Source organism: Eucalyptus grandis, chromosome 6, assembly GCF_016545825.1.
Source record: "Eucalyptus grandis isolate ANBG69807.140 chromosome 6, ASM1654582v1, whole genome shotgun sequence".
NCBI lineage: Eukaryota > Viridiplantae > Streptophyta > Magnoliopsida > Myrtales > Myrtaceae > Eucalyptus > Eucalyptus grandis.
Genome location: NC_052617.1, coordinates 5021489 through 5092078, shown reverse-complemented (window position 1 = coordinate 5092078; position 70590 = coordinate 5021489). Strand labels below are relative to the sequence as shown.

At 39.5% G+C, this 70590-nt stretch overlaps 7 protein-coding genes and 1 long non-coding RNA gene across 8 annotated transcripts; 1 reads left to right on the top strand and 7 right to left on the bottom strand.

Annotated features, from left to right (window-relative positions):
- Positions 1-4974: 4974 nt before the first annotated feature.
- Positions 4975-8775, bottom strand: LOC120294899 (MDIS1-interacting receptor like kinase 2-like). Its single transcript, XM_039315827.1, has 3 exons — positions 7464-8775; positions 5579-5785; positions 4975-5491 (listed from the first exon to the last, which is right to left on the bottom strand). Exon 1 carries the CDS (start codon positions 8710-8712, stop codon positions 7735-7737), a length of 978 nt encoding a protein of 325 aa, XP_039171761.1. The 5' UTR covers positions 8713-8775; the 3' UTR covers positions 4975-5491; positions 5579-5785; positions 7464-7734.
- On the bottom strand, positions 8719-9720 carry LOC120294245 (MDIS1-interacting receptor like kinase 2-like). The gene is made up of 2 exons (XM_039314233.1): positions 9149-9720; positions 8719-9094 (listed from the first exon to the last, which is right to left on the bottom strand). The coding sequence occupies exons 1-2, from the start codon at positions 9718-9720 to the stop codon at positions 8719-8721; spliced, it is 948 nt and encodes a 315-aa protein (XP_039170167.1).
- Positions 9721-13545: 3825 nt separating this feature from the next.
- Positions 13546-14952, bottom strand: LOC104451186 (MDIS1-interacting receptor like kinase 2). Its single transcript, XM_010065907.3, has 2 exons — positions 14585-14952; positions 13546-14498 (listed from the first exon to the last, which is right to left on the bottom strand). The coding sequence occupies exons 1-2, from the start codon at positions 14775-14777 to the stop codon at positions 14095-14097; spliced, it is 597 nt and encodes a 198-aa protein (XP_010064209.2). The 5' UTR covers positions 14778-14952; the 3' UTR covers positions 13546-14094.
- A 6674-nt stretch (positions 14953-21626) lies between these two features.
- LOC120294900 lies at positions 21627-22250 on the top strand. The gene is made up of 2 exons (XR_005552247.1): positions 21627-21746; positions 21865-22250. It is a non-coding gene; the product is annotated as an uncharacterized LOC120294900 (long non-coding RNA).
- A 1230-nt stretch (positions 22251-23480) lies between these two features.
- LOC120286310 (MDIS1-interacting receptor like kinase 2-like) lies at positions 23481-25678 on the bottom strand. The gene is made up of 4 exons (XM_039315826.1): positions 25401-25678; positions 24350-25342; positions 23826-24263; positions 23481-23715 (listed from the first exon to the last, which is right to left on the bottom strand). The coding sequence occupies exons 1-3, from the start codon at positions 25543-25545 to the stop codon at positions 23860-23862; spliced, it is 1542 nt and encodes a 513-aa protein (XP_039171760.1). The 5' UTR covers positions 25546-25678; the 3' UTR covers positions 23481-23715; positions 23826-23859.
- Positions 25679-35136: 9458 nt separating this feature from the next.
- LOC120294244 (MDIS1-interacting receptor like kinase 2-like) lies at positions 35137-36835 on the bottom strand. Its single transcript, XM_039314232.1, has 2 exons — positions 35200-36835; positions 35137-35141 (listed from the first exon to the last, which is right to left on the bottom strand). The coding sequence occupies exons 1-2, from the start codon at positions 36833-36835 to the stop codon at positions 35137-35139; spliced, it is 1641 nt and encodes a 546-aa protein (XP_039170166.1).
- A 4241-nt stretch (positions 36836-41076) lies between these two features.
- On the bottom strand, positions 41077-42842 carry LOC120294243 (MDIS1-interacting receptor like kinase 2-like). Its single transcript, XM_039314231.1, has 3 exons — positions 42149-42842; positions 41408-41542; positions 41077-41321 (listed from the first exon to the last, which is right to left on the bottom strand). The coding sequence occupies exons 1-3, from the start codon at positions 42840-42842 to the stop codon at positions 41077-41079; spliced, it is 1074 nt and encodes a 357-aa protein (XP_039170165.1).
- Positions 42843-65848: 23006 nt separating this feature from the next.
- On the bottom strand, positions 65849-68407 carry LOC104451255 (receptor-like protein 52). The gene has a single exon (XM_039314230.1). It carries the CDS (start codon positions 68405-68407, stop codon positions 65849-65851), a length of 2559 nt encoding a protein of 852 aa, XP_039170164.1.
- Positions 68408-70590: the final 2183 nt, after the last annotated feature.

The following is a 70590-nucleotide window of genomic DNA, read 5'->3' as shown; positions in this document are numbered from 1 at the left end:
TGAAACTATTGCCTTTCTTACATGGCTAACTTTCTTTTTGAACATTTTCATAGATCTCTAGCCATTGCTCTGTCCTTTTTGAGGAGTGACGATGTTGCTTTGTAGCTAATATAATTACTTATTTTAATAAATTTGTCACCCTTTTTTAACTGTGTAATTGCTAGCTAGAAATACCCTTTTAGAAAAGAGTAGGAGAAAATGTACCTGTATGAACCTTCAATTGTATTTTGTTCAACGAAGAAACAAATTTTAGCATCCATTTCAGAGTTCGAATGCTACTGGTTATTTTTTTTCAAGTATTGACGACTATTACAAAAGGGCAATGTTTTATATATACAATCTCATATATTTGGAAGCAAATGGTTAACTTGACTCAACCTTACTAAACTGAGTTTTTTCCAATGACAGCATTATTTTTGCTTGCTAAATTACTGATATTCCACGATAGGATCACAGACATTAATTAGTGAAGAAAGTAGCGTTATCTCTTCTTTTTGACTTTGAGATTGTATCACCAATACTTTGACCAAGAACATAGGTTTCTTCATGACCTAGGAATTCCTCCCATCCTCCTTGATGAATTTCTTAACACCATTACGAAGCTACTTTAGATGTTGTAAATGGCGCAATACTTCGTTTCTAGAGCCAAGCCTGACTAAAGACCTTCCTAGCATTTGATAGCAGAGGTCAAACAGTTCAATGCCTTCTATGCATGTGTGTGAACACCTTCTAGCTTTTTACACGTATCTTCTCTAGGACGTGCTTAAAAGATTGGGATAGAATGCATTAGTATTCACAAGCTATTCTAGTGAGCTGAGCAAGCAATTATGAAATTAATGATTTTCCTAATGTGATTAGTATAGTTTAAATCCTGTTGGTCAGGCACGTTGATGATAATTTACCAACAATGTTAGTAACTTATGGACGTCCAATTTAATAGTAGATTATCAACTTTTCCATATATTCACCATTCAAAAAAAAATTAAGTGGTGAACATAGTATTTTACCAATAACTTACTAACGAGCTCTACTTTCGGGAAAAGTGCCAAAAAAGTCCTAAACCTTTTTTTGGTGCCAATTTAGTCATAAACATTTTTACTTAGTGTCGATTCAGTCCTTTTCGGCCAATTTTGGCCGGATTTTGCGACCGGACGCCGACCGGCTAACGTGATCTAATCAATACCGACGTGGAAAATTTTTAATAATATTTTAATATTTTTGAATTTTTTTATTCTTTTTATTTATTCTTTATTCTTTTTTCTTTTTTTCTTTTTTCTTTTTCTATTTTCTTCTCTCCTCCTACCTCGGCCGTTGGCCGGACCACTGCGACCGGCCGGGCGACGGCAGTGAGGCTCGGCCACCACCTCGCTAGTGGCCGCGAGGGCGGCCTCGCGCTGGGTGGCGTCGGCAAGGCTCACCCTTGCCGGATTTGGCGAGGTCAAGCCTTGCTGGCCATGGGCGAGGCTTGACCTCGCCAGATCCGGCGAGGTGAGCCTCGCCAGCGCCGCCCAAGCTGCGATTCGGCGAGGTCGAGCCTCGCCAGCCATGGGCGAGGCTCGACCCTCGCCAAATCCGGAGCGAGGTGGCCTCCCGCCGGGTTGGCGAGGCTCGCCCTCGCCGAATCTAGCGAGGGGTTCCAGCGAGGGTGTTTGGCGAGGTCCGATTGCCCGGAACGACAACGAATCGGACAGCGAGCGAGCAAGAGAGAGAGAGAGAGAGAAAGGGAGAGAGATGGCGGCTCGGCGAACCTTGGAGCTTGTTGAAAATCTACCCCATGGCGTCGTCGTCGTCGTCGTTGCGAGGTGCGAAGCTTGAAGTCGAATCTCTCTCTCTCTCTCTCTCTCTCTCTAGAAATGACACAGTCGGGGAGGTCGATACGATGTAAGGGAGATGGGATCCCTTGCGCGCGGCTCCAACGCCGAGGGGAGATGCGCCCGCCCATGGCCGGCGAGGCTCAACCTCACCGAATCGTGGCTCGGGCGGCGCCGGTGAGGCTCGACCTCACCGAATCGTGGCCCGGGCGATGCCGACGAGGCTCGACCCTCGCCAGCCCAGCGGGAGGCTGCCTCGCGCCGGATTTTGTGAGGGTCAAGCCTCGCCCATGGCCGGCGAGGCTCGACCTCGCCGAATCGCAGCCTGGGTGGCACTGGTGAGGTGGCCGGCGAGCCTCGCCAGCCGTCGCCTGGCCAGTCGCCGTGGTCTGGCTAGCGGTTGGAGGTAGGAGGAGAGAAAAAAACAGAAAAAGAATAAAAGAATAAAGAATAAATAAAAAGAAAAAATTAATTCTAAAATATTAAATATTATTAAAAAGTATCCACGTCAGCACCGATTAGGCCACGTCGGCCGGTCGGCGTCCCGTCAGCAAAATCTGGTCAAAATTGGCCGAAAAGTACTGAATCGGCACTAAGTAAAAATATTTAGGACTAAATTGGCACCAAAAAAAGGTCTATGATTTTTTTGGCACAAACACAAAAGGTTTAGGACTTTTTTGGCACTTTTCCCCTCTACTTTCATGGTAGTATGTGATCACCAGAGAAAGGAATTTTCCAACTTCAAGTGGCATGTAAGTTACTCACGTAGAGTTTTACTACTCAAAACAAAAATTTAACGTTGAAATTAGTCACTTAACATCGTAGGTTGTAAATCCGTGGCCATTTTTTCTCTTTTGATCTGGATGTTGATTTTTCTCAAGCCCCGAAAGACGCATAAAAATTTCCCTCGAACTCATTTCCTGTGTTTCTCCTATTTGACAATGGTAATGCATCATCAAGCATTAACTCGCGGAACACGTTTGCAGATGCTAGCTGGCATAATGAAAAAGTTGATTGTAGCCACCAGATGGTTCTTTCTTTGACGTTGCATATTGCCTGTTGTCTTTCTTCCAAGACATGCAGCACATTCAAGAATTGGGATTGAATTAACCCAACGACATGATAAGGTTGGGAGAAGATAACTCATTGTCTTGCTACTACTCAATTGGAATAGTTGTTACTTCATTTTTCTAGTTCACAAAGTTATCTGAAACTTTGATTTTATGGGGTTGGATTTTACTTGGAATTTGATCGAGAACGGGGTCAAACGTTGGTCTATTATGGTTTCCTATGTCAAATTCACAAAACTCTAAGCTCTCAAAGACTAAGTTCACTATTTTCCAGATAAAGTACTTGAGGGAAAACTGTTCTGACTTGTTTTGCGCAAGGCAACATAAGTTCACTGTACTAAAAATAGAAAAGATGGTTTTTTGTGAGCAAAGCCCCAGATGAGTTTTACTTGTATTCAACAATGCAGCTAGGCCGAGCGAAAACAAACCATCATGATTTAAATGCCTCCAGATTTTGGAGGGCGGAATATCGTCTGCCTTTGCACTCTTGAAATATAAGGTAGCAACAGAACGTAACTTGCATCCTTTCTGAGACAAAGCATTGTACTGCAGTATCCCCTTTCAAAACAAAACGACGACCCATAATCTTTCTAATTTAAGCACTTCTAAGTTTGAAGCTCTAATGAAAACGAAGTTTTGATTTCCTATAAAGCCATATTCTCTTTGAAGCAATCAAAAGCTACCGAACTTCTAGTAAGGACTCATGCCGTAGCAACATGCAGTAGCACTTGGGATTAGGAATTGACTGAATGCGCTCTGGGTTATGTTACACGGCGGGTAGTAATTTACAAGAAAAACGCAAAGTTATGGTGGTTGGCCACGATTAGAAACAATTAGTTTCTGACTGAATGCACTCTAAAAAGAGGCATTTTTTAAACTCTTCAGCATGTAAGAGGATTTTGCATCTACATAAATCCGATTTAAAGACTTCTTACAAATATTCCATTTGAACTTCAGATGAGCATTTCGCTTTTAAGATGATAAATACTATATACATCCACTTTACATTGATATAATAGTTATATTTTCTAACTCTAACTTGACATGGATACTTACATATCGCTACATTGACACTATTCTGATTAAGACTGAATAAGAAACAGTTTGAAATATCACTTGAGTTCAGCTGTCTTCTCTGTACAAATGAATCTTGATGCCAGAAAGTTCTGGTTTTACTTATTCCAAAAAAGGCAGTTCTATATTAACATGGGCGCGAACGAAATGATGTCCTCCTAGTCATGCTGATGTGGGTTAACCACTCAAATTGCCGGTCAAAAATCTCCCAAATTCAAAAAGAGAAAACACATCGGAGAGCTAAACAATGGATTGAAATAAAAGTTCGGGACTTTATCATATAGTTGCAAGGACTCTAATTTTCATTAAAGAAGTTGCATGTGGTCGACAGAGCAACATTTTTTATCAGACATCTTCTACAAATAGATCCAGCGAACGGCTTGAAGCCTTTGCATCACTTCTAGGATTAGTGGCTGTCCGTGAAAATTGAACATTATGGAAAATGATTGAACGAAATCATTTCCATTGACGGACTGAGTTGGGGATCAGCAGTTACACAAGCGACCGCTAGCTTTAAGATGGTCAGAAGTTCATCCCTGCTGCCAGTGATGTTATTTCCAGCAATTCTTACATCACTAAAACGCATGCAACTTCCCCAGTTTATTGAGATATCTCCATAGAACTTGTTGAGACTCATGTCCATAAAGTCCAAGTGCACTAGACAAGAAAGATCCCAGATACGTTTCCAGTGAATCGATTTAAATGCTGGTGTGATCAGCTGAATGTAAAGCCAAGAAATGGAGCCCATTTTCAAGGATTGTCAAGACCCAAAAAAGTCGCCGAAAGAGGGGATGCCAAATTGGAACACCCACCGCTGTGAGAATATAAAAACCATACTAAAGTCAGAAGCATGATTTCGTGAAGAATAAAAAATCATATGGCACTCATAGCGGACCACCTTTGGAGATGGCTAGTGGATTATGACCAAAAAATGGCGAAAGAAAGTGCAGGATCACACCAGCACAATTAAGTCTCATCGTCCATGTGCAGTTCATATGATTAAACTGACACACCCCATCGACAATATATAAAAGCGTAGCCAGAGACCTATGAACAAATGCATCACAAGAAAGGCACTTCATGAATGCACATTATAGCACAAGAATAAGATCAGAGTATCATAATAACCACCAAAGTCAGAATAGACAGACTAGCTGCCTCATGCAATGAAGCATCTGTCCACATATCAAGAGCACCTCAGGAGAAAGTAAATTGTTTGTCGAGCAAAAATGACTCCCACGACCTTGGGCACTCATCTTTCATAAGAAGGCAACATAAAAAAGCAGAGACGTAAGGATCAAATAGTTGCAATAGAGTGAGACAGAAGCAACAAATCCACTCATGTGACTTTACCACTCGATCGATGGACTACGTGGATATGCACCAAGTGAATCGGCAGGAAGTCCACTGGGCACATCTTTAAGGAGCTAAGAATCTCTTTCACCATTTCGTACATCAGGACTTTCAAGTGCAGAAGGTCTCTGATTTGGAGAGCGACTCCTCTCATATTCGGCTTTCCGAGGACTCTGAGATGAACTGAAAATTAAGGAACTCCAATCAGATAAAATTCTCAACAAGAGGTGACCAAAAGAAGCATTAAAGGGAAATAAGGAGGGTCCTCACCTTGTGCATGATCCACTCCGACTTCGGTCCTCATCATCATACTTGGATGCCCTTCGGTCTCTGCGACGGTCAGGACTTGCGCTATAGCTCCTACTTCGGTGACGGTAACTCCTTTCCCTGTCTCTGTAACTGTCGCGATCATATCGTCCCCTCCTTCTACTGCGTCTTCTCCTCCTGTAATCACGGTCTCTATATTCATCTCTGTACCTGAAAATCCATTTTACTATCAGTTGCAGTAGAGAATGAGAGGGAATTACTTGCAACTCTTCAAGACGCAAGTACTCATTAAGATGGTTAAGGGTTAACTGCTACTTGCTGTCACATCAATGGATATTTTATTTTATTTATTTCACTACGCACAAAAGAACAAGGTGCAACAAGCTTAAATGTCACCTAATATCTGAACTGTTGGCAAAAAGGCGAAATCTAGAAACCAACACTCAATGGCATAATGGTAACTAGCCGAAAGAAATTAGCAACACCACATCGACAACTTATTTACTTGTTACAAGGATGTCACAGGAGTTCACAATTTCATGTGTGAACATCTTAGTTAAAGGCGACACGGTCACAATCCTGCTAGGATGTATCATCAAGTGCTGATGGAGTAAGTCCAAGTTCATAAGCTCTTCATCCAGCACAAATTTATAAATATAGATTTTGGGAAAGTGCAAAACAAGTCCTCAACGTTTAACCCATTGTCCAGCTGATCGATTGAGCTCTGAATCTTTTGGCAAGTGTTCAATCAATCCTAGTCTTGCAGCTGATACCATCTTTTCACTGGAAAATGAAACCCACTCAATTTTACATGAAATTAACTATGATGTTTTACTATAACACTGGATTTTGTAATTACGAGACTCGGAACCTAAATTTCATTTAAATTGAGGAAACATTGGACTTCAACTCAAACCCTAAAAATTTGGCCCTTCAATCATCAAATTGTTTTATTAGTCAGTTGATTCTCCTGACCAATTCTGTCACTATTGATTAGACTGATGTGTTGTATCCCTTGGTTATGGCCCAAATTATCTAGTTCCTCTTTCTCCAAAGTTATAAAAATAAGGACTGGTTGCTTAGCTGGCTTGAGCAACCATACTGTAACTGCACTTCCATCATTTTTCTGGAAATTGCATTTCCAAACTTAGTTGCTTAGATCTAAAGAAAAGGCAGGAAATTCCTATCCACTAACTGAACACCAATGAGTCAAATTTACTATGTGCGTGAGTGACTCTGGTTTTAGCATTCAGATTCAGCTGCAGAATTTCAGCTTTTGGGTTGTAACTCTATCTCTTGACATTGGTTTACTGTGAACAAATGTAATATACAGCAACCCAATTCTTTAAAAGTAAATGCCTCTAATGTCATTTAAATGTTAATATATATTATGATTTGTATCTTTGAAATGTATAGATATTTTCCATAAGCCATAAGATGCGTAATCACATCATTGTTAACAGCATTATGATTTCAATGGTAAATTGACCCTGCCGATTTTCTCATTCAATCAGGATCCCCATCAAAGTTTCAGCTACCTCTATAAATCCCAATCAAAGTTACAGCAACCATTATTAACTCTTGAAATGTAGAGATAAATGAATTGTGCAGCTAATTAACAGGCTTATGAAAGTATTAGAGGACCAAATATCTTAACCAATCCACAAAAATTACTTTGGAATTTCACCTCAAACCCAAATCAACAACTATAGGGAGTTACAGACAGTTGTCAACACATTAAACCCGAATTTATAATCAAGTGTAGAATTCTTCTCATTTTAGTATACATAGACACAATTTGCATAACTTTACTAACTTAACAAACTTAAACCAATTTGCATATACACAGTTTGTGTAACTTTACTAACTTAACAAACTTAAACCATACCTTGGATGAGGACTTTGACTTCTCGACCGCCTTCTTATCTTTGAAACTGGTTCAGCAATCCTCCCCTTATCACTATTGCGAAATAAGGGCCGAGCTCATCTGAAGAATTGGTAATAAGAAACTGACAGCTAAATTATTCAAGAAATCTACTTTTTCCTTTTCTTTAGGCCATCTTTTGCAGGTTATTTTGCAAAACGAATGCTCCACTGACAGAATCGTGCCAACAAGGTCATAGCAACTTGCACCATTCAAAGGTTTATTCCAAGAAAACTCAACTGGGTGCAATTGGAACCGGACCCTGAAACTCATTGTAGGATATGTCAACCGTGGCCAAACCTGGCATATCCTCAAAAATTGCGTATATAGGGCCCGAAAGATTGTTGTGTGAGAGGTCAAGTTTCAGTAGACTTTGCAGACTGCTGAATTGTGCAGGAATCTCGCCGATCAATGAATTATTGTTCAAGTCTAGCTCGGATAAGTGAGTCAGCATCCTGATCTGGCCAGGAATTTCTTGGCTTAACCGGTTGTTGCTCAGATCCAAGTGGAATAAGTCTGCCAACTGCCCGATACTCTCCGGGATAGACGAGTTTAATCTATTCCTGGACAAATCCAGTCTTTGAAGACCAGATAGTGATGCGATCTCGGGATTTATACTGCCAGAAAGTTGATTCCTGCTCAAGTTCAACCTCACCAAAGAGGTCAATTTCCTGAGTTCTTTTGGAATCTCGCCTATTAAACCATTGGAAGAAAGATCGAGTCCTTGTAGTTCAGTTGCATTTCCGATCTCAGAAGGCAAGCTACCGGTGATGTTGTTCCCAGCAATCCGTAGATCCCTCAAACGCCGACAACTTCCCCAGTTGACCAAGATCTCTCCGTGGAACTTGTTGAAACTCAAATCCATGAAGTCCAAGTTCGGGTAGACACCAAAACTGTCGGATATGTTTCCAGTGAGTTGATTCTCCTGGAGGCGTACCCTGAGTAAGCTCGTGCAATTTCTCATGCTTCCGGGAATGAAACCTGTGAGGTTGTTGCCAGCCATGGTGAGGTTTTGAAGTGATCCACCCCGGCACAAGTTATCTGGTATGAAGTCGGTGAACTGGTTCGTATCTAATTGTAGCACCACCAAGTTCATCAAATTCCCTAGGAATCCAGGAATGGAACTGGCAAGTTGGTTCTCACGGAGATATAAATATTCCAGGTCAGTCATATTGCCCAAAGAAGAAGGAACAGGACCACTGAGCTGATTCATACTCAGCTACAAATTGATCATAGCTCGGAGGTTTCCTAAATCATCAGGAATGTTACCAGAAAGCATGTTGCCATACAGATAAAGAAGGGTAAGCTCTGTCAAATTGCCTGATGTCGAGGGGATTGAACTAGTAAGATTATTGTAGTGTAGGGCGAGTTGACGAAGAAGTTTCAAGTTCCCCAGCTCTGGTGGGATAGAACCACTAAGTTCATTATCATATACATGGAGTTGGGTTAGTTTCGTCAATTTCCCAAATGTGGGAGGAATTGGCCCCATCAGGAAGTTGGTATCCATGTAAATCTCCTCCAAGTTTGTCAAATTCCCAATTTCAAGAGGAATGGGACCAGAAAATGAATTGTTATAGATGTATAGTCTAGCGAGGCTGCTCAAGTTTCCCAAGGAAGAAGGAAGAGATCCATTCAACTAGTTTGAGTACAGGGCAAGCTCGTTCAACAAACGGAACTGACCTATTTCATCAGGGATAGAGCCACTCAACTTGTTAGAGAGCAGATGTAGCACCTCAAGCTTCATGAGATTACTAATCTCCCGTGGTATTTTCCCGGATAATTGATTAAAGGAGAGGTCAAGGTAGGTGAGATTGGTCAAAAGACTGACTTGAGGCGGAATACCGCCGAAGAGTTCGTTTATGTACATGTCTATATAGGTAAGATACGGCAAAGATGAGAATGGGAATTCATTGAGTGTACCTCTAATATTCGAATTGGTGAGATTGATTCCAATCACACTTCTGGCTGGGTTACACGAGATTCCATACCAACTGTACGGGCTTGACACTGTTGCATTGGAGCCGGTAGCATTTTGAGGAGGGAGAGTCCATGAAAATAGAGAAGAGGTGGATAGGTTTTGGTTTAGAAGGCTGGATTTCCATTTGAGAAGGGCTTGTGCTTCTAGTGAGGAGGCATAAGCAGGAATGATGACAAAAAGCGCTGTGGAAAGGGCAAAGGAGGCTAGAAGATTCACTGGTGTTTCTGATCCTGGTGAACCCATGATTTCTTTTGCTTGTTCCGGAGGTTGATGATCAACCGTGAGGCATATATGTAAAGCTTGGTTACTCTGTTTCTGTCATTCTCCAAGTCCATTCGCAGAAGGCCAATCTTGAAAGATCTCCAATTTCCTGCTTGTTGAATGGTGCTGATTGTGATGGTTCAGACGTTAACAATATGGTCAATGTCTGTTAACGAGAAGTAGTCTGACCGTGTGTAGAGTTTCATATAGTTGGAACAATGTATTTGACTTTGACTCAAAGCTTCCCGAACTCTGTTCTCTTTAATTGGTGCTATCGCTGGTTTTCCTTGACGCGGGGGTGCCAACAGCCAGACACTGCTATTTTAAAGATGATGAATCGTTCATCAGTTATTTATAGGGAAGAAAATGAAGCCACTCACTATCGTCTTGCTCAGACTTTGTGACAGCAGAACACGAAATTTGACTTAGAGCGTCTACTCGATAAATTAAATAATTTTTTTAATACCAAGTGGATCTGCACTTTAGATGTTGTATATGGCCTAATTCTTCATTTCTGGAAGCACTTATGAGGGAATTGCCTTCCAAGCAATCGACTGGGAGAGATTGAAGATGAAGAGTAAGACACAGAATAAAGGACCTTCACGTTTAGTTTCTTTTTGAGCCTTTCTATGGTTTTAACCCATTGCTCTTTCCTTCTTGAGGAACGACCATGTTTCTTTGTAGCTTCTTGCTGAATCTGATTGATTATTTGAATAGTTTAGGTACCTCTTTTACTATGTGAATTTCGACTAGATATGCTCTCTAAAAGAAAAGCTGGAGGAAATGTACCTGTGTGGACCTTTTAACTGTACTTTTTTTTTGGTAAAGACCTTTTAACTGTACTTTGTTCAGGCAATACCTAAATAGGCTCACATCAAAGGGAAAAAGAAAATGAACAGTAAGGAAGAAACTTGTGCTGGTTTGGCTTTAAGATGCGTTCTTAAGATTGAAAATTGAGGTTCTGGTCTCTTTATGTCACAACGTTATTTATATAAGTGGGAAACTACCATGGAGTACATGGATTCTACGTCTTAAAACACCCTAAACTTTTATTTCCATATAAATCCATAGTTTAATAACACCTCTACTTAATCTTGCAGTTCAAAATTTACATTGCTCCAAATTTACGGCCTAATTCCTAAAATTACTCCGATTAGATGAACAACGAGTTTGATTACTTACCAAATGTTGTAAAACAAAGCTAATCGGGCTTGGCGAGATTCCTGTAGGGCGTAGATGCAAGCTTTTCTCTCTTTTCTTCCTTCCTTTTATTGTCACTATTTATGTTTGTTTTCGCTTTTACGCTTCACATGCATCTAATGAAGGAGAAAAGAGTGCAGATTACATCGGCCAATGCATGGTAAGGTAATGTAGGTTGAGCTTTTTCCTGTTAATTTGCTTCTCTCAAATTTTGTTGGGGTACAAATCTAATTTTAAAGGTGATTGGAGAATCTTCGTGAGGGTTTTGCTCTTGCAGGTGTCACAATTGTGCTCATTCAATTTTTTTACTTTAAACGACTAAAGTGTTGGGGACGTTGAACCTAGGTGCACACCACCAAAAGGCAAAACTGTAATAATAGATGGAGATTTCATTGCGTGTTTATTACTAAAGATGGATTTGGTGATCAATCATTGTTTTTATAATTACTTTTTTAGCGTGTTTTGATGATATATTTTGTTATTTAGAGCTTATTTTGTTTTGAAATTGTCTACTATTTCTCTCGATTTGCAGTTGGACTACATTATTTTTGTTTGTATTTTTGTGGGGATGAATGAAACGTTATCTTGACAAAAAAAAAAAAAAAAAGGTAAGAAAGAAAAACGGGCAATAGCAAACTTAGTCATAGTCACCGTCACCCTCCAAGTCTGTATTTATTATTTGGGGAACGACCCCATCCCTTCATAAAATAAAGGACGAAGCTTTTAATTAAAATAAACCATTTTCAGAAACGTATTAGTCGGATAAAACCTGACATTAATGAAAATAATCGTAAGGTCCAACATATCACGAATGTACCCAGCTGGATTTCCTTCAGAGTCGGTCTAATAAGCTTAATAAAAATAGCAAAATAGATCCTAAATTGAATCCATCACTCTCCTCTATTCTTAAAATCTGAAACGGTAATAAAAGGGCGAGCAAAAACCTGGCTCGGGTAAATGATAATCACCACTTCAAGTAACGAACGATGCAGTTGTACAATAGCATGCATATGCAGGAACTGCACCTCGTGAAATGACTGCAAGCATTGCGAGAAGGGCAACGGGAGCTAGAAGATCTCCTCCCTCTAAAACTTTTTGCCGATCCTTGATTTTCTGGTGTGGTTTTGGAGCATATATAAAGCTGCTCTGTCTCTGCCTTTGTTCTTTGATCCGTTCAGAAAAGGCCAGCTTTCAAAGATCTTCCATTTCAGGATTTTGAACGCTTCTGATCATGAAGTTTCAGCTATTGACAAACTGTCTATTTTGTTTATACAGAGCCCCAAGTATGCTGAAGTAAGTGGTTGACTTCACTCCACCTCGCTAATTGTTTTTTTTTTTTTTTTTTTTACCAATGGCAATGGGGGACATTCATTTGCTTGCTAAAATACCGACCTTTGACAACTGGAATGCTTATATCACGGGCTGATCGAACCTCTTGGACATGCTTTCTTTCGGGCCGTGACATTTGCATGACCAGGCAATAATTAGTGAGAAGAATATACGGAAGAAAAGTATACGGGAGTGGTTACGTCTCCACTTGGACTTTTAGATTGTAGCACCAGTAATTTGACCAAGATGGGTTTACTTTGACTTCTTCAAGACTTGGGCACTCCTAGCGCTTATGATTTCAATTTTTGCTTTTTGCTTAATTTAAATCTTGCAATTTGGCCATTTTAATTGTTTTTTTTTTTCAATTCAAAAATCCTGAAACTGAGATATGAAGCACATTCAAGAATTAAGATTGATTTGACCCCACTATCGAGAAGGTTGGGGGAATATAACTCACTATCTCGCTACACCTCGATTCAGATAGTTGTTATTTCATTTTGCTCCCCTATATTATTCATTTACAGAGTTTTCCGAAACCCTGATTTTACAATGTCAAGTTTTACTTAGATTGACTGAGGGCGGCATCAAACATTAGTCTACTATAATTTCTTGTTTCAAGTTCAGAAAACTCTGAACTCTCAGAGTCTATTTACCATTTTCCAGATGAAATACATGAGGGAAGCTGTTCCGACATGTTTTGCATAAGGCAATATAAGTTCACTATTGTGAAAAACAGAGAAGATGGTGGCAGTACAATGTAAATAATTTTTACTTCTATTGACAATGGAGTGAGGCCGAGCGACAATAGACCAACGTGATTTAATTCCCTCAAGATTTTGGAGGGCAGGATATCCTCTGCCTTATCACAATTGAAGTACAAGGTATTAGCAGAATAGAACTTGCATTCTTTCCAAGACAAAGCATTGTACTATAAAATCTCCTCTTGCGACAAAATTAGGATCAGTGATCTTCCTAATTTAAGCACTTTTAAGTTCAAAGCTCTAACGAAAACAAATTCTGTATTCCCTCTAGTGCCATATTCTTTTTGGAGCAATCAACAGCTTCTAAATTTCTAATAAAGACTCATGCCACATCAACACGCATGTAACAATAGGAACTGATTGAATGCACTCAAGGTTATGTTAACAAAGTAAGTAGGTTACACGAAACACACAATTATGACAGATGGCTGCGATTGAAAACAATTAGTTTCTGATTGCATGCACCCTGAAAAGATGCATGATTGAAACTCTTTGGCATGTATAAATGGACAAACAATGGACAAGAGTTAAGAGACTTCATATAAAAATTCCATTCCGATTTTACAAGGACACTTTGCTTTCAAGATGATAACACTAGATACATCATCAACTTTACATTGATATAAAAGTTGCATTTTCTAATATTTAACTTGACATGGTTACTTACCTTTCACTACCATGACACTGGTCTGATTAAGACCAGATACAAAAACAGTTTGAAATATCAGTTGAGTTCAGCTGTCTTCTCTCTACAAATGAAACTAGATGCCAGTAAGTTCTGGCTTTACCTTTTCCAAAAAAAAAAAAAAAAAAAAAAAAAAGGCAGTTCTATATTTACTTGAGCATGACCGAAATATAGTCCTCATCATCATGCTGATATGGATTAAACACCAAGTTCTTGTTGCCAGTCAAAATATTTATCCTAAATGCAAATAAAGTTAGCACATCAGTGAGAGAAACAATAGACTAAAAAAAGTTGAGACTAAATCAATTAGTTTAGACGACTCTGATTTTCCTTTAAGATCTTAGACCGCCTTGCGTGTGGTTGACAAAGTAGCATCATTTATCAGATGTTATCTTCTACAAATTGATCCATTAAACGGCTTGAATCTGTCACATGTCTCACGGCATCAATGGTTGTCTGTGAATTTTGAACACCATGGAAAATGGTTGAACGAGCTGATAGCACCTGAGAAATTGTTTCCATTGACGGCCTGAGTTGGAAATTAGCAGATACGCAAGCCATTGCAAGCTTGAAGATGGTCAGAAGTTCAGCCTCGATGCCTGGCGTGGGTGTAGGCAGGCGTGAATCCAGTATATTCCTCAAAACAACTGAGATCTCCATGTCGGCTAGAGCTAATAGAGATGAAATGCTATCACCCGGATGTCTTCCTTCGATCACCTCGATTGCCACTATTCCAAAGCTATACACATCGCATTTCTCTGTCACCTTCATTGTGTAAGCAAGCTCTGCACAAAGAGGGAGATATATGTATTAACACAAAGACATTGATTTAGCTCAACCTTCGAATCAAGATTTGATTTTAAAAATTTACCTGGAGCTACGTAACCATATGTGCCGACGACTGCATTCCAGTTTGATGTATCCAGCTTAAGAAGCTTAGCTGTGCCGAAGTCAGAAACATGCGCCTCATACTCGGAATCAAGCAGAATGTTATTACTGGAAATATCTCGATGAACAATTGGAGGGTTACAATCATGGTGCATATAAGAAAGAGCATAAGCCATGCCTTTTATGATATTCACCCTCTTGTTCCAATCCAACTCTTTAGCTTCTTCTTCATTGCTCAAGATTGTAGACAAGCTTCCTCTGTCCAAGTACTCATACACTAAGAAAGAGTGTCATGGATGGGAGCAAAAGCCTCCAAATTTCACAATATTGCTATGTCGAATTTCTATCAGAGCCCTGATCTCATTCAAAAAATCCTTTCGATCTATTTGCCCACCATCAACCATTTGATGGAGCTTCTTTACAACTACCGCATCACCTGATCTTAATTTTACCTTGAAGACACTTCCATAGCCTCCCCTTCCAATACAATAAATCTCATCAAATGAGCCGGTGGCTTCTATGATGTCTTCATATAAGATCTTTCCATCATACTTTGATAGAGAAAAGACTTCAGTTGTCTTGGGTGCTAGTTCTGCTGTTGGATGGAACTTCTTTCTATAGAAAATGAAGTATATTCCCAAGAAAATAAACAGAAGAACTGCTCCTAGTAAAGGAAACACAATAAGAAACACTCTGCCTCCCGCTAGAGAGCTTTCCCTATCCACCACCACTTGATTACATGGCTCAAGTCCTTCAACATTTCCACACAATCCACTGTTGCCTTCAAACGCGTATTTTGTTGCATTTTGGAATGCTGTGGTGTTGGGGATAGGACCCTTAAACTTGTTGTGAGAGATGTCCACCTCCATCAAACCTCGCATATCCTTGAAAGACTTGTATATGAGCCCAGAAAGATTATTGTGTGAAAGGTCAAGTTTCATTAGGCTTTGCAACTTGCTGAATTGAGCTGGGATCTCACCGCTTAACAAGTTATAACTCAAGTTTAGCTCAGATAAATGAATTAGCATTCCTAATTGCCTTGGAATATCTTGGCTCAGCTGGTTATTGCTCAGATCCAAGTGGATTAATTTTGAAGAAAGCCCGATAGCCTGCGGGATAGACATGCTTAATCTATTCCTCGACAAATCCAACTTTTCAAGACCAGGTAGTGACACAATATCTAGACTTATTCAGCCAGAAAGCTGGTTCCTACTTAGATTCAAATTCACCAAAGAACTCAATTTTCCAAATTCTTTGGGAACCTCGCCTAGTAAACCATTGGAAGAGAGATCAATTGCACCCAGTTGAGTCATGCTTCCGATCTCAGGAGGCAAGCTACGAGTGATATTATTTCCAGCAATTCTTATATCACTTAAATGCATGCAACTTCCCCAGTTTGTTGAGATTTCTCCATAGAACTTGTTGAAACTCAAGTCAATAAAGTTCAAGTTGGGGTAGATATCAAAGATCTCAGATATGTTTCCAGTCAATTGGTTTCTCTCAAGGTGTAGTCTGATTAAGCTTGTGCAATTTCCCAAGCTTCTAGGTATAGAACCAATTAATGTGTTGCCACTCATTGAGAGCTTTTTGAGTGATCCACCTTGGCACAAGTTCTTTGGTAAGGAGCCAGTTAACCTGTTGTCATCCAATTGCAGCTCTATCAAGTTCATCAAATCCCCTAAGGATCCAGGAATTGAACCAGAAAGTTGATTCTCACGGAGGAACAAATGTAATAGGTTGGTCAAGTGACCCAAAGAAGAAGGAATTGGGCCAGTGAGTTGATTTTTACTCAGCTGTAAGTCAAGCACAGCACGGAGATTTCCTATCTCATCAGGAATGTGACCGGAAAGCTGGTTATTGTAGAGATAAAGAAGGGTAAGCTTCGTCAAATTGCCCAATGTCAGTGGGATTGAATTGGTGAGACTATTATTGTAAAGGCTCAACAAGCTAAGAAGGTTCAAATTCCCTAGCTCTTGGGGGATGGAACCATTAAGGTTATTATCAAATAATTACAGCTCTCTCAATTTGGTTAACTTCCCCAAAGTGGAAGGAATTGGTCCTGTTAGGGAGTTGGAATTCATGTGGAGCTCTTCCAAATTTGTCATATTTCCTATTTCAGGAGGAATAGAACTAGAAAGGGAGTTCTTGTAGAGATATAAAGTAGCTAATTTGCTTAAATTACCCAATGTGGAAGGTATGAGTCCATTCAATTGATTCGAATACAACGCGACCTCATTGAGCAGATGCAACTGCCCGATTTCTTGGGGAATGGAGCCATTTAACTCATTAAAAACTAGGTGCAAGACCTTCAGTTTCGTTAAATGACCGATCTCTAGTGGTATTTTCCCCGAGAACCGATTGTTAGAGAGGTCGAGATAGGTGAGATTGCTTAGGAGACTGATTTGAGATGGAATAAGGCTAGAGAGACTATTTACACTCAAGTCCATGTACATGAGATCAGACAAAGATGAGAATGGAAATTCGTTGAGTGTACCTTTGACACCGGCACTGGTGAGATTTATTTTGATCACGCTTCCGACCCGATTGCAGGAGATGCCATGCCAAGCACACGGAATCATGGTCGAATTGGAACCGATGGCATTATGAGGAGAGGGAGTCCAGGAAGAGAGGGAAGAAACCGAATGGTTGCCAAGACTGGACTTCCAATTGAGGAGGGCTTGGGCTTCTGTAGGGGATGCTTGAGTAGGAAGTGGAATGACAAAAGTGGTGAAAAGGGCAAGGGCAGCCATAAAGCTCATCACCCTCTTGAATTTTGGTGAAGAATCCATGGATTCTTCTTGTTCTTCGTTTGCTTTTTGGTTCTGGTAAGTTGGTTTTCTTTGTTCCTGAGCAATGAGTGACGCTTTAAATGCTTGTGAGAGCTCCCCTTCCTATCAGCTTCCCTTATAATAATGGGAATGCAATAACGACCTTTATTTTACCGAAGACTTAGAAAATGTACGTTGGATGTATTTTCGGTTCCATCAAGACTCTGGAGCTTTCTCCGTTCGGTCTTCTTTGATGACTTTTTGACTTGCATTGGTCCCCACAGTCCCCATGTCGGAATTTGGTCCCAATCGTTGTGCGAAATCCAGAGAATTTGACAGAGAAGTCATTGAGGAGAGTGATATATTTTAACTTGTTTCACACATAAAACAATTCTAAGCACGCAAGGGAAGCCTTCTCACTCGGCATTAATGAAGTCAAATCTTGTCTCGATTTTGACCCGTTCTTGCAGAAACGACAGATAATCGAGCTAATGAGTCTGGACCACACCCATGTGCAAACTCACATCAATCGAAGGGAAAATTGAAGAAGAGAAATCGAAATTGTCTATGGCCTGCTTGTTCCAACCTTTTCTGATAAATGACAAGGTGGCTGTGGAGGCCCGCATTTATTGATATTTATTGATTATCAAGTTCTTCATCATTGCCGGTCTCTTTGGGCCTACGTTAGAAAAGCCGATCCTGAAGTGGCAGCTCAAGAGGTTGTTCAACCAGGAGTTCTTGGGGCGGGCGTCCTGAAGATTTTATCGTTAGAGAAGGCGATTGTTAGCGAATTACTTCAATCCAGCTTCTGCCGAGGGCGATGAGTGCCTGCGTGAGGATGTGAAATCGTAGAATGCTGTGCACACGGTTTAAAGTTCGCTGATGGGGAGGGTGCAAAACTGAATCACGCAGTTCGTAGTTTTGCAAAACTGCAGACACTTTTTGAATATCTTTCCATTTTCGTCTTTTCCTAAATTGTTCAAATTGTTCCACTCTTGTGCAAGCTCGCTGGTGAGGTTGTTGTCAAGGAGGTGATGCAGAGTGAAGGAGGAGGCGTAAGCAAGACGAAAAGAAACACAAAAAGGAAAAAGGAAGAAAAGAAAAAAAACAAAGTGCTTAGAGGAAAATACCCCTAGCCACAAATAAAATTTGGTTGATTGTAAGTTGAAGCCTTCATTTGAGATGATGCCTACTTTAGGTTGTTTGATAAAATGATTGTACTTCATACTCTTATTTGAAATTTACCCTTATTTTATTATACTTGAAAGTAGATGAATATTCACAATTAGAGTCTGTTTGTTTAAAGGAAATCTATAATGAAAATTATTTTTCAACTTTCTGGTATTTATATGACAAAAAAACTAATCAAATTGTGGATAAAGTTTTTCATGGATTGAAACCTGACTATTTGACTTGAAAATAACTTTCATAAAAAATATTTTTTACCATGAAATTCTCAGTACAATGAAAGGACCCTCGTTTCAAATAATTTACCTTTCTTGAGCTCTGTAGGTGGGCTCAATTATTGAGAAAGAGCGCGCTGTGATTATTTTGGAATTTTGAAGTGCTCAATTATTTAAGAGACTATCAATCCTAAAAGGGCAGAGAGAAGCATAATCAATACTTAATCACAATAGACATCGTGTGGTGTGGCCCAAATATTTTAAAGATTTAGTCCTAATTTAGTTAATGACGGAGTGCTTCATTTTTTATTGCTTTTATCCTTTCTAAAGGGCTATAATTTTCAACGATATTGCCAATCGAGACCCTGAAATCCTAATAGAAAATAGAAATCTATATGAGCTCAAGCTACTAGTGAGCTAATCCCGTTTATCTACTTTTAAAAGGCTAATATTGACCAATTGGAACAAAATTAAGGCATCTCAAGGTATTTTTTTAGCTTGGGAGAAAGATAAGTTTTCACTACAATAAATAAATCTATGATTTTGTCGTATTTGGAATAATCAATATCATAGTGAAATGAAATAGTATGTTAATTTTGGACACTTGGATTTATTACTCCTAGATAGGACGATAAGATCACAACCAACTATAGTTGAAATTTCTTTTTGATTCTGGAAATTTACCATCACAGGACTTTATTCCTATTTTTTGTGCACAAATAGAATCTCGCATTGGACGTTTCCCTATTCCCTAGCTAATTGCTCTTTTTTTTTTTCTTTTGGTAAAAAATCATCAAAAAACTTAAATTATACAACTGTGACACATTTATTTTGAATTTTTTTTATCATGATATAAAAAATCCAAATTATGCCCATCATAACATAATTATCTAAAAATTTTCTTGTGACATAAAAATCCCAAACTTGTACTTATATGACATATTTATCCTCCGTCAAGATTTTTCATATAATTTTTTAGCTAAAACAACATGACTTTTATTTCATTTAAATGACATGGGCGCAATGTCAATACTATTTGTTTTTAGCATCCATATAGGTAGATTTCTTAGAGGATAAGTGTATCACGCAAGTATTGTTGGGAAAATATGGTTTCGAAATGGGTTGAACAATGAAATCGGATTGAGTAAAACAACTCGGACTTTGAGGCGTGATATCACTTTCTTTAAGGATTTATTTGCCCCCACAATGTTACTAATGGTCACCGCAAAAATCCTCCATGATACAACAAAGTCTCGGATGAGAATACTAGATAGCAATTCTAGTATTTCTCCGGATCTCTCTAGGAAAACAATCGAAAATTGGCTACAGTTTTTTTAGAAAGAAGACTCGAAAAATGACCACCATTTTCTTTCCGAAAAATGACAAGTATATATATGAAACAATCTTGCAACTCTTCGTGAAAATTGCGAACAAACACGTCTTTAGAAAATTGTTCAGATAAACAAATGCGACTCTTCGAAAGAAGTCGAAAAACGAACAATTGCAATCCTTCGGAAAAAGTTAAAACCGGATAAGTAATTTTCCAAAGGTTGTCTTGAAAAGACACAAACAAAATTCGGAATAATTTAATTTTTTTTAAATAGAATTTCGAATTTTCATTTATATTTCATTTCCAAAATTCTCAAATTAAAAGGCAACCTTTGAACTAAAAACTAAAAAATAAAAAATAAATAAATAGCAAGGGATTAATGCTAATTAAACCGCGGGCGCGCAAAGTGCGCAGTGCGCAAATAATCGCGTATCCGCACGCGGGTATGGTGGGGTCTAGCCCCACCCAATCATTCCTTTAACTACAAAAAGGAAATTCTACATTTTTAAAGGCGACTCCACTTCGCTCCCACCTTTCATGTGGGACAAACTAAAAGCATTCATTTTGTTTTAACAAACAAAATTCCAACAATCCCCCACTTTGTTTGTAAAACAAAGATTTCAAAATAAAACTTTAAAAAGTTTCAAGTATGATTAATATACATACATAAAGGTCTCTTTCGAGTTAAACCTTTACTTAGTGCAAGTATATCAAAGCTCTATCAAGCTCTATCAAAGTGACAAGTAGCTTGGCTTTAAACTTGTACTTTTATGTAATAGAACCGGACATACCACACATACACTAACCTCTTGGATTTTTGGATGACTTTTTTTTCTTTTCCTTTTCCTTTTTGTCAAGAGGTACCCTCATGATAGCTGTTAAATTAAGAGGCACCTATCACGAATCGAGATCTTGAAATTACTCAGGATCTAATCGAGTCATAAGATTCGGTCGAGTGTCTTAAATTGGTATTTCAAGATAATGACGAGTTTTGTCAAAAATACTGTGAAATAAGAACGTCGAGTGAGATTATTATAAAATATGGGCTTAAAGAAAGAGAATTCTAAATAAACAATAGAGGCCCAGCCCAGTATACTTCCTCAGCCCAAATAAGCTTCAATAGTCTTCTTCTTCCTCTTGCTGCTGCATCTTAAATAGAAGAAAGACGAGAAATCAGAGCCTTGAGGAACCGAGAGGAAAAAGGGAGAGGGAAATCGCTGTGGTTGGTTGGAAAACATTAATTAATGCCGGAATACGCCTCTTGCATGTGATTGGTAAGCGTTTCCTCGTTGTTTTTTTTTTCCTCTTGCATGTTAGTTCTTGCTCGAGGAGTTAATGTCGTAGCCCCAGCTGTGTTGGCTTCGCCGGTGACGCTTTGGCCGAGATGTCGCTTAGATCTCAAACAGGATACTAAAATACTAAGAATCAATAACTTAGCATATGCAATTTGTCAAGCTTCTTGGAATAGAACCCAAACATTGAGTCTAGTGGAGGAATACATATTTCAGGTCTGTCACGTTACCGAAAGAAGAAGGAACCAGTCAAGTGAGCTGCTTTTCGCTCTGCTCTAAGTCAAGCCTGGAGGTTTCGTGTCTCATTATGAATGTTACTGGGAAGCTGGTTACCCAGGAGAGAAACCGAAGGGTAAGCTTTGCCAAGTTGCCTAAAGACGGCAAGATTGAAAGGTTTACATTATTATTGTAAAGGCTCAACCATCGAAGAAATTTCAAATTCCCTTGCTCTGGTTGGATGGAACCTGTAGGTTCATTATGGAGTGGGAAGTGCACTTGGTGGAGTGACCTAAGACAGTGAAAATGGCTGGGGAGCTAGAAGCATGATGATTGTCTTGAAGCCTTGGGAATTTATGGCCTTTTTTCTCTTTTTGTCTGGATGTTGATTTTTCTCAGGACCAAGGGGAATGCTTAAAGACTTTCCCTTGATCTAATTTTCCTATTTGGCAATGGAAATGGATCAACAAGCATCAACTTTTGTGGATCACATGGTTGTTGATGCTATCTGGCATGATGAAAAGGTTGACTGTTGCCAACAAATGGTTCTTTCTTGACATTGCATATTGCCTGTTGCCTTTCTTCTAAGATATGCAGCGCATTCAAGATTTGAGATTGAATTAACCCAATTACTTGGTAAGGTTGCGCAACATATCTAATTGTCTCGCTATGCCTTGAGTTGAATGGTTGTTACTTCATTTTACCACCCGCACTCTCCATTGACATGGTTTTCTGAAACTACAATCTTACAAAGTTGGGTTTTATTTGAGATTGATCGAGGGCAGGGTCAAACGTTGGTATACTATGGTTTCCTATTTTAATTTCACAATACTCTGAGCTCTCAAAAATATGTTTACTTTTTTCCAGATAAAAGTACATGAGAGAACTGTTCTGACATGTTTTGCGCAAGGCAATATAAGTTCTCTGTTTTCGAAAACAGAAAAGATGGTTTGTGGTGAGCTAAAACATGACTGAGTTTTATTTGTATTTGACGATGGAACGAGGCCCAGGAAAAATGAACTAGCATGGTTTAAATCCCTCAAGATTTTGGAGGGCATCGTTTCGTCTGCCTTCAGGCTCTTGAAGTATAAGGTAATAACAGAACCGAACTTGCATTTCTTTCTGAGATAAAGCATTGTACCATAGAATCTGCCCTCAAGATAAAATGATGATAAGATCTTCCTATTTAAGCACTTTCAAGTTCAAAGCTCTATTGAAAATAAAGTCTGGATTTCCTCTAGTGCCATATTTCTTTTGGAGCAATCAAAAGCAACTAAACTTCTAATACGTACCCACGCCATAACAACATGCAGATAGCACTCCGAATAGGAGCTGATTGAACAAACTATGTTATGTAATAGCGTGGTACTAAGTTACACGAAATATAACGTTGGAATATTGGCCCACATTGCTTGACAAGGGGTTTTTTTATGCTTTTTATATTCTTGTGTTGTCCCTGCATTTATTAGCTTAAATTTTTGGATTGTATTTTTTAACGTGGTATTAGAGCTCGTGCTATTTATTTCACATGTATGTTTGCAAGAATGGGGGTGTTGATATCATCCCATATGGCTCGATAATATCTAACAAACATGGTTCATGGCTGCAATTAGAACATTTAGTTTCTGATTGAATGCACTCTGAAAAGATGGGTGATTAAAACTTTTCTGCATGTAAGAGGATTTTATATCCACACAAATCCACCATGAACCTTATAAAAGGACTAAAAAAGGACAAGATCTCAGAGACCTAATAAAAATATTCGGTTGCGACTTTACATGGACCCTCTGCTTTCAAGATGATAACGCTAGATACATAAGCAACTTTACAATGTTACGAAATTCATACTTTACAACTCTAATTAGACATGGATACATAGTTTTCGCTGCGACGATACTAGTATGATTATTAATAGATGCAGAAACAGTTTGGAATATCTCCAGTTCAGCTGTCCTCTCCAGAAATGAAACTAGATGCCAGGAAGTTCAGGTTTTGCTCCTTCCAAAACAAAAGGCTGTTCTATACTTGGCCATGGACGACTTGTGTCCTCATCCTCATGCTGGTACCCTAAACACGTACCCTTGTTTCCGGTCAAAATATTTCTCCTAAATGCAAGTACAGTTAACAGAATAGTGAGCGAAACAATAAATTAGAAAAAGCTTGAAACTTAATTGATTAGTTTAAACGACAGTGTTTTTTTTATTAAAGACCAGACCTTCTTGCATGTGGTTGACAGAGCAAATTCGTTATCAGACGATATCTTCTACGAATTGATCCAGTGCACGGCTTGGATTTGTTGCATCTCTCACAGGATCAGTGGGCTTCTGTGACTTTTGAACTCCATCAAAAATGGTTGAACGAGCTGATAGCACGTGAGAAATCTTTTTCATTGACGGCCTGAGTTGGGGATTATCAGATATGCAAGCGACTGCAAGCTTTAGGATGGTCAGAAGTTCATCCTTAATGCCTGGCATGGGCGTTGGCAGGCGTGAATCCAATATATTCTTCAAAACTACTGAGATCTCCATGCCGACCGGAGCTAATAGAGATGAAAGACTATCACCCGGATGTCTTCCTTTGATTACCTCGATGGCTACTATTCCAAAGCTATACACATCGCATTTCTCTGTCACCTTCATTGTGTAAGCAAGCTCTGCACAAAGAAGGAGATATATGTGTTAGCACAAATACATTGCTTTAGCTAAACCGTTGGATCAAGAGTTGATTTTAGAAATTAACCTGGAGCTACGTAACCATATGTGCCGACGACTGCACTCCAGTTTGATGTGTCCAGCTTAAGAAGCTTAGCCGTGCCAAAGTCAGAAACATGCGCCACATACTCCGAATCAAGCAGAATGTTGTTACTCGAAATATCTCGATGAACGATTGGAGAAATACAATCATGGTGTATATAGGACAGAGCATGAGCCACGCCTTTTACTATATTCACCCTCTTGTTCCAGTCCAACTCCATGGCTTCTTCTTCATTACTCAAGATTGTAGACAAGCTTCCTCTGTCAAAGTACTCATACACCAAGAATGAGTGTTGTGGATGCGAACAAAAGCCCTCTAGTTTCACAATATTGCGGTGTCGAATTTCCGTCAATACCTTAATCTCATTCAAAAATTCCTTTTGATCTATTTGCCCACTATCAGCTGTTTGATAGAGCTTCTTTACAGCTACTATATCACCTGATCTTAATTTGGCCTTGAAGACACTTCCATAGCGTCCCCTTCCAATACAGAAAATCTCATCAAAAGCCCCGGTGGATTCTATGATGTCTTCATATAAGATCATTCCACCATACTTTGATTGAGAAAAGACTTTAATTGTCTTGCTTGATAGGCCCGCTTTAGGATGGAACTTCTTTCTAAGGAAAATGAAGAATATTCCAAAGAAAATAAACAACACTACTCCTAGCAGAGGAAACACAATAAGAATAACCCTGCCTCCCGTTGAAGAGTTTTCCCTATCCACCACCGCTTGATTACATGGCTCAAGTCCTCCAACATTTCCACACAATCCGCTGTTGCCTTCAAACGCTTCTTTTGTTGCATTTTGGAATGCTGTGGTGTTGGGGATGGGACCCTCAAACTTGTTGTGAGAGATGTCCACCTCCATCAAACCTCGCATATCCTTGAAAGGCTCGTATATAAGGCCGGAAAGATTATTGTGTGAAAGGTTGAGTTTCACTAGGCTTTCTAGCTTGTTAAATTGAGCTGGGATCTCACCAAGAAAGGTTGAGTTTCACTAGGCTTTCTAGCTTGTTAAATTGAGCTGGGATCTCACCACTTAACAAGTTATGACTCAAGTCTAGCTCGGATAAATGAGTTAGCATTCCTAATTGCCCTGGAATATCTTGGCTCAATTGGTTGTTGCTCAGATCCAAGTGGATTAATTTTGAAGAAAACTCGATAGTCTGCCGGATAGACATGCTCTATTCCTTGACAAATCCAATTTTTGAAGACCAGGTAGCGACACAATATTTGGACTTATTCGTCCAGAAAGCTGGTTCCTACTTAGATTCAAATTCACCAAAGAAGTCAATTTTCCGAATTCTTTCGGAAGCTCACTGATATAGCTAGTATAAGTACCTAGAGGGGGGTGAATAGGTATATAAAGGATTTTTCTCGATAATTGCACAATACTAGACAGTTGATAGATTTGAGACAAACGATAATCAAAGTAAGACTCGAGAGGAGAGAAAATTGAACACGCGGTTTATAGTGGTTCGGCTTATATCAAGCCTACGTCCACTCTTCTGCACTGACAGCCTATTGGCTGGATTCCACTATGAACAAAGAGATGTTACAATGTTGTTCTTCCTTGCTTTCACGGTGTAGATGATCTACCACACTCGCTCAAGGTATCACTAAGTATGAACACTCTTTGTGAGTACAATTTCGCTCAAAATGTATCGACTGATAATCAAGGTGCTTCAGACTCTGGAATTTCTCTTTCGATCATGCACTAAAGTAACTAAACGTCTTCCTTTTATACTCCTTTATGCCATCATACCCGTTGGCACTTACCAAAGGAATTCCTCCAATCTACCCGTTGGACGGAATCAATTAAGAAGATCATTCGAGCTATTAAAGGAACTCGACGATAGCCCATCAATCCCGTTCGCCCATACAATCGGGATCTTGGTTTCCAAGAATAGAACCTTCCAAGAATATTTCGTCGATCATCGGATCTTCAAACGATCTTGATTAAGAATAAAAGAATCCGTTATATTTATCTAGCCAAGAGATCTTCTCCAGAGGATAGGACTAAATCCTCCACTAAATACTTCGGCCTGATTGCCTTCGTCTTTGGATTAGAAACACCGTCAATGAGAATAGTCTCGAGTCTTGAGTGATGAGTCTTGAGTATTGAGTCTGGTGATCCGAAAGTCTTCGACTCAAAATAGAAGATCTGTACTTATCCAGACTAGACTGATAGAAACGTTTTGTCAGCTTCAAAATATTCTGGAAAGATTTCTCCAACAATCTCCCCCTTTTTGATGGTGACAAAACTTTCCTGTAGATTTGAACAACTTTGACCGCAAAACATTACTCAAGCAATATGGCTATCTCATAAAGATTAATAAATCAACCAGACTCGCATCCACAGAAAATCGGTTAGCTTTTCATGAGTAAGACCATATAACAACACTTGATATAAATGCAAACAAGTCAAATATCAAAATCCACACAAGTCGGTCAAATTCAAGTTCACACCCAAGTCATACTCAAATATTCAAACACGTCAAAGTTTAAAGAGTTTAAAGAGTTCAAATTGCAATTCTCCCCTTTTTGTCATCATTAAAAAGGTGAGAGAAGAGTCAAGTCTCGCTTGGGAACGTGCACAATCGGAAATCTCCCATCGATCGGACGATGCCTTCCAGCCTCTTCAAGTCTTCCCGTAGATGAGCCACCTCTTCTCCTTTGGCATTGGCTTGATTTTGAAGAGCGAGGTCTTTCATTTGATCTGCCAGGGTAACAGAAGATGCTTTTCCAGCATTCTTCATGACTTGAAGTTCACATTCCAGAGCATAGATTTGACCCTGCATTTCCAGAAGAACATCAAGGATACGACGAAAATCTGCGGTATTGTCCGTCTGTGTGCTCGCATTTGCTCTTTCGGATGGAGTGAAAGCACGATGGAACTTACGTGGAATCGAGCAGATTTGGTGTAGACGTATCATGTCCTTCCTCAGGCATTTGAGAAGCCTGAAAATCTTTTGGATTTGCTGGTGAGCGACTCACACCTTCACTGATACCAGTCTTTCCTTGCTCGCCATCTCCCCCTGTCTCTAAGACCTCAATTGGGGAAGAGTGATGGTCATGCTCATCTGCGCCTTGATTCCCTTCCTCTGCAGCTTCATCTGCAGACTTTTCTTTTTCTGCTTCTCCTTCTACTTCAGCTTCTTTCTCTTCATCTTCTTTTTCTTTCTCTTGTTGCTCCTCTGCTTCTCTGTTCTTTGCTTGTCCCTCTTCTTTCTCTCGTTCTTTTTCTTCGCTTCTTTTCCTTTCTTCCGATGTTCTGTTGATTCAGTACGTAACGTCCGGTTCTTTTCAATGCGAGAGATAGTGAAATCTTCCTCCTCATCTTCATCCTCCAAGATAAGAGTTCTTCTCTTTTGGATGGAGCACCCATGGGCTCCTTCCCTTTTCTCTTTGATGCAGAAGATACTGGAGTCTTCACTTTGAACTTCTTCATTGCTTTACTAAGCTCTTTCAGACGCATTTTAGTCAGCATTTTCAAACCCACCACCATTTTGTCGCATGGTCGAACACAAAGAGTATGTGGAGGTTCAATGTTCAAGTGTCTGAAGATCTTGGTCACAAGACCAGAATAAGGCAATTGGCCCTTGTCCTTCACCATTGCTCGTACATGTGAAAGAGAATGGTGTGAGGGAGAGAGAACTTTTTCCCTGAATTGATCGCATACATCAATTTTGCCTCGGAATTAGACACGTCAGTCTTTGATGTAGACTTTGGCTTGATGCAGTTGATCACAATTTTGTGAAGCAAGATATTGATGGCATGCATTCTTGAATATGTAACTCTTCCTTCTGTACTCTTGTCTTTGACAAGTTCCAGAGTGGTACGAGCGATTGAAACCTTGATAGGTTTATATCGTCCTCTTTCGACTCCAATTATGTCTGCCAACATGTCCACATCCACCTCATAGACTTGGTCTCGAACACGAATGATATTCTATTCGCATCCAAAAAGCTAAGATTCGAATAGAAGTATGCTGTTAATTGCGCATAACCGTCTGTGGTATCGGAGCGAGAATTGCTCAAGTTGAAGCAGATTTAACTTCTCCCTTAAGTTCACATTAATGGCATCCAAGAAATCGAAATCAACACTCCTAGGGTTTATCACCCTCGTTTCAACAGTCTAAAGAACAGATTCTCCTGTTCCTTCGATTTAAATAAATCCATCCTTTTTCCCTTCACCTTCGCAGCAATACCCATTCTAGGTTGAAATTCACCGAACATTTTATCATCATCGTTCCCGTCGGTTGGATTTAGTCCCGATACACGAGGGTCACTTGGAATATTCGCAAGTGCTTCCTCGGCCCTTTCCTTTGGGAGCAATTCCCAAATCCTCCATTCGTCTCAAAAATATATACTCATTCCCATAATTCTTATCTTTAAGGAAATCATCTATATACTTCAGCGGAGTCCCAATGCTCTTCAACGCACGATAGAGCTTGTAAATAAAAGAGGGTTTTGGACTCTTACAGTGGTCTGCGTCCTCGATTATTTCTTCCTCCAGTTGATGACTCACATCTTGTGGGGTAGATGATGAAGAGTGACGTGGTGGAGAGTGAATCGGGCTCTGTTGCTGACTCGGTAAATCTTCCTCTTCGGTGAGATCGAAATGGGTAGGTCCCTCCTTCATTCTCTGTGGTCCCCTCGTTCGCGATTCTTGAAGACTTTCTCGAGGAAGACATCCTTTCTTGTCGATGAAAGATTCCTTTACTCGCTTTCCCAAGAAAAGATGACAACTTTCTCGAAGATAAACACGAAGTAGAAACAGGATTGGGAGGAGAGTGCTTTTAGGGTTTTGAAGATTGAGCGAGGAAAACTGTATATATATAACTCAGTTTAAAAAGGAAAAACCAATCGGCACAAAGGAAAATGAACAGACGCCTCTTTTAAAGTCAATAACTGCCAAATAGAAGTTAATCTTTTTGAAAAGACAAGATTCAGTTTTTCACGGAAATTATAAATTAACTGAACTAATGATCGTACCTTTTCGAGATATAATAACAACTTACAGTCTATAGCCATGAATGTCCGAGTCGAGGGTTGGAGAGTCTCTAGACTTTAACTTCCTCAAGCTTCAAAATGATGAGTCGGAACGAATGAAATCGAATTGATTTTTCTCCAAAGGCTTTGTGAATATATCCGCTAGTTGATTTTTTTGAATCAACAAATTGAATTGAGATTTCTCCATTTTGAACATGATCTCTAATGAAGTGATGGCGAATCTCTATATGCTTTGCTCTTGAGTGAAGAATTGGATTTTTAGTGAGATTGATTGCGCTGGTGTTGTCACATCTAATCTCGTGCATGAGTCTTCAATTCCAAAGTCTTGTAGCTGTTGTTTTATCCATAGAATTTGCGAACAGCAACTTCCAAGAGCTACATACTCTGCTTCTGTTGTTGAGAGAGCCACAGTGCTTTATTTCCTTGAAAACCAAGACACTGTCCTGCTTCCAAGCAACTGGCAAGTTCCCGAAGTGCTCTTTCTATCAACTCTGCAACCGGCCAGATCTGCGTCTGAATATCCTTGAAGATTAAAGTCTCCCTTCTTAGGATACCAAAGACCGATGCTTGAAGATGAAGCAACGTATTTAATAATACGTTTCGCAGCACTGAGATGGGATTCTCTAGGATCTGATTGAAACCTAGCACAGATGCAAACACTCAACAAAATGTCAGGTCTAGAAGCAGTAAGATAAAGAAGTGAACCAATGATGCTCTGTACAGCTTTTGATCAACTTTCTTTCCTTCTTCATCTTTGTCTATCTTTAAAGAACTTGACATTGGTATGTCGGTCTTTTGCACTTTTCCAGTCCAAACCTTTTGACAAGATCATTAGCATATTTTTCTTGATAAATAAAAGTTCCTTCCTTCAATTGTTTTACTTGAAGACCAAGAAAGAATGTTAACTCTCCCATCAAACTCATTTCAAACTCATCCTGCATAGACTTAGAAAATTTCTTACACAAACTTTCATTAGAGGATCCAAAAATAATATCATCCACATATATTTGAACAAGTAAGAAACTTTTGTTTTCCTTTTTGATAAATAAAGTCGTATCTACTTTACCTTTGACAAAACCATTATGTATTAAGAACTTACTTAGTCTATCGTACCAAGCTCGAGGTGCTTGCTTTAAACCATACAAAGCCTTTTCGGTCCAAGACCGAGTCGGCTTCTTTGGGTCTTCAAACCCTGGTGGTTGTTCCACATAAACTTCCTCATGGATAAATCCATTTAGGAAGGCGCTTTTGACGTCCATTTGGAATAACCTGAAATTTTTATAACAAGCAAACGCAAGTAATAGTCGAATAGCTTCTAACCTTGCTACTGGTGCGTAAGTCTCATCATAGTCTATTCCTTCTTCTTGCGTATATCCCTTGGCCACGAGTCTTGCTTTGTTTCGTACGACTCTTCCTTTCTCATTCATCTTGTTTCTGAACACCCATTTAGCTCCAATAACAGTTTTACCTTTTGGTTTGGATGTCAATTCCCAGACATCATTAATGTTGAACTGTTCGAGCTCTTCTTGCATAGCTTCAATCTAGCTTTCATCGGATAAAGCTTCTTCTATGCTCTTTGGTTCAATTTCGAGAAACGAGAGCCACAAAGACTTTGGACTCTTCTCGCCTTTTGGATCTCAGTGCGAATTCCTTCATTAATTTCGCCGATAATGAGATCTTTAGGATGACCGGACTTATGCTTCCAGTTACTTGTTGATTTGTCTGGTTGATGATCTCTTTCTTTATTTGAATCTTCACGAACAGCTTGATCTTTGGTCTTCCAGTCTGAGATGCTTCTTGAGTTGTAAGCTTTAGAGGGTCTGGAGCAAGTTCAGACTCTTCATAATGAGTCTGGCTAGATTCATCTTGCGTAGAGTCTTGAAATTTGACATTCATTGACTCCTCCACAGACTGGCTCTTCTTGTTATAGACTCGTAGGCTTTGCTTGATGTAGAATATCCAAGGAAGATGCCTTCATCTCGATCTTTCTTCAAACTTACCAACTCGATCTTTTGCATTTTTCAATATAAAGCATTTGCAACCGAATACATGAAAGTATGAAACAATAGGCTTCTTATCTTTGAATAATTCATAAGGGGTTTTCTCTAGAATAGGTCTTAAGAAGACTCTATTGATGATATAGCAAGCTGTTGAAATTTCAGCCCAAAATCGTGAAGAAATCTTACTTTCAATTAAAAGAGTTCTAGCCATTTCTTGAAGAGATCTATTCTTTCTTTCCACAACTCCATTTTGCCGAGGAGTATATGGAGAGGAAAACACATGCTTAAAGCTAGATTCATCACAAAATTTTGTAAAATCTTGATTTTCAAATTCACCTCCATGATCTGTTCTTATACTAGAGATAACACATCCTTTTTCATTTTGAACCTTTTTTTGCAAATTTTTCAAAATACGAGAAGGTTTCGGACTTACTTGCAAGGAAATATACCCAAGTAAAACGGGAGTAATCGTCCACAATTACTAGGCAATATTTTTACCTCCAATGCTCGGGTTCGGTTGGTCCGAAGATATCCATATGCAGCAACCGTAGTACATGATTAGTAGAGACATGATTTATTGGCTTAAATGAATTTCTTACTGCTTTCCCAAAATACATGGAGTGCATGGATCAGTCTTTTGGTATGGTAATTTGGGTAGACCTCGAACAAGCTGCTTTGATGAGATTTAGGCTAATTGCTTCATGTTGACATGACCAAGCTTTTTGTGCCATAAGCTTGCTTCGTCTTGAATTGAGATTAGACATTGCGATTCATTTGGTTTCACATCCGGTAAGATAGATATTTCCATGTCTTCGACCCATGAAAGGCGAGTAGAGTCTTTACCGATTCGAGAACATGTTCCTTCTTGAAAGAATATCTTAAAACCAGTATCACACAATTGACTAATGCTGAGAAGATTGTAATTGAGTCCCTCCACTAAGGAAACATTACTTATTGTGAGATTTCCAATTTTCACAGTTCCAAATCCCACAATACTTCCTTTGTCTGTTTCCTCCAAATGAAACTTTTCCACCATTTACTTGAACAAGCTTTATGAAGCATTTTGAGTCTCCCTGTCATGTGTCTTGAGCATCCACCGTCAAGATACCACTTCACCTTTTTCTTGACGGAGACCCGCATTTAAAATAGAGTCTCAAGCTTTCTTTGGTACCCAAACTTTCTTGGGTCCTTTGGTGTTAGTAAGATAAGCAGTATTAGCCCATACTTTCTTAACAGGTTTCCAAACCATAGGACACTCTTTTTCAAAGTGATCCGGACTGTTGCACTTTGAACATCTGAGAGCATTTCGTCCTATAGACTTTACAAAAACTTTCTTGAAATGATTTTTGTAAGCCTCTCTCGGGGTCTTTTCTTAATTCTTTCTTTTACTTTAGGAAAATCAATTAAGGGAATTGTTTCGCTGTCATACCTAGACCGGACTTATTGAAGTAAGGTCTTTGAGCTGAAAGAATTTTTTCAAGTTTTTCGGACCCTATTGAAAATTTCTTTGAAATATTTGATAAGTCAGTTTTTAAAAGAGCATTTTCTTTCAAAAGATTATCTTCATTTTCTTTAAGAGTGGAAACAGTCAAGTCTAGACTTTTAACTCTTTCTTTTAAAACGTTTTCCTTTTGTTTTAGAGCTGAGTTTTCCTTTTTAAGTTCGGAAATTCTTTTGAGAGAAGTCTTAAGATTAAAACACAGTTCATCAATGTATTTAGAAACTTTGACAGGAATTTTAAAATTACTTGCCTCAAATTCACCGGTCCGAGTCCGATCCAGTCCGAGTCCGATTGTGCCATCGACATAGGTTGGCATATTCATTATCACTTTCTTCACACTCGTATCACCTGTGTTTCGGCTTTGAGAGCTTTTCGAAATTTTTCAGCTTTTCCTTTCTTCTTCTTCGAAGATGACAGTTGGTCCGATGTGTCCCTTCTTTTTACATTCAAAGCAAACGACATCTTTGTTTGGTTCTCATCATCACAGTACTTGGTCCGCTGTCTTTGGAAGCTTTGTTTCTTTGAGTTGAACCTTCTTCCTTTTCTATTCAGTTTTTTCAATCTTCTTATCATGAGAGCAAGCTCCTCATCGTCCATATCATCTTCAGAATCTGTATCATCGTAATCATCATTTGATTTTAATGCAATGGATTTCTTACCTTTTGGATCTTCATCTTCATTGATCTGTTCCACTTCATAAGATCGAAGAGTTCCAATCGCCCGTCGACAGATAGTGGCATAATTCTTTGCGTCTCTCTTATCGAAGTCTTCATGTGATTCCAATCCTTGGAGAGTCCACGCAAGAGCTTGTTTACCTTCATGGGATCAGAAATTTTTGTCCTTGATTCTCAAGACCATTGACAATATCTGTAAAATGGCTAAACATGTCGGTTATAGATTCTCCCGATTTCATTTTGAAGGCTTCATATTGACCGAGAAGAATATTAATTCTGGTTTCCTTCACTGTCTGTTCCTTCATAGGTGATATGCAATCTATCCCAGACTTCTTTTGCTGTAACACAAGAAGATATTCTATTATATTCAGTTGGTGACAAAGCACAATATAAAGAGTAAATTGCTTTTGCATCGAGTGCTTGTCTCTTGATTATCTCTTCCCGAGTCATTCCGCCTGGTCTCAACAGTTTCTTTCCCTCTTTTCAGACCGATGCAGCTGTAGGAGTAATTCCTTTTTCTACAACGTCCCATTCCAGAGGATCCTTTGATCGTAGGAAAGCTTTCATCTTGTTCTTCCAGATGTTGTAATCCTTTCCATCAAAGTAGGGTGGTCTGGTATTGCTTTGCCCTTCCATCAGCCCTGGTGCTATCATACTAGCCATGGATCTTTTACTCTGAAGCAAAACACTTCAAATAAAGTGAGTACACGAGCTCTGATACCAATTAATATAGCTAGTATAAGTACCTAGGGGGGTGAATAGGTATATAGAGGATTTTTCTCGATAATTGCACAATACTAGACAGTTGATAGATTTGAGACAAACGATAATCAAAGTAAGACTGAGAGGAGAGAAAATTGAACACGCGGTTTATAATGGTTCGGCTTATATCAAGCCTACGTCCACTCTTCTGCACTGACAGCCTATTGGCTGGATTCCACTATGAACAAAGAGATGTTACAATGTTGTTCTTCCTTGCTTTCACGGTGTAGATGATCTACCACACTCGCTCAAGGTATCACTAAGTATGAACACTCTTTGTGAGTACAATTTCGCTCAAAATGTATCGACTGATAATCAAGGTGCTTCGACTGGAATTTCTCTATCGATCATGCACTAAAGTAACTAGAACGTCTTCCTTTTATACTCCTTTATGCCATCATACCCGTTGGCACTTACCAAAGGAATTCCTCCAATCTACTCGTTGGACGGAATCAATTAAGAAGATCATTCGAGCTATTAAAGGAACCTGACGATAGCCCATCAATCCTATTCGCCCATACAATCAGGATCTTGGTTTCCAAGAATAGAACCTTCCAAGAATATTTCGTCGATCATCGGATCTTCAAACGATCTTGATTAAGAATAAAAGAATCCGTTATATTTATCTAGCCAAGAGATCTTCTCCAGAGGATAGGACTAAATCCTCAACCAAATACTTCGGTTCTGGATTGCCTTCGTCACTGGATTAGAAACACTGTCAATGAGAATAGTCTCGAGTCTTGAGTGATGAGTCTTGAGTATTGAGTCTGGTGATCTGAAAGTCTTCAGACTCAAAATAGAAGATCTGTACTTATCCAGACTAGACTGATAGAAACGTTTTGTCAGCTTCAAAATATTCTGGAAAGATTTCTCCAACACTCACCAACTAAGCTATTGAAGGAAAGATCAATTGCACCTAGTTGAGTTGCGTTTCCAATCTCTGGAGGCAAGCTACCGGTGATGTTATTTCCCGCAATTCTTAGATCCCTTAAATGCATGCAACTTCCCCAGTTTGTTGAGATTTCTCCACAGAACTTGTTGAAACTCATGTCGATAAAGGTTAGGTTGGGGTAGACACCGAAGGTCTCGGATATGTTTCCAGTGAGCTGGTTTTCCTCAAAGCGTGCTCTGACTAAGCTTGTGCAATTTCTCAAGCTTCTAGGGATAGAACCAGTTAAGTTGTTGCCACTCACTGTAAGGTTTTGGAGCAACCCACCTTGGCATAGTTTCTCTGGTAAGAAGTCGCTTAACTGGTTGGTGTCCAATTGCAGCACCTCCAAGTTCACTAGATCCCCTAAGGATCTAGGAATTGAACCAGAAAGGTGATTGTCGCGGAGAAACAAAGATGTTAGGTAGGTCAAGTTACCCAAAGAAGAAGGAATTGGGCCAATGAGCTGATTTGTACTTAGCTCTAAGTCAAGCATAGCGTGGATATTTCCCATTTCATTAGGAATGTGACCGGAAAGCTTATTATTGTAGAGATAAAGAGAGGTAAGCTCCATCAAATTGCCTAATGTTGGTGGGATTGAACCCATAAGATTATTATCACTAAGGCTCAACTCACTAAGACGACTCAAATTCCCTAGCTCCAGTGGGATGGAGCCAGTAAGCTCATTAGCAAATAGGTTCAGCTCTATCAATTTGGTTAAGTTCCCTAAAGTGGAAGGAATCGGTCCTGTTAGGAAGTTGGTGTCCATGTGGAGCACTTCCAAATTTGCCATATTTCCCATTTCAGGAGGAATAGAACCAGAAAGGGAGTTGTTGTAGACATACAGTCTAGCAAATTTGCTCAAATTACCTAATGAGGAAGGTATGGGTCCATTCAAATGGTTCGAATATAGCGCGACCTCATTGAGCAAATGCAATTGTCTGATTTCTTGGGGAATGGAGCCATTTAACTCATTGGAAACCAGGTGCAAGACTGTTAGTTTAGTTAGATGGCTTATCTCTGTCGGTATTTTCCCCATGAACCGATTGATAGAGAGGTCGAGATAGGTGAGATTGCTCAATAGACCGATTTGAGGCGGAATATAACCAGAGAGACTATTTATACTCAGGTCCATGTACATGAGATGAGACAAAGATGAGAATGGGAATTCGTCGAGTGTACCTTTGACATAGGCGCTAGTGAGATTTATCCCGATCACACTCCCCGCCCGATTACAAGAGATGCCATACCAAGCACATGTACTCACGGTTGAGTTGGAACTGGTGGCATTACGAGGAGAGGGGGTCCACGAAGAGAGGGAAGAATCTGAATGGTTGCCAAGACAAGACTTCCATTTGAGGAGGGCTTGGGCTTCGATAGGGGAAGCATGAGTAGGGAGTGGAATGGTAAAGGTAGTGAAAAGGGCAAGGGCAGCTACAAGGCTCATGACCCTCTTGAATTCTGGCGAAGAATCCATGGATTCTTCTTCTCCTTCTCCTGTTTTGGTTTGGGTAAGTTGGTTTGTCTTTCCCTGAGGCAACGAGTGATGCTTAAATAGGCCGTGAAAACTCACCTTCCTATCATTTTCCATGGTAGTGGGTATGCAATAAAACGGCGACTAACCAGTGGTGACTAAGAAGAGGTATATCTTTGTAGCCCGTAGGGGACCAGGGGTAGTCATCTAACAGCCGACTAAGACGAATTTTTGGTTCTTTGAAGACTCTAGAATTTGTTACTTTTGTAGTCTTCGTGATGACATTTCTGACTTGGTCAGTCCTCTTTTCGGAAGTGAGCCCACCCATTATATGAATTCGAAGACTTTGACTTTGACTGAGGAGTCTTCGAGGAAAGTGAGGCAACAGTCAGTCAAGGCCTCGCGTGTGGTTTGGGAACACTCAACTTTCCACAAGATCATACCCCAATTTGTGCTGCACGAAATTTTGATTTTAAAGCGCAAAGGGAAAGTCTTCTCACTTGGCATTTATGAGGCAAAATCTTGACGCGGTCGACCCCGTTATTGCAGAAACGACAGCTGATGATCTAACTAAATGGCCCCCGAGAGAATGGTAAAAAAAAAAAATTTCTAACAACATATTTGAAGTGGAAAATTGCTAAAAATTGGAGCTTGGGTTGAGTTGGGTATGATTTGGGTCCAAGTGAGATCGAGTGTAAGCTACCAAAATTTTATTACAAAAATATGGGTAGGTATGTGTTATATTGGTCAATGTGAATTGGATCCATTTTCTACCCATTCGTACTTGACCTGATCCTTTACTAAGAATAACGCCAAATAAATCTAAAAGATTATTTATATCAATTGATGGAAGAGCAAAAATTCATTGAGTATTAAAAACTTGTCTGGGATCAATATTTTCTCCAAAACACAATCAACTAATATAAAAATTGGGAGAAGTACACTATCGGTGCCATAAAATGTGTATGGTCCTCACTTTGGTGCCAAAAGTTTATGTCGGATCACTTAAGTGCCAAATCGGAGGAAAAACGATCACTTTGGTGCCATTGGCGATTACGTGGCTTTATATTTAAAAAAAAAAATCGATAAACCCTTTAAATGACGTTGTTTTCTGTCCTACTTAAGAAAACGATGTCGTTTTGCCATCCTATGTGGATGGCTTAGGAAAAATGACGCTGTATAGCTCATTTGTGATTGAAATTAGGGTTTTTTTTTTTTGTTCATCCTTGCCGACCTAGCTTGCTCGGCCACCATGGCTCAGCCACCGTGCTCGGCCACCGTCGCCCAGCCACCATCGCTCGGCCAAGAAGTGATGGGAAAATAGGAGGTGAGGGCGAAGGAGGAGGAGGAAGAAGGGGGTTGAAGGTGCATAGAGAGAGAGAGAGAGAGAGAGAGAGAGAGAGAGAGAGAGAGAGAGAGAGAGAGAGAGAGAGAGAGAGAGATAAGACGAGGAGTGCGAGGGAAACAAGGAGGGCGCAGATGGAGATGGTGGATTAGGCTCTGCTCAGAGAGTGGCTGGTGCTGGTGTTGTTCTTCGGGGAAGAAGACGACGCTGCCATGGCTTCTCTCTCTCTCTCTGTTGGTGTTGTTCTTCGGCGAAGAAGACAACACCACCATGGCTTCTCTCTCTCTCTGCTGGTGTCGTTCTTCGGGGAAGAAGATGACGCCGCCATGGCTTCTCTCTCTCTCTCTCTCTCGATTTGGGGATTTAGGGTTTCGACTTGGGGTTTAAGACGCCAAACGATGTCATTTGGTGGTTTACACGCTGACTGGACTCTTCGGCGAGCCACATCAGTATAAGAAATTAATAAAAAAAGGCCACGTCGGATTTCCGGCTGATCAGATCGGTGTTGGTACCAAAGTGAGTGTTTTTCAAATTTATTGGCACTTAAGTGATCCAACGGAAACTTTTGGCACTAAAGTGAGCGACGTACACAATTTATGGCACTGATAGTGTACTTCTCCCTAAAAAAGTTGATGACGAAGTACAAAAACAACACTCATAAATTTTACGTACAAAACTCAATGTGGAAAAAATTACAAATCACTCAAAACTTCCACTAATCACTAATAATAGCAAAATATATAATAGTTCATCTCTAGTCACATAGCTAGAGAATCAACACATCAACAATACAACAATATATCATTAGTGGATTAACGGATGAAGTAAGAAAACTCTAATCACGGCCAGAAAAATCGAAAGACAAATTGGAGAAGGATCTCAACGATGATCTTGATATCATGAATAAGATATTAAAATTTTCGCCGATTCTGACAAGATTCCACCATTAAATCTAATCTGCCTCTTCTCCTTTGAACCTTTGTCAGTCTGCCTCTTTTCTTTTTCTTTTTGTGTGAACACTCATTTTTCTCTTTTAACTATAAAAAACATTCCACCTTAATTATTTTTTCTTTTTCTTTTTACTTTTTTTTTAAAAGATGTGCTGGGCCCCATGAGGCGGATCCAGCCCATCATCAAGTAGGAAGTTCACTTGTTGGAATGACTCAGACTGAAAATGGCTAGGGAAGCTAGAAGCGTTATGACTATCTCGAAGCCTTGTGAATACATGGCCATTTTTCTCTTTTGGTCTGGGAGTCATTTTTTCTCAGGTTCACGAGGATTCCTCGATAATGGAAATGCATCAGCAAGCATTAACTCTTAGAAGGCCTGTTGGTACATGCCATTTGGCATAATGAAAATATTGACAATTCCCACCGGATGGTTCTTTCTTGACATTGCATGTTTCCTGTTGCCTTTCTTCTAAGCATTACAATCGAGAATTAAGATGAATTGACACAAATACTCGAGATGATTGGGTGAACATAACTCATTGTCTCGCTACACCTTGATTCGAATGGCTGTCACTTCATCGTTTTCTGTCTATACGAATATTCATGAAGTTTTCTGAAACTTTGAACGATGTTGGGTTTTGAATAAGAGCGATCAAGGGTGGGGTCAAACATTAGTCTACTTTGGTTTCCATTTTCAAATTCACAAGACTTTGAGCTCTTAGAGGCTAAGTCTACTGTTTCCCAGATGAAGTTTATGAGGCGACGTTTTTGACGTGTTTTGCCAAGGCTGTTTTCCAGGTCTAAGTTCCCTGTTCTGAAGAACAAAAGAGATGTTTGATGATGAGCTAAAACACAAATGAGTTCTACTTGTATTTGACAATGAAGCTAGGCCAAGCAAAAACAGACCATCATGATTTAAAACCACCAAGATTTTGAGGGCTGGATATTGTCTGCCTTCACGCTCTTGAAATACAAGGTAGTGCATCGCATTCTTTCTGAAACAATGGAGAATCTCCTCTTGAGATGAATGATGACCAGTGATCTTCCTAATTTGACCACTTCGAGTTTGAAGCTCTAATGAAAACGAAGTCCGGATTTCTCTACTTTGAAGCAATCAAAAGCTACTGAACTTCTATTTAAGACTCATGCCATGGCAACATGCACAAAGCACTCTGAATAGGAACTGATTGATCGCCCTCCCTGTCATGATACATAGTGGTAGTAATTGCACGGAACCCAAAATTATGGTGGATGGCCACAATTAGAAACAATTAGTTTCTGATTGAATGCACACTTAAAAGATCCATGATTGAAACTCTTCTGCATGTGAGTCGATTTTGCATCTACATAAATCCAAAATAAACATTTAGGACTAATAATGATCAAGAGTTTAGAGACTTCATATAAATGTTCCATTTCAACCTTACATCGACATCTCTGTTTCAAGATAACAACACTGGATACATCATCAACTTTATATTGATACAAAAGTAATATTTTCTAAGTCTTAACTTGACATGGATACATCGACCCCGAAGACACTAGTCTGATTAAGACTAGATACAGAAACAGTCTGAAATATCACTTTAGTTCAGCTGTTGTCTCTACAAACGAAACTAGATGCCAGAATGTTCTAGTTTTGCTTCTTCCAAAACAAAAAGGCAGTTCTATACTTGGGCATGAACGAAACGTAGGCCGCATCCTCATGCTGATATGGGTTAAACACTCAACTTTTGTTGACGGTCAAAATACTTATCCTATATGCAAATAAAGTAAACACATAAATGAGGGAAACAATATATTGAAAAAGAAATTGGGAATTAATCAATTAGTTTAAGCTACTCTACTTTTCATTAAAGATCTTAGACATTCTTGCATGCGGTTGACAGAGCAAAATCATTTATCAGACGGTATCCTCTACGAGCTGATCCAGGAAGTGGCTTGAAGCTGCTGCGTCTCTCACAAGATGAGCGGCTGTCTCTGAATATTGAAAGCCATGGAAAGAGGTTGAACAAACTGATAGTCTCTGAGAAATCATTTCCACCGACGGCCTGAGTTGAGGATTAGTAGATAAGCAAGCGACTGCAAGCTTGAAGATGGTCAGCAAGTTTATCCTCAATGCCTGACGTGGGCGTTGGCAGGCGTGAATCCAATATATTCCTAAAAGCAACTGAGATCTCCATGCCGACTGGAGCTAATAGAGATGAAATGCTAACACCTGGATATCTTCCTCTGATCACCTCGATGGCCACCATTCCGAAGCTATACACATCACATTTCTCCATCACCTTTATTGTGTAAGCAATCTCTGCACAAAGAGGGTGATATATGTATTAGCACAAAGACATTGCTTTAGCTCAATCTTTGGATCAAGAGTTTATTTTAGAGATTTACCTGGAGCTACATAACCATAAGTGCTGATGACTGCAATCCAGTTTGATGTATCCAACTTAAGAAGCTTAGCCGTGCCAAAATCAAAAACATGCGCCTTGTACTCGGAATCAAGCAGAATGTTGTTACTAGAAATATCTCGATGAACAATTGGAGGATTAAAATCATGGTGCATATAAGAAAGAGCATAAGCCACGCCTTTTATTATATTTTCCCTCTTGTTCCAATCCAGCTCTTTAGCTTCTTCTTCATTGCTCAAGATTTAGACAAGCTTCCCCTGTCCAAATACTCATACACTAAGAAAGAGTGTCGTGGATGCGAACAAAAGCCCTCCAATTTCACAATAGGTGTCGAATTTCTGTCAAAGCCCAGATCTCATTCAAAAATTCTTTTTGATCTGTTTGCCCACTATCAACCGTTTGATGGATCTTTTTGATAACTAATATATCACCTAATCTTAATTTGGCCTTGAAGACATTTCCATAGCCTCCCCTTCTAATACAATAAATCTCATCAAATGCCCTGGTGGCTTCCATGATGTCTTCATATAAGATCTTTCCATTGTACTTTGATAGAGGAAAGACTTCAGTGGTCTTGGGTGCTAGTTCCGCTGCTTCTTTCCACAGAAAATGAACAATATTCCGAAGAAAATAAACAAAAGAACTACTCCTAGCAAAGGAAACACAATAAGAAACGCTTTGCCTCCTGCTAGAGAGGTTTCCCTATCCACCACCACTTGATTACATGGCTCCAGTCCTCCAATATTTCCACACAATCCGTTGTTGCCTTCAAACGCTTCTTTTGTTTCATTTTGGAATGCTGTGGTGTTGGGGATGAGACCCTCAAACTTGTTGTGAGAGATGTCCACCTCCATCAAACCTTGCATATCCTTGAAAGTCTCGTATATAAGGCCAGAAAGATTATTGTGTGAAAGGTTGATTTTCGCTAGGTTTTCCAGCTTGTTGAATTGTGCTGAGATCTCATCGCTTAACAAGTTACGACTCAAGTCTAGCTCGGATAAATGAGTTAGCATCCCTAATTGCCTTGGAATGTCTTGCCTCAATTGGTTGTTGATGCAATCCAAGTGGATTAATTTTGAAGAAAGCCTAATAGTTTGCGGGATAGACATGCTCAATCTATTCCTTGACAAATCCAATTTTTGAAGACCAGGTAGCAACACAATCTTTGGACTTATTTTGCCAAAAAGCTGGTTCTTGCTTAGATTCAAATTCACCAAAGAAGTCAAATTTCCAAATTCTCTCGGAATCGCATCGATTAAACCATTGAAGGAAAGATCAATTGCACCTAGTTGAGTTGCGTTTCCAATCTCAGGAGGCAAGCTACCAGTGATGTTATTTCCAGCAATTCTTAGATCACTTATACGCATGCAACTTCCCCAGTTTGTTGAGATTTCTCCATAGAACTTATTGAAACTCATGTCAATAAAGGTCACATTGGGGTAGACACCAAAGGTCTCGGATATGTGTCCAATGAGCTGGTTTTCTTAAAGGCGTACTCTAACTAAGCTTGTGCAATTTCTCAAGCTTCTAGGATAAAACCAGTTAAGTTGTTGCCACTCATTGTAAGGTTTTGAAGCAACGCATCTCAGCATAAGTTCTCTGGTAAGGAGCCGCTTAACTAATTGGTATCTAATTGCAGCACCTCCAAGTTCACTAGATCCCCTAAGGATCTAGGAATTGAACCAGAAATGTGACATCCCAAATTTTCAATTATGTTTTCCATTGAATAAATCGAGCATTTCATCGATGCGCCTTTAGAGCTGTTCTCAGAGCTGATTACTCTCGAGATAATTAGACTATCTGCGAAAGCCATTAAGGAATTTTAACTCAATAGACTTGAAAATTCAACCAAGAATCGGCTACTCGATCGTATTTATCTTTAGAGGCCATTACGGCACAGTTAAAAATCAATCGGGGATCAGAGATAGGTCGGTTCGACTGAGATGTGTGGTTAAATGTAGGTGACTCCATTAAATTGGAAAATTCTTGTCGGCCGGCACTAGACTGATTTTTCTATCGTTTTGGTACCCTGTGTCCGTATTTGAATCCTTGAGATCTTTACGACAATCGAGAGTTGCCAATGTGTCGAATGGGTTCACTGTGGCTCGAAGAAAATCGACCATGGGTCATTTGCACTAAAAATTTCTGAAAGCTACCTAGTAGCCTAGGTTACGCTAAAATTACGCCGATTTGAAATTAACAACGAATTTGAATCCGATTTTAGAAATTGAAAGTTTTTTCATGTCACGAATCATTTTAGGAACGTCGACTCAGTCTTAGAAGATTTTTCTGCAAATTGAGACTTCTTGGGAAAAAGTCGAGGTAGGGCCGTTTTTGTCCAGAAAATGTCGGGGACTGTTTTTTATCGTGCATTTGGGATGCGAGTGGGATCAATTAGTAAGGAAAGATACCAATTGGATTGTTGAGGTGTTGGTTGAATTTATAGAGACCAAATTGGATTGATTTAATGAAGAATAAGTGTCCAATTGAAGAGGAAATCAAGCAAATTCGTATGCCCCCACCACCATGACTTATGGACCCTTTCAAAGGTCTTCTAGAAGGGATAGAGGGCTGGAAATTGCTAGTGGATGACAGCCAAGCTTGATGGGCAAGTTGGGGCACATGAAGATGAGGATAAGAGGCTAGGTGGACCCCTTGTTCCCTTCTTCTCTCCTCCATCCTCTCTCCCTCTCTAAGATCGGCTGACTAGCTCATTTCCTCCTCCATTTGTGCCATTCGAACCCCTCAGCCAGCAGAGAAGCCGCCAGAATGAGCTAGCACGCCGCCGGGACCACTTGCCATCGCTAGACCGCCCGCGACGCCCCGTCGCCCACGTGTGTCCTTTGCCTTGCCGTGACGTTGTCCCCATCCAGTCGTGTGTCCAGCCGTGTCTCACCGTCTAGTAGACTACCATTGGAGCCCTTGCTGTCGCCGTGAGCCGCCACCTCTGCCTGTTTGAGCTGCTAGAGCCTCTGCCGATCCACCACCAGGCTCGCCTCACCAAATCAGCCCCGGTTCTGTCGTTACCAGCCCCAAACAGAAGCAAAATTGTGTGGATTTGCAGCACTATCTTGGCCCGTTTTAAGGTCGTTCAGGACCCTAAAAGCTAGGCCCACTTTGGAGAGAATTGAACCCTGTTGCGTCCCCGTCGAATTGAACCGATCGGGTCGCCGTACAAGTGAATTTAACTCACTAATCCTCGCTTAGTAGGTTAATGACACTTAAGGATTGATTAGTTTAGGTTAATTATAGATTAGATGGATAGTTAGATTAGATTAATGAATTTAATTATTTACTGATGCATGTTAGGGGATCATTAGTGCAGTTAGGGCCTAGACAAGCTCTAGTATTTATCTAGAGTGATTCAGAAATTTTCCGGGTCCGTCTTGATGTTCAATTAGGCATTACAAGCTTAAGTTTGATTTATTGGCATTTATTTATTATTTTTCATAATTATTTAATTAATATTTATTTTCGAAATTTTATGCTGATTACCGTGGTGTAATCTATTTATTTAATTGAGCTTTAAGTGGTGCTGATTGTGCATGAATTACATTTTTGGAATTTATTCTTAAATTCATTTAATTTCAGTAATTAATTGGAAAATAACCGAGCGTCGGTTTATAACGCCAAAAATATTTTTGTGGACTATATAAAATGATGGGATATGTGGAAATAAAATTATTATATTTTGGCTAAGACTGACCGTGTATCCACGCACAATATTTTATCGAGTATGATAAAAATAATGGAAATGTTGGATGGCTGAGATGGTATATTATATCGGCTTACGGGCGATATGTCGCTTTGGGTGAGTAGTATACCGATATACTATATCGGCCTACGGGTGATATGTCAGCTTTGGGTGAGCAGTATACCTTGTTATTAGCTTTAGGTGAGCATTATTAGTATATTATATCAGTCTACGAGCGATATGTCAGTTTTGGGTGAGCAGTATACTATATTATCAGCTTTGGGTGAGCTATACTATCTATTTTCAGCTTTGAATGAGCAGTTCTAGATTATGGTCGGACTTTATAAATAGTATTGATCGAGATGACCGAGGAAGGTCGTGATAACATGGAATCGACTGAGTCGATTGATCGATGATTCGATCTGAGTGAATAATTGTTTGAATTATATTATCTGATAGGAAGGACCTGAGGCCAAGGTAAGTCCTTTATCCCGTGGTTGTGCTTAGGCAGCCCTTAAGGCGTATTTTCTTCCTAGTCGGGTCTTAAGGAGTGGAACTCACTGAGACATAGTCTCACCCCGTTGTGGGATAACATTTTCAGGTCCCTAGATGGTGTTCTGGGAAGACTTGAAGTCTCGGAGTTTGGAAAGGTGGAGTGACTAGAATCAGCGAACGGGTTTGACTAGTAGGTCATGGGACAGCTTCTTTTGGAATAAGCCAATCTTTTTGTAAATAGTCTAGTATTGCAAGTAAACCTGGTTGTTTATAAAATGTTTGTTTTGGTTTGAAAAATTGCTCCTTCTTTTCTATCACATCTGATTGTTGTCTGGGTATTTATATTGTTGTTTCCGCTTGCGCATTAAAATGAATGGGTTGGCGACGCGTCCTGGGACGTCACATTTAATTGACTAAAGAGGGATGGGCACATGCTCGGAGGATCGGGGTGTGACAAGAAAGGTGATTGTCGTGGGGGAACAAAGATTTTAGGTAGGTCAAGTTACCCAAAGAAGAAGGAATTGGGCTAGTGAGCTAATTTGTACTTAGTTCTAAGTCAAGCAGAGTGCGGAGATTTCCTATTTCATCAAGAATGTGACCAGAAAGCTTATTACCATAGAGATAAAGAAAGATACGCTCCATAAAATTGCCTAATGTTGGTGGGATTGAACCCTTAAGATTATTATTGTTAAGGCTCAACTCGTAAGTTGATTCGAATTCCCTAGCTCCAATGGGATGGAACCAGTAAGCTCATTAGCAAATAGGTTTAGCTCTGTCAATTTGGTTTAGTTCCCCAAAGTGGAAGGAATCGGTCCTATTAGGAAGTTGGTGTCAATGTGGAGCACTTCCAAATTTGTCATATTTCCCATTTCAGGAGGAATAGAACTAGAAAAGGAGTTGTTGTAGACATACGGTCTAGCCAATTTGTTCAAATTACCTAATGAGGAAGGTCTTGGTCCATTCAACTGATTCAAATACAGCGTGACCTCATTGAGCAAATGCAATTGCCCGATTTCTTGAGGGAATGGAGCCATTTAACTCATTGGAAACTAGGTGCAGGACCTTGAGTTTCATTAGATGGCCGATCTCCGATGGCATTTTCCCCAAGGACTAATTGATAGAGGGGTTGAGATAGGTGGGATTGCTCAAGAGACTGATTTAAGGTAAAATATGGTCAGAAAGACTATTTATACCCAAGTCCATGTACATGAGATGAGACAAAGATGAGAACAGGAATTCGTCGAGTGCACCTTTGACATAGGCACTGGTGAGATTTATCCCGATTATGCTCTCCGATTGATTGCAGGAGATGCCATACCAAGCACATGGACTCATGGTTGAGTTGGAACCGGTGGCATGATGAGGAGGGGGAGTCCACGAAGAGAGGGAAGTAATCGAATGGTTACCAAGACCGGACTTCCACTTGAGGAGGGCTTGGGTTTCCGCAGGGGAAGCATGAGCAGGAAATGGAATGACAAAGGTAGTGAAAAGGGCAAGGGCAGCCACAAGGCTCATGAGTCTCGTGAATTCTAATGAAGGATCCATCGATTCTTCTCCTTCTTTTTGGCTCTGGTAAGTTGGTTTTTGTCTTCCCGAGGCAACAAGAGATGCTTAAATAGGCTGCGAAAACTCATCTTCTTAACATTTTTCATAGTAATGGGAATGTAATAAAACGACAACTAACTAGAGAAGACTAAGAAAAGGTACGTTGATATTGCTTCGCACGCCGCGGGTAGTCATCTGAGAACTAACTAGGACGAATCTTTGGTTCCTTGAAGACTTCGAATTTTTACTTTTGCACTCTTCGTAGTGACTCGGTTAGTCCCTCTTTTCGAATTGAGTCCCACCCATTATATGAAATGAGAGACTTTGACTTGGACTGAGAATTCTTTGAGGAAAGTGATGTAAAGTCAAGGCCTTGAAGGCTTCGGAATTTTTACTTTTGTAGTTTTCATAGTGACTCCCTCTTTTCGGAATCAGAGTCCCACCCATCATGTGAAATCAGAGACTTTGACTTTGACTGAGAAGTCTTTGAGGAAAGGGATGTAAAGTCAAGGCCTTTCCGTGTGGTTTGTGAACACTCGACTTTCCACAAGATCAAACCCTAATTTGTGCTGCACAATTTTTTGAATTCAAAGCGTGAAAGGAAAGTCTTCTCACTCAGCATTCATGAAGCCAAATCTTGACGCGATTGACCTCGTTATTACATAAACGACTGCTGATGATCTAGCCAAATGGCCCTGAGAGCATGGTATAAAAATAAAATAAAATTTAATGGCATATTTGGAATGGAAAATTGCTAAACATTGGAGCTTGAGTTGAGTTGCATATGATTTGGGTCCAAGTGAGATTGAGTGTGAGCTGCCGAAATTGTATTACAAAAATATGGGTTAGCATGTGTTATATTGGTCAATGTGAATTGTATCCATTTTCCATCAATTTATATTTGACTTGGTCCTTTACTAGGAATAACACCAAATAAATCTAAAAGATTATTTATATCAATTGGTGGAAGAGCAAAAATTCACTGCGTACTAAAAACTTGTCTGGGACCAATATTTTCTCCAAACCTCAATCAACGAATATCAAAAATAATGATGAAGTACAAAAATAACCCTCATAAATTTTACATGAAAAACTCAATGTGAAAAAAACTATAGACGGCTCAAAACTTCCACTAATCACCAAGAATAGCAGAATATACAATAATTCATCTCTAGTCACATAGCTAGAGAATGAACACATCGACAATACAACAATATATCATTACTGGTTAACGAAAGAAGTAAGAAAACTCTAGCCAGGGCTAGAGAAATTGAAAGACAAATTAGAGAAGGATCTCAATGATGATCTTGATCTCATGAATAACAAATTAAAATTTTGGCCGATTTTGACAAGATTTCACCATGTCAAGATTTCACCATTAAATCTAATCTACCTCTTCTCCTTTGAACCTTTGTCTCTCTCCCTTTTCTTTTTCCTTTTGTGTGAACACTCATTTTTCTCTTTTAACTATAAAAGACATTCCACCCTAATGTTTTTTTTTTTTGGACTTTTTTTGTTAAACATGTGAGGGGCCCCATAAGGTGGGCCCAGCCCATCATCAAGTAGGAAGTTCACTTGTTGGAATGACTGGGACGCAAAATGGCTAGGGAGGCTAGAAGCGTTATGACTATCTTGAAGCCTTGCGAATACATGGCCATTTTTCTCTTTCGGTCTGGAAGCCATTTTTCTCTGGTTCACAAGGATTCCTTGATCTTATTTTCCTGTGATTTTCCTATTTGACAATGGAAATGCATCAGCAAGCACTAACTCGTGAAAGGCCTGTTGGTAATGCCATTTGGCATAATGAAAATGGTGACGATTCCCACCGGGTGGTTCTTTTTTGACATTGCATATTTTCTGTTGCCTTTCTTCTAAGCAGTACAATCGAGAATTGAGATGAATTGATACAACTACTCAAGAAGGTTGGGTGAACATAACTCATTGTCTCGCTACGCCTTGATTCGAATAGCTGTCACTTCGTCGTTTTCTGTCTATACTATTCATTCATGATGTTTTCTAAAACTTTGAATTTGCGATGTTGGGTTTCAAATAAGGGCGATCAAGGGCGGGGTCAAACATTGGTCTACTATGGTTTCCATTTTCAAATTCACAAAACTTGGAGCTCTTAGAGGCTATCGTTTCCCAGATGAAGTTTATGAGGCATCGTTTTTGCCATGTTTTGCGCAAGGCTGTTTTCCAGATCTAAGTTCCTTGTTCTGAAGAACCAAGAAGATGATTGATGATGAGCTAAAACACAAATGAGTTCTGCTTGTATTTGACAATGAAGCTAGGCCAAGCAAAAACAGATCATCATGATTTAAAACCACCAGGATTTTGAAGGCTGGATATCGTCTGCCTTCACGCTCTTGAAATATAAGGTAGTGCCAGAACAGAACTCGCATCCTTTCTGAAAAATTGTAGAATCTCCTCTTGAGATGAAACGATGACCATTGATCTTCCTAATTTGAGCACTTCGAGCTCGAAGCTCTAATGAAAACGAAGTCCGGATTTCTCTATTTTGGAGCAATCAAAAGCTACTGAACTTCTATTAAAGACACATGCCATGGCAACATTCACATAGCACTCCGAATAGGAACAATTAGTGTCTGATTGAATGCACTCTGCAGAGATCCATGATTGAAACTCTTCTGCATGTAAGTCAATTTTGCATCTACATAAATCCGAAATAAACGTATAGAAGGACTAACACTGATCAAGGGTTCAGAAATTTCATATTTCAGCTTTACATGGGCAATTCTGTTTTGAGATAACAACACTGGATACATCATCAACTTGACATTGATACAATAGTACCATTTTCTAAGTCTTAGCTTGACATGGATACTTTACTTTTACTCCAAGGACCCTAGTCCAATTAAGACTAGATACAAACTGTTTGAGAACCAGACCGATGGGAACCCATAGGTTCCAAATTCCAAGATATGCAGGGCTCGTTCCAGATTCTAAAAGATGAAGAATCTGTTTTGACAAGTAGGTTCGAAGTTCTTAGTTGGAGGAATCTTGAACCTGTAACCTAGAACCTAGAATACGTTTTCATGTTTTTCTTGGTTCATATTTTCACACAATCATGCGATATTCCATGATATTCAATGATGAGTGTGTAATCTAAAAGTACTAGTTTGAGCTTCTATTTTATGACTGAGACTTTTACTTTATTAATGTTCATATTTTTCGTGTATCTTTATAGTCAGTAAATTGTAGCAACAAGTAATAGTCATTAAGGGTTTTAATTCATTGCGATCGTTTAATTAATAATCTAAGTGGAACCTGAGTAGACCCTTGAACCAATCTTGGAATATGTAATAGGTTAGGTTCCAAGTTCTAGAATATATAAGGTAGGTTCTAGGTTCCAAAAATTGAAGAACCTGTTCTAATGGATATGTTCCAAGTTTCATATGAAACATGTACGAAACCTAGAACCGCTCATCCCTAATGCTTATATTAAGACTTTGTTCACCCAATTAAGCTTGTATCAAATTTGATTTGATTTAATTCCGTAATATTTGTTAAGTTTATTGAGATTACCTATTCATCCCCTGTAGGTAGTACCATTAGCCAACATTACTTAGCATATCAAAAGGACACCAGTTAAAGAATTATTGTAAACAAGTACTCGATCTCATATCTCTAGTTGCATAAAAGTGAGGTACCCTCTATTTTTCACTTGGCTGCTAGACGGCTTCAATAGGATATTAGCGACTCCCAATTTCATAGTCAGATCTATTTCAATTTTAATTTTCCAATGGCACTTGAGATAAGGGCTTGGGAAAACTTGAGCCAATTGAAGATCTTCAGTTTTCAACTCGACATTACCTTTAAGCTCATCTTCTCATCTTCGCCTTGCCACAAGGGTTACAATAGGTACACCTGTGTTGTATTTGCCCTAAACTAATTTCATGTCACAAAAAATTTTGAACTGATATACTCATGCCTAGGAGGCCTTGGAATTTTACAATAAGATTCTTTGAATCTAATTTTCAAAGATGCTTTGAGGTTTGAACCTTTAGCACTCCAGTTCACTATTGCAAACAAGTGTGATAGGTAGGACTGCAAATCAAAGATATGATATCGACCTACAACTTCAACAGAAATTTGGAGTGGGACAACGACAGATTTAGTGATCCTTAAGGACATTAAACGGCACATTCAATCATGTATGAATAAACAAAAATTATGTAAACTTGGGCCAAATGAGCTTTGACAGCTCTTGATCTTCGTTCCCATGGACAAATCAGAATGTCGTATGCTAACAAGAAAAATGACATATAGGAGTTAATGATGCAAAGTGAGCATGTTCATCTAGTCAATCAACCCAATTCGGACATCACACTTAAAGAAGATGATAACAGAGTATAAATGAGCATCCATATGCTAAATTTTAATCTGACAAAAATTGTCTTCCTTGATCTACATTGCACATAATTCAAAGGGGACCACTTCCCAACCATTTCATTGGCCCCCATGAAATTTGATGGCCTTTTGCTTTGGCTTCTTCATCCATTTGGCTCCTTCTTTGTCCATCCTTATTATTTTTTATGCCAACCATTTGAGTCTTCCAGTTTCACATGTAGCATACGCTATGGAGATTCCAATTATGATTCCAAATGTAGAGCCTATCTTGACTGCTTTCCTATCAAACTTGCTACCATGCTGTCTTGAATTATCCTCTTGGAAGAATGATGGTGGTGGAGGCTAAGCATCACCAAGGCATGCGTTTTGTAATGGAGTTCCACATAAGCTTAGGTTTCCACGAAATGAGTTGCTTGTGAGTGTGCTCAATTGCTTGTCTTGAGGTATGGGGCATGTGAGTTGATTCTCGGAGAGGTCTAAATACTCAAGGAATGACAAATCACCCAGTTTTCTGGGAACCCTTGCACTAAGCTTGTTTGAAGATAAATCTAGTCATTCAAGGTTAATCAAATTTCCAAGGGTTAAAAGAATGGAATCCATGAGACAATATTGGGAAAGGTTGAGCCCTATAAGAAAATGAAGATTTCCAATAACACTTGGGATGTTCCCTTGAAAAGAGATGAGTGATAAGTCCATGCTTGTGAAGATGTTCAAGATCCTCTCTAGCTGAATCTCCTTTCCTTTCATGTTCACGTTCATAGAAAGCTTCATAGAATCGCGTTCCAACTTCCTGCCTCATGTACATGATTTGTTTGTGGCTCTTGCCCATTTTGTCCATTCATCATCCCTTCAAGTTTTGCTATCAAATTAGCTTACAAAGGACCAGCAAAGTCATTATTTGAGAGATCCAAAATGTGCAACTTAGGAAAGAAATGATCTATTGGAAAATCTAAAATTGTTGGACCCCAAAGTAAGGACATTTAGGTCCGACAGTCTTCCCAACTGTCACGCCTCGGAACTCCGAGCACGCGCACATCTCTCCATGGTTGATATAATTGCGACGTCCTAGGACGCATCATCGACCCATTCATTTTATTGCACATATGGAAGCAAATAAACAAACCCCTGATAGCAAATTGCATGGGATAGAAAAGCAGGATAACAAATTCACAACCAAAACACGCTTTTATAAACAACTAGGTTTATATACAGAACTAGTGTGTCTATCAAAAAAATCAGTCCTAAAAAAGGAAACTGTCCTATGATCCTTTAGTCGAACACGTTCACTGGTCTTTCGGACTCCATAGGCTCCGGGGGCGCCGGGTCCACCACAGCACCATCAGGAGGGTCAATTGCACCCTCGCCAAAGGCAGCATCAACTACCACAGCGGGGACCTCAAAACCCTGGAGGGGACCAACTCTGTATCCATTGAGCTCGCGGCGAAACCACGCCTTAAATCAATGAGGTACCCTTTGAGGTAGGCCTTCATCGACCTAGACGGTGGTCACTACGAGCTCATAGACCCAGACCCTGTGGCCTCCGGGAACCAGCTCAGTAACCCTCCGAGGCTGACCAAAACGAATTGACGGGGCCGTCATCTAAGGATCTAAAAAGAATTGAGCCCATGACGGGGTGAGACAACATCTCAGCAAGTCCACCTCCTAAACTCCGACTAGGAAGGAAATATGCTTAGCCACACAACCACATAGCCACATGGCCACACAATCATAGAGACTTACCTCGTCTCATATCCTCTCTGCAGGTCAGCATAGTTCAAATATACAACCATATGCAGTAATCAAACTCAATCAATTGGAATGCCACAACTTTCATCTCAATAAGTACAAGGGTCCCAATTATAAGGCTAAATCGTTATGACACGTCTCATACCATGCTACACAATTTTGTTTCATAATCTGGCCCGTCAATATCTTCCAACATGCGAACCAATTTTTAATCACGGCCACACACGGGCATGGCCTACTTGACATTCAATGGTCTTCTGGCGTAATCAGGTATCGTCTCACCCCACTGAGCACGGTAACGTCAACACGAGACGGCATTCCACAAAGGAGCATCGGTCCAGAATCTACTGCGATCGGCATCCATTAACAAGGGGCATCTTATATAGGGGCACGTCCACCCAACTCATTTCGGGGATGGGTTCTCTTAATCAACACACGATTATTCAATCTCGGCTAAGGACACCGTGCATTACACTCAAATGCATAGATTAAAATAGTGAACGTGGCCTAATTTCTTCATATTAAAAATACATGGTAAAATAATTGTATGTGGGTACATAGTCAATTTGAACCAGAAAAATTAATATCTTTCCTTTTAAAATCCTATTGTTTGATATAGTCTATAAAACCATTTTTGGTGTTAAAACCCAACATCTGGGATTTTTTAATTAAATATCAAAATTTCACAATTTTGGAATAAATAACCAAAATTCCAATCACCACTCAATTTGCACAAATTAAAACTCAATTGCATAAACTAAGCACACCATTACAATCAGTACAAAATTTTGATCATCGACTATACCGGTATAATTTCCGAAAAATATTAAATAATTAAATAAACACAAAAAAAAATTAAATAATGTAATTTAAATGCAATAAATACCAACTTAGGCCGGAAACGCTAATCTAACCACCTAAACGGGCTTAGAAAATTTTCGAACCTATCTAGATAAATAGCACAACCTATTTAACCCCTAATCAATCTATTCTAACCATCTAACATGCACAATCGAACAATTAAATCACTACTCTAAACTAACTAACCACCAAATCCCTAATTAGCCTAAACTAATTATCCACTAAACGTCATTAACTCCCTAAGCATAGTTTAGCAAGTAAACTCATCGATTTAGCAAGTCAGTGAGTCCATGGCGATGGCGACACGGAGGCGAGTGACACTCGAGCCTACGACGACACCAGCTGGGAGGTTTAGACCGGTCTAAAAATGGGCCTAGAAGCTCTAAGGCCCTTGCTGGCCTTCGGTCTCCGCCCAAGGACTAAAGGGGCTGGCGCAAGGCTCGACTCGGGCTGAAACGGCCACATAAGTGGCGGACGGCTGTTGCCGGGGCCGGGCGGCCGACTTCGGCGGCTGAACGGTGACGAACATCGGCTCCGACAGTTGGACAGGGCTCGAGATGATGGCTAGGAGGGTCTGGACGACGGGATGGAGAGCAGGAGGTGTGGATGGGGGGGATGTGCGTGCGGGCTCGCGGGTGGCGTGCGACGGGTCCGGCAGCTCGGGAGGCGATCGACGGTGAAGGGGGAGGCTGGCTGGCTGTTCTTTGGTTCTCTCAAGCTTAAAACTCACATAACAATGGATAAAGTAAGCTAAGGGAAGAAGAAGAAGCCAGCTGAAGATGGAGGGGCCCAAAGTGCCTCAAAGTCAAGCTAAATATCTTTGTTGTGCTCATTGCTTGGCCCCACCTCTTTAGCCTTCAACCTCAGCCAATTTCCACACCTAAACTTCCCCTAGAAGCATTGAAGAGGTCCAAAATGTTGCTGCACCCTTGGCCTACGAATTTTGGATCATTTCCATCTAATTTGATCCAATTCTTGTCCAATTGGACTCAAATTGGTCCCCATAAAATCAACCAAGGTGCCCTCAATCATCTTATGATTTTTCCTCGTCAATTGAACCAACTTGACGACCAAAAACGCAACAAAAAATGGCCATCTAATTTTTCCAATCCAAAATAACCCAACTTTGATTTTTCGCCGAAATCTTGGGTTTGCAGAAAAATCTTTGGAGGATGAGTCGACGTTTCTAAAATGAATCGTGACATGACAAAACTTTAGAAATCGGATTTAAATTCGCAGTTAATTTCAATTGTGCGCAATTTTAGCGTGACCTAGCCTACTGGGTAGCTTTTAGGAATTTTTAGTGCAACTGACTCGTGATTGATTCACATTGTGCATCTTCGACACATTGGCGACGCTAAGTTGTTGTGAAAATCTCGAGGTTTCAAATATGGGCACAAGGTACATAAATGACAGAAAAATCAGTGTAGTACCGTTTGACAGAAATTTTGCAATCAGGTGAAATCACTCACACACTAATCACGTACTTCTATCGAATCGACCTATCTTCGGTCTTTAATCGATTTGAAGGTGCCGTAATGACCCTTGCAGATTAGCACGGTCGAGTAGTTGATTTCTGGTCGAATTCTCAAGTCTATTGCATTAAAATCCCTTAGCGGTTTCACTAGATAGACTAGTTATCTCGTGAGTGATCAGCTCAGAGAAAAATACTATAGGCGTGTCGATGAAAAGCCCAACTTATTCAATTGAAAATAGAATCAGAAATTCGAGATGTCACACTAACTATGCTGGGAACTTATCCACTATCTTATTGTTGCTCAAATCTAGGACTTCCAAGTTTTTGGAATTGACAAAGGATTGGGGCAATGTGCCTTCAAATTGATTTTGACTCAAATCAAGAGTTCTTGCTACTTCAGAGTGAAGATGTTTGAGGGATCGTGCCTGAAAGACTATTCATTCTCAAGTTCAAAATAGATAAATCACTACTCAAGTATGATAAGCTAATTATTAGACAAGATGAGGAGTGAAAGGTTGGTGGCATTGCAAATCAATAGCGATATCTTCCTCAAAAGTTGATTCTCGCTGAGGCATAAATAGACTAGGTTAGTCAAATTACCAAAAGAAAAAGGAATTGGACCGGTGAGCTGATTTGCACTCAGATGCAATAGGTCCATAATTTGAATTTTTCCAAAATCATTAGGAATGCTACCAAAAAGATTTTTGAAACTTAGTAGCAGCACCTCCAAGTTCATTAGATCCCCTACAATCTAGGAATCAAACCAGAAAGCTGATTGAGGTGGAGGCCCAAATAAACTAGGCTGGTCAAGTTACCCAAAGATGAAGAAATTGGGCTGGTGAGTTGATTTCCACTTAGCTTTAAGTCATGCATAGCGCAAAGATTTCCTATCTCATTAGGAATGTGACCCAAAACTAGTTATCATAGAGGTAAAGAAGGGTAAGCTCCGTCAAATTGCCTAATATCGACAGGATTGAACCAATAAGATTATTATTGTAAAGACTCAACGAGATAAGAAGGTTCGAATTCCCTAGCTCTAAGGGGATAGAACCGTTAAGCTTATTGGCAAATAGGTGCAGCTTTCTCAATTTGGTTAAGTTCCCTATAGTGGAAGGAATTGGTCTTGTTAGGAAGTTGGTATCCATGTGGAGCACTTCCAAATTTATCATTTTTCCCATTTCAGGAGGTATAGAATTAGAAAGAGAGTTGTCGTAGGCATACACTCTAGCTAATTTTCTCAAATTACCTAATAAGGATGGAATAGATCCATCCAATTGATTCAAACACAACGCGACCTCACTAAGCCAATGTAGTTGCCCAATTTTTTATGGAATAGAGCCATTTAACTCGTTGAAAGCCAAGTGAAGGACCTCCAATTTTGTTAGACAGCCGATATCTGGTGGTATTAGCCCCAAGAACTGATCGATAGAAAGGTCAAGATAAGTGAGGTTGCTCAAAAGACTAATTTGAGGCAGAATGTGGCCAGAGAGACTATTTACACTCAAGTTCATGTACATGAAGTGAGACAAAGATGATAATGGGAATTCGTCAAGTTTTAACCTTTAACATTAGCTCTAATGAGATTTATCTCGATCATGCTCCCGACTTGATTGCGAGAGATGCCATACCAAGTACATGGACTGACCGTCAAATTGGAATGGGTGGTATTACAAAGAGAGGAAGTCCAGAAAGAGAGAAGAAACCGAATGGTGGCCAAGACTGGACCTCCACTTGAGGAGGGTTGAGGCTTCCTCAGGGGAAGCATCAGCAGGAAGCATCGGCAGGAAGTGGAATGATAAAGGTTGGGAAAAGGACAAGGGCAGCCACAAGGCTAATGACCCTCTTAAATTCTAATGAAGAGTCCATCTTTTCTTCTCCTCCTTCTCTTTTGGTTCTGATAATTGGTTTTTCTTTTCCCGAGGCACAAAGCGGTGCTAAAAAAGGTTATAGGTAGTATTTGAAAGCAAACTGGACGAATTTTTGGTTCCTTGAAGACTTAGGAATGTTTTATTTTGAAGTCTTGATTGGTGACTTTTCTGGCTTGGTGAGTTTCCATTTCGGAATTGAGTCCCACTCGTTAAATGAAATCTAGAGACTTTGATAGAGATGTCTTTTAGGAAAGTGTTGTACAAGTCGAGGTCTTTCGTGACGTGTGACGTGTGTGAACACTTAACTTTCTACAGGATCAAATCGTGATTTGTGCCACACGTTATGCAATTTCAAGCGTGCGTAAGGGAAGTCTACTCACTCGGCATTAATGAAGCCAAATCTTTCCCCAATTTATCCCATCTTGCAGAAATGACAGCCAATGATTTAGCCAAATGGCACCGAAAGCACGGCCAAAATAAAATAGGAATAAATGCACTGAAAATTTTAAAACTTATTAGAAAAGTGCAATTTAATTTCTCTAACTTACCAAAAAAATATGAATGAGTCTTAAACTTTATTACGAAGATGCAATTGAGTCCTAAAATTTTAATAAGTAGAATCAACGGAAGAACTTGATTAGACTAATATAATGACTTTAAGACTTAATTGCATTTTAGAAAAAAATTAGAATTCATTTGTACTTTATAATAAGTTTTAGGAATTTTAATGCTCTTATTCCAATAAAAAAATCCATGTATTCAATAAAATTGATGATTGTGTGTAAGTACAGGGACAAGTGTCAAATGGATCAAAGCACCGCTCTTTAATGGCCGAGTTCGGTTAGCTAAAATTTGAAGAATGGGTTGTTATGTTATTAAAATAAGAAAGTCCAATAAGAAGTGTTTTAGTGAGTCTACATTGTACTTACCCGCGACCCATGTTAATCAAACAGGAAGATTGGCAATGAAAATCTAACATCATTTTGGGGCCCGCTTGTTTGAGCCATTTTGACATATGATAACGTCATTAGTTGGGAATTTTGAAATGTTCGATAGTTCCAATGGAGATATTCCCGCATGTTGCACTGGATAATGACATTGTCGTTTGATTATGTTCTGAAGTCATCTTGATTATATCAAAGTTTTCCATCGAATTCTACTCATAATAAGAACTTATTTTCCTCTATTTATAAGCTTTTGCAATTCTTTTTCACTTTAGTTTATTGCGTTTATCATTTTTGTAATATATTAAATAGTAGGTAGCATTGCATTGCTTGATTAAAAAAAAATCTAATGACTGCAAAAAAAGAAAAAAGAAAAAAAAAGACAATCAACGTCAGTTATTTAAATGGGGTAAACTGCCATGAATAGAAGCGTGGGTTGAGTTGAATAAGACTTGGGTATGAGGGATTGAGTATGGGTTGCCGAAATTGTATTACAAAAATATGAGTTAATGTTAGTTAAATGGGTTAATTTGAGTCAGACCTAATTTCAACCCACCCAAACTTGACCTGACCCTTTAGTGAGAATAGAACCAAATAAATCCAAGAGATTATCGTTCTTAAAAGGTTAGAGAGAACGGTAGAGAGAACCATAATCAATAATTATATAATAATAAACGCGGTGTGGTGTAGCCCAAATTTTCTTAGGGTCTATTCTTGATTTTGTTAATGACAAAGGCGCTTCAGTTTTTTTAGTTGCTTCTTTCCTTATGAAAGGATCGTACTCGAATCCAAATAGAACAGAAATGTGTATGGGCTCCACATGCTAATGAGCTAATCCCGTTTACCTATTCTTAAAAGGCCGGTATTTACTTCGTTGGATAAAACTAAGGCTTTGCAAGGTATCTCTAACTTGCAAGAATCGGGAAAAATTGTCCAAAAAGTCCAAAATCTTGTACAATGACCAATTCAATCCTTAACTTTTTTTAATTTTGTCAATTCAGTCCTAAATCTTTTGACAACTTATCAATTAAATCTTTGACCTTTTGATAACTCGCCAAATTTAGTGAGGCGATGGCATTGCAGCCCTTGTTGTGGTCAGCAAATTGTCAGAAGATCTAAGATCAAATTGACAAAATTGAAGAGTTTATGACTAAATTGATCGCCGAATAATAGGTCTAGGACATTTTGGACAATTTTTTTGGAAGAATTGTGAGCTTTCATTATTGTCAAATACAATTTTTTACCAAAGTAACTGGAGGTTGGGGAGTCTAAACACTTAATAAGATCAATAGCGCTATATCTTTTTACTCGATCACTAATGCCGTGACTTTTCATCACCATCACATGTTAGAATCTCCCAAGTAATGCATCAGCCGAATGTGAGGCCAAGGAATCGAACCCATTTTCAGGGAACTTCGTCGACGCCCAACAAAAATTGTCAAAAGTAAGAGGGCGCCAAAGTGGAACACCTACAGCTGTATGAATATAGAAAAACCATACGGCCCTCTTAGCAGATCACCTTTGGGGATGGCTACTGGTTCATGACCAAAAAATGGCAAACGAAGAGTACAGGATGGACTTTGTGCAGATGCAGTAGGGGAATCGGCAGGCTGTGGAGCTGAGAAGCTCTTTCACCATTTCGTCCATCAGGACTCTCGAGTGTAGAAGGTCTATGATTTGGAGACGAACTCCTCTCATATTCAGCTTCGCGCGGGGGACGAACTGAAATGAGGGAAAAAAGTCTCCAATCATCTAAAAATTCTCAACAATCAGAAGAAGCACAGAGGGGAAATGAGGAGGGCCATCGCCTCGTGTCTCTGACTTCAGTCCTCGTCATCATACTTGGGTGCCCTTCGGTCTCTGCAACGATCTGGACTTGTGCTGTAGCTCCTGCTCCGGTGATGGTAAGTCCTTCCCCCGTCTCTGTACTCATCGCGATCATATCGTCCCCTGCTTCTGCTGCGACTTCTCCTCCCGTGATTGCGGTCTATGTACCTGAAAAATCTGTCTTACCGTCAGTTGCAGGAGAGCATGAGAGGGAATCACGTCCAAATCCACAAGATGCAACCACCACTAATTAATGGCACGTCAGTGGAAATTTTATCCAACTTACTACGAACGAAGAGCAAGGGGCAACAAGCTAGGATGTCACCTAATAACCTGGTTCAGAGCATAGGGATGCGTTAGGTAACGTTTTTATTCTCGGAAACAATTTCCTTTTAGAGACTTTTTTTTTTAATTTCTATTCTCAGGAACAGTTTTTGAGCATTTTAAAGTGTTTGATAACTGAACAAAATTCCTATTCCCAGAACTGAAATACGTTTGATATGATCCCAAATATTTTTGTGACATAGACTTTCTTTTAATTTATTAATAATTTTCTTATTTTATTATTTTTCTTTTCTTATTTCTTTTTTTCTCCTTTCTAATTGGCCAGACAAGGGTCGGCGGGCCTCGCGTGGCGAGGCGAGGCTCGACCTCACTTGGCTACCACGAGGTTGGCCTCGCCCACCCAGTGATGCCGACCTCGCCCGTGGTCCGGTGAGGTCGATAGACCATGGGCAAGGTCGAAGTCGCCTGGGTGTGTGAGGCCGACCTCGCAGTGGCCGAGCGAGGCTCAACCTCGTTAAATCTAGGCAAGGTTGAGCCTCACCAGGGATAGTGACCAGCTTAGGGGCCGGCGAGGCTTCGGCGAGGTCGCTGGCGACCAACTAAGGGAAAGAAGAGAGGAAGAGAAAAAGAAGAAAAAAAAAAAAAGAAAAGAAAGAAAAGAACCCACTCCATTGGTGGTCGCGTGGTTTGTGCTCAATCCCTCCTTCGGAAGGGAGCGAGTTCAAATCCCCGCTTTCGCTTGTGCGACTCACCCACGGCTGAGTCAAGTAGGTGGGCTCGGTTCGCCCGAATTTACACCGTCAGCTGCCGGCTATACAAAGACTTCCTAGGTTACCAAAAAAAAAAAAAGAGGCCTATTTCTTGAGTTGTTCTCGGGAACAAAAAACAACTTTTATTTTTATTTTTTTATTTCTGTTCCAAATCCATTCTCAGGAACACATTTGTTCCTAGGAACAAAAAACTTATCAAATACGTTTTTGTTCTATTTATATTTCCAATAACAAAATAACAGAAACAAGTGTTTCCGAGAGCGTTACCAAACACACCATAAATGATCAAAAAGCAGAATCTAGAAACCTACAACTCAATGGCATAATATAAAATAGCTAAAAGAAATTAGCAACGCCACATCGATAACGTACTTGTTAAGGAGGATCATAGGACTTAGGAGTTTTCAATGTCATGTGCAAACATCTTAGTTAAGGTGCCACGGTCACATTCTTCATCTATCTAGGATGTGTCATCAAAGAGCTGATGATGGACTAAGTACAACTTTATAAGCTCTTCATCCGGCATGAATTAGCAAAAATACTTTTGGGACAAGAGCAAAACAAATCCTAAACGTTTTACCCACAATCTCCAATTGAGTTTTAAATCATTTCATATATATTCAATAGGCCATCATGTTGTTGTAGATGCCATTTTTCCCTACAAAATGGAGTCCACTCAATATACATGAAATTAACTATACTTTTTTACTGCAAAGTAAGAAATAAGGCATTGGGTTTTTTAATTGCAAGACTCACGTGAAGACTAAAGCTCAAATATTCATTTAAATTGAGGAAAAATTGGCGATTTACGAAAAGTAGTAAAGATAATTTAATGAATTTAGTAAAGAAGAGATTAAATTGATATAACTTATTTTTAGTGTGCTTTTTAACTTGGTTATTATATACACGAACAAGTGATAAAAGTCAATTACAACTAACATGATTAAAATTATCATACTTTAAATCTAATACAATATACTTTACGCCAGTTTGAATTTTAATATAACTTTTTTATAGTTTTTTCATCTTATTTCTTGTTATCAATATCCTTGATCTAAATAGTGAAAGAGATATGAAATCTTAAATAAAGATCAAATTCCCCAAAATAACACATTTGTTCTTGAGGATCATAAGCTTTTCTATCAAATAAAACCAAGACCCATGGAGCCTGAACTTCAATCTTTAAAGCTCAATCCATCACTTCTGAAACGTGAGGAGGAAGAGCACAGCGCGCAGACAAGGCCAGGGGAGAAGGTGGAGGGGGAGGCGGTAATCAATTCCTCTGTCCATGACTACTAGAAAATCGTTCGGGAGAGCGACCAACGCAGAGAGGAGGAATCGGTTTTGAGGAAAGGCGGGTGAACGCAGGACTTTTTCTTTCTGGGGAGGGTTGGTTTAGACGCTGGAGAGAGCATTTTTCGGGGTGGGAAACGACCTCTGTTGGGAGAGAAAGATCTATGAAATATGGGTCGGAGAGTTTTGGTACCGATTGCGTTTAGATCTATGAAAACGAGTTTCTATAGGTGTTTCTATCTTATTGAGCAGTTTTGGTATCAATATGGAATTGTGTCGTGGTATCTAGATCATTCAGTTGAGACGCCCATCCCCTGTTCGATGAAATGTTTATGAGAATTTAGTGCGAGCTAACCGCATTTTTCGTGTAATCCGAAAGTAAAGCGATCTAGATTGAATGATCTTAACTGGCTTCAAGTCATTGACGTCCGAATCCTAGTGATTTCTCAATATTTGAATCTGTTTCTGAAGTCTGGGTTCATTGTTTTTGTGTTTTATGTTCCAACACCTGTGACTGATGGTTACTGGTGAGAGCTTGGCTGGAGTTGATGTCACAATTAACGATCTTTCGTAAATCGTTCTAGCTTATCTCCACATGGGTTGTCTTACTTCATATCCTTAGTTACAGTCCATCTCGGCAAGTCATAGTAAATGGGGTAACGTCTGGCAAACAGCCATGATCGAAGGTAATAGCCAATGACATGAGTCTTGTTATGAATATGGGAAAGAAAATAATAAGAATGGGTTCAATTAGGTTGATGAACTTTGGGTTTCATTAGTTAATGGATTTGGGCTTAGCCTGGTTTGATGAATATGAGTCGTGTTTAATCTGCTGGTTCTAGACTTAGCTCCGCTCAGATGTCATTTTTGCTTGCTCAGAATTTGAGTCTTAATGTGTCCATGGTTTTAATCACTTTTAGCCTGTTTAGTTTTCCTTTCTATAATTAAATTGCAGACTGCTTTGTTGGATACTTGCTGGTCATTCCTCATGGAGTGCGATTTGAGTCAATCTCAAGGTCGTTTGACAATCATTCTGATTGCTCTTGATGGCTTCTCAATATGTGGTAAATTTTCTAGTCGTTTTAGTATGCTTAGGTGCAATTTTCATGTGAAGCTTGGGGTTGTAGCTTCTGCCTTCGTACTGATCGTTCTTCTGTTTTTTCCGGCGTGAATTTGAATTGAGTCAACCTGTGTTCGGGTGTCACTTTGGTTGCTCATGTTGAAATATTAGCATGTCAATTTCTTGGCAATGTTGGCATGTTGTTATGTTGATTGTTTAGATAAGTTGTGGATTGTGCACTTTGGATGTTGCTGACTGGAGATGCCTAGGCTTGTTATGCGAAAGTTTTGGTCCCGTTAAGTATAATTTAGATGTCTTCGTATGCATGTGAGCATGAAATTCATTCCTAGTCGATTTGGCATGGTTAAACATCATTTGCATGAGCGGAAGGGGCTTTCTTGCATCCTGAACGTTGCTGTGGGCTATGGATTGGGCGTGATTTTGAAGCGCATTGATGTGATTGATGGCTTAATTTCGTAGTTCTTGTAGAACATAGGCATATGATTCATGTGATCGCATTCTAGTTTAGTTTAGATTTAGGTAGGTTCATCTCTTAGAAAAAATTCGATCTGATTTGAACATTGGTCATAGGAGGTTCTGTCCTCAGACGTAATAACAAGGCAATGTATATTATTTGCTTGACATTTCATTAAATTTGTTTCCATATGCTTTATTCTAATTGTACTTGTTGTGATTGTCTACTTTCTTCTGATTACGCACTTGCATGTGAACATCATTTAGCGGCATAGTGTCATAAAATGGATAAGGATCGTGTGAATCACTTAGGCAACTATTCAATCAAGTTAGGGTACCGAAAGGGTACTAGTTAGAGAATTATTATAATCAAGACCCTGATCTTACATCTCTAGTTGCTTAAAAGTAAGATATTTCCCATGCTTCACTTGGCTCCTGGCCGGCTCTAATAAGCTAGTGGTGACTCCTTGTTAGGTTGGACTTCATAGATAGATCTATTTTAATTGTAATTTTCCAAATGTTGCGCAAGGTGAGGGTTGGGAAGAACTCCCGTCAATTGAGAACCAAGTTCTCAACTCAACAATTATCTCTAAACCTGTCTTCGCCTCGTTGGGAGGGTCACGGCAGGTATACCCATGTTACATTTGTTTTAAGCTAATTTTTGCGCCATAAAAAGTTTCAAATTAATATATTTATGCCACATTTACCTCAAACTAATTTTCATGTTACAAATTGCCAAACTAGTACACTTATACCACATTTAGCCTCACCAAAATTTTAGATCGGGAAATTTGCTAAAATCTATTACTTTTTCCCTAAGAGCTCTGTCAAGTTTCGAAATCTATTAAAAGCCATAATTTTATATGGCTTGAAAATTAATTTAAGGTAAATGTGACATGAGTGTACTATTTTTATATTTTTTTCATGACATGAAAAATTAATTTGAGCTAAATGCGACAAGAGTAAGGGTTTGAGGATTTTTGTGATGCAAAAATTAGTTTGGTTGAATGTGGCACGGATATACTAATTTGGGATTTTGGTGATAATAAACCTAGAATTTAGAAGAAGTTACTTACTAAATTCATTATGATGGTGGTAACATATTGACAAGTCAACTTATGAGCAAGTTAGCGGTTATACTTTTTGGCGAACAGTATATAAAAATTACCAGCAACTTCAAAAATCCTCAAACTTGAAAATTTTCAGTTTTTTGCCCCAGGAGACCCTAGGATTTGGCAATAAGATTATTTTGAATCTAAACTTTGAAGGTGCTTCGACGTTTGAACCTTAATTACCCCCTGTTCACTATTGTAGACAAGTATGATAGGTGCAAGACTGTAAGTCAACATTCTAATATCGGCATGCAACTTCAACAGAAATCTGCAATGGGACAATGACAAATTTAGAAATCCTTGACATATTTCAATGGCACACTCAATCACGAAACCCCGGGCTAAATGGGCCTCAACAGCTCTTCATCTTTCTTTCTTTCTCATGGAGAAATAAGAATGGTGCACACTAAACAAGAAAGGACACATAGGGTGTTGATGCAAAGCGAGTTTTTTGAAAGTTCTCTTTTTTGTCCATCTATTCAATCGGCCTGATTCAGTAATCACACTTCAAGAAGAGGATGACAGCATCATAAAAACAAGCATCCAAATGGGAAATTGCATTCTAACTAACAAAAATTGTATTTCCTGCCCTACATTTCACTTTATTCAAAGCAACCACTTCCCAATAATTTCATTGGGCTCCATGAAATTTGATGGCCTTCCACTTTGGCTTCTTCATCAATTTGGCTCTTCTCTCCATCCTTCTCACTTCTCTCACAAGCCATTTGGGTCTTCCAGCCACATAAAATGTATGCTAAGGATATTCCAATGACGATTCCAGATGCATAACCTATGCCAACCACTTTCCTATCAAAACCACCACCATGCTCTCTTGTACTATCCTCTTGGAAGAACGATTGTAAAGTTGGAGGAGGCTGAGCATCACCACGACAAGTGATTTGTAAAGGAGTTCCACATAAGCCTAGGTTTCCACGAAATGAATTGCTTGTGAATGTGCTTAGTTGCTTGTCTTGAGGTATGGGGCCTACAAGTTGGTTCCCTGAGAGGTCTAAACACCCAAGAAATGACAAATCTCCCAGTTCTCTAGGAACCCTCCCACTAAGCTTGTTTGAAGATAAATCTAGCCATTCAAGGTTAGTCAAATTTCCAAGAGTTGAAGGAATGGAACCCATGAGGTGGTTGTAGGAAAGATTGAGCCCTTTGAGAAAATGAAGATTTCCAATGACACTCGGGATGTTCCCTTGAAAAGAGTTGAGTGATAAGTCGATGGTTGTTAAGATGGTCAGGATCCTCTCTAGCCGAATCTCCCTTCCTTTCATGATCACATTGATGGAATCTTCATAGAACCCCATTCCAAGTCCAAGTTCCTGCGTCATGTACAATGATTTGTCTTGCAGCTCTTGTGCATTTTTTCCATTTATCATCCCTTGAAGTTTTGCTATCAAATCGGTTGGTAAAGGACCAACGAAGTCATTGTTCGAGAGATCCAAAATGTGCAACTTGGGAAAGAGGTGAGCTACCCTTGGAAAATCTAAGGAACCCTTAAAATTGTTGGACCTCAAAATAAGAACTTTTAGCCTTGGCAGTTTTCCCAGCCATGCTGGGAACTTATCCTCTATCTTATTGTTGCTTAAATCCAGAACTTCTAGCCTTGTACAATTGACAAGGGATTGTGGCAATGTTCCTTCGAATTGATTTTGACTCAAGTCAAGAGTTCTCAAGCTACTTCGCCATGACAATGTTAGAGGGATTGTGCCTGAAAGACTATTCATTCGCAAGTTCAAAACCACTAAACCAATGCTCAAGTTTGATAAGCACTTGGGTAGGCCACCGGCTAAGGAATTATTAGACAAGATGAGGACTTTGAGGTTGGTGGCATTGCATATTGATGAAGAGATCTTCCCCACTATTTTATTATTTGCGATATCATAGTAATCTGTGAATGGTGATGGAAGTGGAAGTGGACCTTCAAATTTGTTGTCGGACAAACTAATTTTTAACAATGAGGTTTTTGAGAAACCTTCTACTGGCCACTGTCCTGAAAGTCGATTGCCATGGAGGATTAATCTGACTAAACTTGTGCAATTTCTGAAGCTTCTAGGGATAGAACCTGTTAAGTTGTTGCCACTCACTATAAGGTTTTGGAGCAACCGACCTCGGCACAAGTTCTTTGGTAAGGAGCCACTTAATTGGTTGGTATCCAATTGCAGCACCTCCAAGTTCACTAGATCTCCTAAGGATCTAGGAATGTGACCAGAAAGCTTATTATTGGAGAGATAAAGCGAGGTAAGCTCCGTCAAATTGCCTAATGTTGGTGGGATTGAACCTGTGAGATTATTATCATCAAGGCTCAACTCATTAAGACGATTCATATTCCCTAGCTCCAGTGGGATGGAACCAATAAACTCATTAGCAAATAGGTGCAGCTGTGTCAATTTGGTTAAGTTCCCTAAAGTGAAAGGAATCGATCCTGTTAGGAAGTTGGTGTCCATGTGGAGCAATTCCAAATTTGCCATATTTCCCATTTCAGGAGGAATAGAACCAGAAAGGGAGTTGTTGTAGAGATACAGTATAGCCAATTTTCTCAAATTACCTAATGAGGAAGGTATAGGTCCATTCAACTGGTTCGAATACAGTGCGACCTCATTGAGCAAATGCAATTGTCCGGTTTCTTGGGGAATGGATCCATTTAACTCATTGGAAACCAGGTGCAAGACCTTGAGTTTTGTTAGATGGCCGATCTCCGGGGGTATATTCCCCATGAACCGATTGATAGAGAGGTCAAGATAGGTGAGATTGCTCAAGAGACTGATTTGAGGTGGAATATGGCCAGAGAGACTATTTATAGCCAAGTCCATGTATGTAAGATGAGACAAAGATGAGAATGGGAATTCGTCGAGCGTACCTTCAACATAAGCACTGGTGAGATTTATCCCGATTATGCTCCCCGCCAGATTGCAGAAGATGCCATACCAAGCACATGGACTCATGGTCGAGTTGGAACTGGTGGCATGATGAGGAGAGGGAGTCCACGAAGAGAGGGAAGGAACCGAATGGTTATGAAGACCGGACTTCCACTTGAGGAGGGCTTGGGCTTCTGTAGGGGAAGCATGAGTAGGAAGTTGAATGAAAAAGATAGTGAAAAGGGCAAGGGCAGCCACGAGGCTCATGACCCTCTTGAATTCTAATGAAGAAGCCATCGATTCTTTCTATTTCTTCTCTTTTGGTTCTAATAAGTTGGTTTTTCTTTTCCCAAGGCAACGAGCGATGCTTAAATAGGCTGTGAGAACACACCTTCCTATCATTTTCCATTATAATGGGATGTGGGAATATGCAATAAATTGACAAGTAAACAGTGAAGACTAAGAAAAGGTACGTCGATATTGCTTCACACGCCGTAGTAATCTGAGAGCCCACTGGGACGAATTTTTGGTTCCTTGAAGGCTTTGGTATTTGTTACTTTTGTAGTCTTCGCAGGTGACTTTTCTCACTCGGTCAGTCCCTATTTCGGAAATTCCTTTTTTTTTTTTTTTTTTGGGGGGGTGTTCTGATACGAAATCCAGACCCTACGACTGAGAAGTCTTTGAGGAAAGTGATGTAAGTTAACGTCTTTCGTGAGGTGTGTGAAAACTCAACTTTCCACAAGATCAGACTTTAATTTGCGCCGCACAACTTTGAATTCAAAGCGCAAAAGACAAGTCTTCTCACTCACCGTCTTTCGTGAGGTGTGTGAAAACTCAAGTTTCCACAAGATCAGACTTTAATTTGCGCTGCACAAGTTTGAACTCAAAGCGCAAAGACAAGTCTTCTCACTCGCCATTCATGAAGCCAATTCTTGACGCGGTTGACCGCAAACAACAGCTGATTATCAAGCCAAATGGCCCCGAGAGCGCCGTCAAAAAAGAAAAATTCTAACGGCTGCAAAAGAAAAGAAAAGAAAAGAAAAGAAAAGGCAATCCCCATCCAATTTTCAAATATACTATTTTCCATATTTGAAGGAGAAAATTGCTAATAATAGGAACTTGAGTTGAGTTGGGTATGACTTGGATCCAAATAGGATTCAGTATGGGTTGTCAAAATTTTATTACAAAAATAAGGGTTAGTATGGGTTATATGGATGAATTTGAATTGGATCCATTTTCAACCCATTCATATTTGACCAAGTCCTTTACTAGGAAAAACACTAGACAGATCTAAGAGACTATCGTTCCTAAATGGGAATCAAGAAATAGAAAGAATTTAAACCGGCATGCATGTATGGATTGATCCCATACATGTCCCTCAAGAAGTCAAGGTAGACATGTGCCTCCTCAAGAAGTCAATGTCTCTTGGGATTTCACGTGTAGTGACTTTGCATCGGTATGTGTTACAATGATTCATGAGAAGTTATAGTCTTTATGGACTTTTATTAGTGACGTTTGGCTCTAAAATTTCTAACTTACCATATGAGAAGGGTCATGGAGCAATTTTCCAGCCTTTTCCCTTTTTGACTAACGGTCTTCTCAACTTTTAATGCTGTGTAAGAATGGTTTTTCAGTGGGCTTGCCTTGGATCTTGACAGCTGGTTACATGACAACGTCATCAAGGTAGGTATTGTTTCCAAACAACAGGGCCACCTGTGCCTGTCCATTAGCATGGCAAGCTGCCCGATTGTGTTCCTTATTTAAATGTGTATTGGGTATTGTATTTTTTTCGAGCCCAAGCCCAAGCTCTACTCTTTAAGTGTTTTACATCTAAGGGATGCGGAGGTCTCCATGGGATATCGGATGAAGCAATTTAATTTCGTACTTAGGACGAAAGTCTTCAACTTTTAATGCCGTATAAAAATGGTTTTTTCTTTTAATGTAGTGTAATAAATGGCAAATGGAAAAGAAAAATGTAGCCAAACTTTAAGGAGGTAAAATGTGAAAAGTTGGAGACTGTTCATACACGACACAACACAAAGGTCCTCATTTTGCGTCACACTATTAATCCATAACCTCTCCCTGTCACGTGCGTCAGAGGCATTCTGTAATATTTGGGTTTGTTGACTTGGTCAAATGAAGTGACTAAAAAAAAAGAAAAAGAAGACCACTTTATTTAAAGCGAAGACATGTGACAGAGAGAAAAGGGGAAAGAAGAAAAAGAGAGTGATCGCAAATAGGGGGAAAAGAAGAAGAGAAGAAAGAATGGGAAAGAAAAAGAAAAAGGAAGGAAAAGAGAAAGGAAAAAGTGTGAGTCTTTTGTGCTTCGGTTTTGCTAGAACAACCGTCTTTAAGCCACTTAACTTGTTGTAAGCTATAAACTTTTGAAAAAATGGCTCCACAATAATTTATAATTATTTATTATTTATCCTTACAGTAAATTAAAAATTGTCACTCAATCATTTCTTTTTGTGCGTACA

What these genes read in the sequence shown, in the direction of transcription:
- LOC120294899 (XM_039315827.1), bottom strand. Translation starts at nt 8,712, where the DNA reads ATGAATCAGCTCAGTGGTCCTGTTCCTTCTTCTTTGGGCAATATGACT.
- LOC120294243 (XM_039314231.1), bottom strand. Translation starts at nt 42,842, where the DNA reads ATGAGTTTCAATAAGTTCTATGGAGAAATCTCAACAAACTGGGGAAGT. An exon ending in TATTGGAGGACTGGAGCCAT is followed by an intron (nt 41,543 to 42,148) that starts GTAATCAAGTGG and finishes TTGTTCATCGAG; the next exon opens with ATATTTCTAGTAACAACATT. An exon ending in TTATGGTTATGTAGCTCCAG is followed by an intron (nt 41,322 to 41,407) that starts GTAAATCTCTAA and finishes CTCTTTGTGCAG; the next exon opens with AGATTGCTTACACAATAAAG.
- LOC120294245 (XM_039314233.1), bottom strand. Translation starts at nt 9,720, where the DNA reads ATGGGTTCACCAGGATCAGAAACACCAGTGAATCTTCTAGCCTCCTTT. An exon ending in TTGTTGAACGAGCTTGCCCT is followed by an intron (nt 9,095 to 9,148) that starts GTACTCAAACTA and finishes AAACTTGAGCAG; the next exon opens with CCTCGCTAGACTATACATCT.
- LOC104451186 (XM_010065907.3), bottom strand. Translation starts at nt 14,777, where the DNA reads ATGGCTTATGCTCTTTCTTATATGCACCATGATTGTAACCCTCCAATT. An exon ending in ATATGGTTACGTAGCTCCAG is followed by an intron (nt 14,499 to 14,584) that starts GTAAATTTTTAA and finishes CTCTTTGTGCAG; the next exon opens with AGCTTGCTTACACAATGAAG.
- LOC120294244 (XM_039314232.1), bottom strand. Translation starts at nt 36,835, where the DNA reads ATGGAAAATGATAGGAAGGTGAGTTTTCACGGCCTATTTAAGCATCAC.
- LOC120286310 (XM_039315826.1), bottom strand. Translation starts at nt 25,545, where the DNA reads ATGTCTATCCGGCAGACTATCGAGTTTTCTTCAAAATTAATCCACTTG. An exon ending in GAGTCATAACTTGTTAAGTG is followed by an intron (nt 25,343 to 25,400) that starts GTGAGATCCCAG and finishes CAACCTTTCTTG; the next exon opens with GTGAGATCCCAGCTCAATTT. An exon ending in ATATGGTTACGTAGCTCCAG is followed by an intron (nt 24,264 to 24,349) that starts GTTAATTTCTAA and finishes TTCTTTGTGCAG; the next exon opens with AGCTTGCTTACACAATGAAG.
- LOC104451255 (XM_039314230.1), bottom strand. Translation starts at nt 68,407, where the DNA reads ATGGCTTCTTCATTAGAATTCAAGAGGGTCATGAGCCTCGTGGCTGCC.